We start from the raw sequence: 72,089 nt of genomic DNA, 5'->3' as shown, positions 1-72,089 counted from the left end.
AAATCTGCCCCTCAGGGTCCAAAGTCTGTAGAAAGGAGTAAAGCCCTTTATAGTATGGCGGTACCTCTTGGGTCAAAGGAGAAAGGTTGGAATGGGTATAGAGTTCAAAACGTCATAGCATTGCCCCCACAAAATATCGTGTAAACAAGACAGGTACTGAAATCATAGCTTCATCTGTACGTGATACAACATAGCATAACACTTTAGACAACAAAAAAGTCTTACGGTCTGGCAAACTTTTTCCTCCATTTTTCCAAGTTCTACATACTTTGTCCCTACTGAGCGTTTCTATTCGAGGATTCCACAAGAAAGTAAAAATCATTTTCTGAATTTTCTGCAAAGTGCGGTGCTGAGGAGGAAACATCATAGCAAGGTATAGCAATAAGGTGAAAAAACAGCTTTGATTACCAACACCTTCCCTTCTAGTGTGAGCTTTCGCAGAGACTACAGAGAAAGCTTTTTCAATAGTTTAGTCTGAAGTTCCTTCCAATTTTGTTCCTCATACCCTTGGCCCCCAAAGTATACTCCTAGAATTTTCATGGGTCTATGGTCACTGTTACTTGTAAATGCGCCAGCCGATCCCAGGGACCTGTGGTCAAGAATACACTCCTGTCCATGTTTAAACCTAACCCTGAAACTTCCTGAAAAAGAGAGGCTTTTAAAAGAGTTCTGCGCACAGGCCGGAGCAGTACATAATATCGTCGCATCATCCATGTATGCCATGACTTTATTCTGAACCCCAGAACCCCCAAGTACAAAAAACCCATTTACCAATTTGTCCTTTCTAAGTTTGCACAAGAAAGGTTCAAATGCACAAACAAAAAGGATGGGAGACATTGGACACCCCTGACATACCCCAGTGCAAATGGGAAATCCAGCGGTGTAAAAGCTGTTGATACTCACTTGGCTGCGTGCTCCTTGGAAAAGGGTCTGTATCTTTTTAATAAAAGTAGGAGGAACATTCATTGTTTTTAAAACCAGAAAAAGAAATTCATGACAAAACTTTATCAAAAGCCTTGTGAAAATCCAGGCTGAGAACACCCAGAGGTAGCGCCCTTTCTTTATTGTACCAGAGCGCATCTCGTAAAGTGACAAGGCTATCCACAATAGTGCACCTTCTGATAGCGCAAGCTTGATCTGGCTGAACACAAGCAAGCATGACTGCTCGAAGGTGGCGTGCAAGTACCTTAGCTATCAATTTGTAATTGACATTTGTTAGTCTTTGGTTGGCACAGGTAAGAACTTGTGACAAGCAGGGACCCTCTCCTCTAGTCAGGGCAAGGGACTTACTCTTTAAAATAACCCCTGCTCACCCTCTAGATGCGTGGCGCGAGCAGACAAGGCTAATCTCAGAGCGTTATGGGTTAAGCACTTGTAAATACACACAGTAACTCAGTGGCAACAACACACAAGGACACCAGTCTAGTTTTATATCAAAAATAGGTTTTCTTTATATAAGGCTTAGCACATGACCCAAATAATGTTTGTAAAATGAGGCCACAATACTATTGAGCAAAAATAGGAGTTCTGTTAAAAATTCGTAGTTCTTGGTTCCTGTGCCCGTTGCGCACTCTTGTCTGACTCTCAAAGTGTAACAAAAACTGTCAAAAGGTACTATGCAAGTGTTGCGGACTCCTTGGTCTGTGGCATACAGACAGGGGTACGAGGTGAGTGACAGTACCTTTTGGAATGATGAGTCCGGCTTGAATGAGGCGTGCGGGACGTGTAGTCAACACAAAGATTCTGGCGGCTCCTCTGCGAGGCGGGCCCCGGCTGTGGTAGGCGTCTCGGTGGGAAGCCTAGGGCAGGGGGGCCTCGAGGAGCGAGGCGGGCGATGTTGGTCGTCTTCGGCGTTCACGGCGTTCGAGCAGTACCTTCGGTTCGGAGCTGCTGAGTAAATGCGAGCAGCGCGGCACGAGGCAGCCAGTACGAGGCGTACGGGCCGGGCTCTCTCAGTGCAGCACGGCCCCCGGTGATCAAGAGCGCGATGCGAGGCTTGGCTTTGTGAGGCACTCCGGTCGGGCTTCCAGCGATGGGGGCAGCAAGGCAAGTGGTACAGCTCGAACAGGGGGGAAGAGCGAGGCTGAGTGCGGGCGGCGCTGGCCGGGCGGTGCGAGGGTCAGATCCTAGCAGAGTGGCTCACATGGTACGGGGGAGGCCAGGCACAAGCGTCACGGCAAAGAAGGGGACGAGGCACACTGGGATCGCGGCTCCAGCGATAAGGAAGGGCAAAGTTCAGCAGGTCTGTCAGCGAAGGCAGGAGGAGTCCAATAATCCTGGGACTCTGTTCAGGGGGCAAGCTCACCCACAATCCCTTGGAGATTGTTTGAAGCACAAGTTGCAAAAGTCTCTTTCAGTCCTTTGTCTCTCTTTTCACAGCAAGGCACCCACTGCAGGCCAATCCCCCAGGTCAGGGACAGTACTCCTCCTTACAGCTTCTTCCAGGTCCTTCTCGTCGGGCAGAGGTTCTTCGTGGTTCAAGCAGGATCTGATTTCTTAGGAGCAGGGCTCCTATATTTATGCTGCAATTCTTTTGTTCTTTCAGGCCAGGGGGCCTTTGCCTTGTTCAGTCCAGTTGCTGAGCACCTTGTTGACATGATGCAGGCTTCTGCTTTCAATGTGTAGGGCAGAGACATCAGACGCTCCACAGGAGGTGGAGTCAGCATTGTGGTGGCAGAGCACAGTCCTATTCAAAGTCAAGTGGCACTTCTCCCATCCATCCTGGTGTAATCTTTCTATTCACCACCTGGCTGCCAGCCTGCGTCTTGGAATTCCCCAGCCCTGTCACACACAGAAACCAGACAGCAGATACACATCCTAGCAGAGGTGGGCTGAACAGGTTAGGCAAGCAAATACCAACTTTCTAAAATTGGTATTTGCAAAAAAAGAACATTAAAATAAACTTTACTAAAAAATGTATTTTATTATTCTGAGTTCAGGCATACTAAACTCGAATTTCTACCATGTTCCCTGAGTCTGTTAGGAATGTAGAATGTAACAATTCCAACAGCCCATTCTGGCCTATGAGAACATGTAGCCTTACAATAGTGAAAAATTAAAATGGATGTAATTCACTATAAGGACATGCCACACACATCAGGGCTTGTCCTACCTTATGCTTACAATGCACCCCGCCCTTGGGCCTACCATAGGGGTGACAAATATGAATTTAAGGGAAGGTTTAGGTACTGGCAAGTAGGTGCACTTGCGCAGTTAGCATGACAGTACCAGACTGCACGCAGATTCTGCAATTGCAGACCTTAGACACATTTTACCAGGCCGCTTCTGTGGGTGGCACAACCAGTGCTACAAGCCCACCAGCAGCATTTGTATTTACAAGCCCTGGCACTCCTGGTGCACTTTACTGGGGTATGACAGTAAACCAAATAAGTAAGAGTGTCCAAGGTCAGTCAAAAGTAACAAAAGGAGCAACTGTATAGAGTAAATACACGACCCCACTCAGGTGTGTATAAAAAGCCCTCACTCACCTACCTGGTAGGTGACATGCTTCATCATTGGGCCCCACTGGAGAGGCAGAGTGCCTCCCCAGTGTGCTACAATGCCAGAACTACTGCGTAGCAGGTTTTTAGTGAGTAGACGTGAAAGTGAGTGATTTAAGGTGATAGTGATGTTAAAAATGTCTATAGTGTATCAAAAAAGAAGATTTAATGTTTGATCGCTTGGACATATTAAAAGTTAAGGTGTGGAAAATTCAGCCAAATAAATTGATTGGTTATTTCCACTATAAATAATCAGTCAACATGTTTCTGCCTTGAAACGGTGTCAATTTACCAGGCATTCATCAGGACACAAGTGGACTAAACCCCGGCGGTGTGGACGCGCTAAGGACCACCCTAACCAAGGGACATGAATGTAAAAAAGGTGTAAAAAAGTGCAAGTGGAAGGAGGACCAGTCTCCTAAAGTACTCCCCGTTTGGGACACTCAAAAATAATGCACCTGTAGAAGAAAAAAGACAAAGACATACATGTAGGAGACAAAACAGACAATTAAGATCTTATTATGCTCAGGAGTATGTCCACAGTGCTCCAGTTGTTGTGAAAGGACGATGAGTGGGGAAAATAGCAGTATTGTTAACACCACACTAGGTCCAGGAGAATGTATCATATCGCCAATAGATGGTGGGCTATAGGTGGAAATGCAGTGAAAACTACATACTAAATTGCCCTTATATGAATATCGGTGCCTGTGGTACGAAGGATCAATGGACCAGACTGGTCCGTGACCCCGCTTAAAGATAATACAGACATCAGGAATAAAATATCTCACTTGCATGGTGAGGAGTAAGCACTTCATGGATCACGGGAGGGGGGTGGTGGCGTAATTGGCACACCCTTGACGTAGAAAAAACATATTCAGACACAGTTATTATGCTGTAATTAGCTTTTTAGTTGTCGGTCTGTGTAGCGTGGTTGGAGCTGGTAGTGAACTTACGCCCTCGACGCCAAGCACCCACTTGGAACCTGTCTCTCCCCTCGTAAACCGGATCCCGTAGATGGAGACGTTATCAGGAACTGCCGGTTAAGAGGGCGACTGATTCGCTACTTCCTTCCGGGTTGGGCGTGGTCAGTGGCCGTGGTTCAATCGGCCGAGGTCGGGCGGGCTGAGGGGGCCAATAGTGTGGTTCCAAAAGCGGGGAGTGTAGAGAATGAGAAACTAGACCGTGAAAAAGCGTGCTGCGGGAGCACGGGTCTGCGCATGTCTGCAGCGTCTTGAAAAATGTTCGAAAAGCTTTATTAACAAGATGCAAGTTGTTGCATAAAAAAGAGAAGCTACACCCTGGGCCACCAGATTGTGTGTTATAGCAGAAATAGTTGGTTGAGATCGGGACATTTGGCAGAACTTTGCAGACGATATTGTTTAATGTTTTACAAAATGTCACAAACTACATGATGTCATATAGCTGGGTGACACGGTTAAAAACCACCGGGCAACAGGTAGGGCCCTTTAAATTGATTGATGTGTGATTTAGCATAAAAAGTATCCTGTAAGGCAGTTAAAAATAACGTAGCCTTACAGATTCGTTTCTTTTAATTGCTTATATCAAGACATTGGATCCTCTTGTTACTTATATAAGCGGACTAGTTGAGGTAGATCTCACAGAGAACACAGATAGACGGTGGGTCAGGAGATAGTAACATTACATTTAAAGAGAGGTTACATATATTTAACGCTTTTGTAATCAATGTTGGTGATCAGTTCCCCGTTTGCTACAAAGAAGAGGCTGCGTGATGGGAATGGGAATACTGGGCAAACAAGCAATTTTACAGTTCATTGGGATAACACTGAGCCCCACGGGATATCATCATTTAAACCGCCAACATGAGTACCTAGACGGTTTACCCATCTCTGTTCTTTTTCGAAAAGTCTCTTGGTGATATTACTACCATTAACCTGTTCAACTATGGTCCATCGCAAATCATTGGTGGTTTGATTTGACTGTATAAAGTGACTGCTCATTTTGGTGGTCATTTTGCGGCATCTGATGTTGCTCCTATGCTCACATATTCTCTGCTTAATCTTCAGAGTGGTCATTCTGATATAGCGCAATCCACAGGGGCAAGTTATCAGATATATAATATTAGTCGAGTTGCAATTGGTATGGACTCTTTGGGTCCAAGTTTTTCCTTCCTCTAGAGATAACTGTTTGGATGCGGTTGTCAGGTGACAAACACTGCAATCTGAGCAGGGAAAATTACCAACAATTTTAGGCAAGCCCCAAGTGTCGGTGACTGAGTGTGGTCCTTGAGGTCTGGTTTCTTTTGGATGTGTGTGGACTAGAGAGTCCTTCAAGCTTCGTCCCTTCTTAAAGGAGAAGAGTGGTTTCTCCCATGTCTTGTTGATGCTGGATATGGTTTTCCAATTTTTATTTATTGATTTTTTTATCAGATTCGAAAGACTGCTATAGGTGGTGACACAAGTTAAAGGGACCTCTTGAGATTGATTCGGCTTGTTTTCCAGAAGAACTTCACGGGGTTGATTTCGTGCCCGTTTGTATCCCTTATCCAGAGTTGTTGTGGGGTAACCTCTTGCTTGTAGCTTTTTAGTGAGGCCAGCTGATTGTTCCTTAAAGTCCTTTACGTCGCTACAGCTTCTTCGGATTCTTAGGTACTGACCATACGGTAAGTTCTCTTTAAGGGGACGTGGATGGAAGCTGGTAAATTCGAATAAGTTGTTTTTCGCCGTCTGTTTTTAATGGGTTCTTGTGGCCAGACGTGTGCCTACGATGGAGAATGTCACATCGAGGAATACAACCTCAGTTTTGCTCATGGTGTGGGTGAATTTCAAATTTAGATCCAAGGTATTGATCCATTTGAAAAAGTCTTCAAGGAGATGGTCATTACCTCTCCAGATTAAGAGAACATCATCGATGTATCTCCTCCATAGGTGGATAGAGGAGGAGAAAGGCCCGTTTGATGGTAGGATGTATTTGGCCTCGAAATCAGAGACATACAAACTCGCCACACTAAGGGCAAAAGTACTGCCCATAGAAGTCCCAGTATTTTGTAAGAAGAGTTGACCTTTATAAGAGAAGAAATTTTCTTTAAGGGCAATAGTCGCACACTCGAGAATAAAGGACTTAGGTGTGTGGTAGTCCCACTTGATGTAGTCCAGAGTAGACCCCAGGACTTTGATGGTATCGTCCTGAGGAATGCTGGTGTACAGACTGTCGATATCTAAAGTGACCAAGGTCACTGTGTTCTCCTCAAAGGTCACTTCCTGTAGGAAATGTAAGAGACTTTTGGTGTCTTTCAGATAGGAGGGAGTGTTCTGGACAATGGGTTTCAGGAAATGGTCACAAAAACGTGACAGCGGTTCGAGTAAGGAACCAATTCCCGAGACGATAGGACGTCCAGGTGGTGGCACCTTGTTTTTATGTGTTTTAGGTAGCGTCTATAAATATGGGATGATGTGGTCGCTGGTACTGAGGAAATCTGCCTCATTTTTGGATAGGTGTACATTGGCCTCCGCTCTTGTGACTAGGTTGGTAATCCTTGTGTGTAATTCGGCCGAGGGATTCTTGCTTAGAGGGATATAGTTTTTCCTCCCGTTGAGTAAGTCTTGACAGACTTTCTCATAGTCTGTGGTATTCTGTATCACTATACCCCCACCCTTGTCTGCAAGTTTGATTGTGATCGCTGAGTTAGTTTGTAAATATCGGAGAGCTTGAAACCCAGCAGTGCTGAAATTGCCAAATACAGTGGGTTCCTGGCATGTCTCCAGGTCTTTGAAGACAGCCTGTTCGAACGCTGTAATGGCTGCTGAAACAGTGTTTGGTGGTGGTGGCGTGAATGTGGATTTTAGCCTGAGACCAGTATCTCCCTTGCGAGGTTCCTCATTCGATCGTCCTTGCCTTCAAAGAATGATTTCAATTTGAGTTTACGAAAGAAATCTGCTAATTCGCAGTGTAATCTGAATTTGTCTGGACGTGCTGTAGGTACAAATCCGAGATGTTTTTCCAGCACCTTAGTTTCCATGGGGGTCAGCGTTTTGTCTGACAAGTTAGTTATGAGGCTCCCTGTGCACTCATCCCTGGTAGGGATGTTTTGCTGCGTGTGTGGTTGCCCACAGGATCCTCTACTTGCCAGGAGACGTGGTTGGTTCCTCTCCTCTTCCCTCTTCCTCTCCGGCCCCTTTCTAAAAAAGGCGGTTGATATTGGTTTTGGAAGTGGGGTGGTTGCAAGAAGCCTGGGTTCCAACCCATGAGTGGGAAATGTGGTTGTTGAAAAGGGTAAGGATGGGGGGCTCCTCCCATTGGGGACGGTTGAGGCCATCTTTGTTGTTGGTTGTTGTAGCCTGATCTCCATCTATTGCCTCTATTCCCTCTTCTTCTCCATTGTTTGTTGGAGCCATTGCTTGACCCACTGCCGTTGGACGAGTTGTCATCTGAGTGGTCGGAATCATTAAAATTCCTTTTAGGTGGTGTGTAGTCAGGAACAGAGTAAGGGTAGACTTTTCCGAACTCAAATTTCTTCAGATCTTTCTGAAATTTCGTGACCTTTGACTGCATCGGATTATCTTTATATTCATTCAGTTCCTTATTTATTTCATCTAATTTCTTCTTGTATCCAGTGACGGTTGCTTTGAACTGTGACTCAGTTTCTTGAATTTCGATCATCAGAGCTTCTGATAATCGTAATGTGGTTTTAATTGTTAGCACTAGCCAGTCGCGGGTAGAGTGCCACACGATCATGGCCCATTCTTTGCGAAAGGTAGCGTTGTTCAAAAAAATGCGTGGAGCGTTTGTCCCTAGTAGGCCTCCTGGTGCGGTGTTAGATATGAGATATTGTTTGAGAATTGTACCGTGTAGAATCGTACGGATTCTGTCACGTTTCTGTTCTGTGAGTTTGTCCCATTCAGAGGTATGAGCTATAGCTTGGGATATTGCAGGGTCAGCAAATAGAGAGGTGTCAGATAGAATCGCGTCTATTTCTGACTCTGAATATGTTAATCCCAGATTCGACATGATGTGACTAGGATGTAAGACAACGGGGGAATAATTAAAAAGCTAGAGTGATACAGAAGTAGCTCTGCCTTTTAAAAAACTCTCACAGCTCTGCGCTGCTACATACAGGTCAACAAAAAGAGAGGTTGGGAGAATGTGGAAACACTCTTAGTCCCCGGTTATATTTATTTCAACGAAGTAAGAGTGTCCAAGGTCAGTCAAAAGTAACAAAAGGAGCAACTGAATAGAATAAATACACGACCCCACTCAGGTGTGTATAAAAAGCCCTCACTCACCTACCTGGTAGGTGACATGCTTCATCATTGGGCCCCACTGGAGAGGCCGAGTGCCTCCCCAGTGTGCTACAACGCCAGAACTACTGCGCAGCAGGTTTTTAGTGAGTAGACGTGAAAGTGAGTGATTTAAGGTGATAGTGATGTTAAAAATGTCTATAGTGTATCAAAAAAGAAGATTTAATGTTTGATCACTTGGACATATTAAAAGTTAAGGTGTGGAAAATTCAGCCAAATAAATTGATTGGTTATTTCCACTATAAATAATCAGTCAACATGTTTCTGCCTTGAAACGGTGTCAATTTACCAGGCATTCATCAGGACAGAAGTGGACTAAACCCCGGCGGTGTGGACGCGCTAAGGACCACTCTTACCGAGGGACGTGAAAGTAAAAAAGGTGTAAAAAAGTGCAAGTGAAAGGAGGACCAGCCTCCTAAAGTACTCCCCGTTTGGGAGACTCAAAAATAATGCACCTGTAGAAGAAAAAAGACAAAGACATACATGTAGGAGACAAAACAGACAATTAAGATCGTATTATGCTAAGGAGTATGTCCACAGTGCTCCAGTTGTTGTGAAAGGACGATGAGTGGGGAAAATAGCAGTATTGTTAACACCACACTAGGTCCAGGAGAATGTATCATATCGCCAATAGATGGTGGGCTATAGGTGGAAATGCAGTGAAAACTACATACTAAATTGCCCTTATATGAATATCGGTGCCTGTGGTACGAAGGATCAATGGACCAGACTGGTCCGTGACCCCGCCTAAAGATAATACAGACATCAGGAATAAAATATCTCACTTGCATGGTGAGGAGTAAGCACATCATGGATCACGGGAGGGGGGTGGTGGCGTAATTGGCACACCCTTGACGTAGAAAAAACATATTCAGACACAGTTATTATGCTGTAATTAGCTTTTTAGTTGTCGGTCTGTGTAGCGTGGTTGGAGCTGGTAGTGAACTTACGCCCTCAACGCCAATCAATCAATCAATCAATCAAGTCATTTATAGAGCGCACTACTCACCCGTAGGGTCTCAAGGCGCTAGGAGGGGGGGGGTGCCGTTACTGCTCGAACAGCCAGGTCTTGAGCTTCTTCCTGAAGGAGAGATGGTCTTGGGTCAGGCGCAGGTCGGTCGGGAGTGAGTTCCAGGTCTTGGCGGCCAGGTAGGAGAAGGACCTTCCTCCTGTTGTCGCTCTCCGGATGCGGGGGACGGCGGCGAGGGCGTGGCTGGTTGATCTGAGGTGGCGCTTGGGAGTGTAGAAGTTGATTCGGTTGTTGAGGTAGCTCGGGCCTTGGTCGTGTAGGGCTTTGTGTGCGTGGGTGAGGAGACGGAAGGTGATTCTTTTGTTGACGGGGAGCCAGTGCAGGTCTCTCAGATGTCCGGAGATGTGGCTGTTTCGTGGGATGTCGAGGATGAGTCTGGCTGAGGCGTTCTGGATCCGCTGGAGTCTCTTCTGGAGCTTGGCGGTGGTTCCGGCGTAGAGGGCGTTGCCGTAGTCTAGTCGGCTAGTGACGAGGGCCTGGGTGACAGTCTTCCTGGTCTCGGTGGGGATCCACCAGAAGATCTTCCGTAGCATGCGTAGGATGTTGAAGCATGACGAGGAGACGGCGTTGACTTGTCTGGTCATGGAGAGGGAGGAGTCCAGGATGAAGCCCAGGTTGCGTGCGTGGTCCGTCGGTTTGGGTGCGGTGCCCAGGGCGGGGGGCCACCAGGAGTCGTCCCAGGCGGAGGGCGAGGAGCCCAGGATGAGGACCTCCGTCTTGTCTGAGTTCAGTTTCAGGCGGCTGGTCGTCATCCATTCGGCTACATCTCTCATCCCTTCGTGCAGGTTGGCTCTGGCGGCGGCGGGGTCGTTGGTCAGGGAGAGGATCAGCTGGGTGTCGTCGGCGTAGGAGATTATGTTGAGGTTGTGTTGGCGTGCGATGGCCGCGAGGGGGCTCATGTAGACGTTGAAGAGGGTGGGGCTCAACGAGGATCCTTGAGGGACGCCGCAGATGACTTCGGTGGCCTCTGACTTGTACGGTGGTAGGCGGACTCTCTGTGTTCTTCCGTCGAGGAAGGAGGTGATCCATTCCAGTGCCTTCTCCTGGATTCCGATGTTGCGAGGCGCTGCACTAGGGTGCGGTGGCAGACAGTGTCGAAAGCCGCGGAGAGGTCCAGGAGGATGAGGGCCGCTGTTTCTCCGTTGTCCATCAGGGTTCGGATGTCATCGGTGGCAGCGATGAGGGCGGTCTCGGTGCTGTGGTTGGCTCGGAAGCCAGACTGTGAGGGGTCGAGGGATCCATTCGTCTCGAGGAAGGCGGCCAGCTGTTTGTTGACGGTCTTTTCGATGACTTTGGCCGGGAACGGGAGGAGCGAGATGGGACGGTAATTCTTGAGTTCGGTGGGGTCCGCTGTAGGTTTCTTGAGGAGAGCGCTGAGTTCTGCGTGCTTCCAGCTCTCCGGGAAGGTGGCGGTGTCGAAGGAGGTGTTGATAATGTCCCGCAGGTGGGGTGCGATGACAGCGTCGGCCTTGTTGAAGATGTGGTGAGGGCAGGGGTCAGTCGGAGATCCGGAGTGGACGGAGTTCATTGTGCGGATGGTGTCTTCGGTGCTGATCGGAGTCCAGGTGCGGAGGGTGGTGGTGGGTTGCGTTGCTGCGGTTGTGGCGTGCGTTGGTTGGATGCTGAAGCTGTTGTGTATGTCCGCGATCTTGTTGTGGAAGTAGGACGCGAGGGAGTTGCAGAGGTCTTGCGACGGGGTGATGTCGTTGTTTCCGGCGTTGGGGTTGGAGAGCTCTTTCACGATGTTGAAGAGTTCCTTGCAGTTGTGTGCGTTGTTGTCCAGCCGGTCCTTGTATGTATTTTTCTTGGTGGCGCGGATCAGTTGGTGGTGGTTCCGGGTGGCGAGCTTGAGGGTGGTCATGTTGTCCGTTGTTGGTTCCCTTCTCCATACTTTCTCGAGGGCTCGGCAGATCTTCTTGGAGCTCTTGAGTTCGTCGGTGAACCATGGGGTTTTTCTGCTGCCGGGTCTGCTGGGCGGGGTTCTCAGAGGGGCGAGTTCGTCCGCGCAGTTGCTGATCCACTTCGTGAGGTTGTTGGCGGCCTGGCTGGGGTTCGCTGAGCCGGCAGGAGGGTGCTGGCTCAGGGAGGCGGTGAGCTGGTCGGCTGTGATCTTGTTCCAGCTTCTTCGGGCAACCTGTTGCTGGTGGTGGTGGATCGTCGTTCTTTTGAAGGTGAAGTGGATGCAGCTGTGGTCCGTCCAGTGGAGTCCTGTTGCGTGGCTGAAGGCGACGTCTTTGCTGGATGAGAAGAGGGCGTCGAGTGTGTGTCCGGCGAGGTGGGTGGGGGTGGACACCAGCTGCTTGAGTCTGAGGTTGGCGAGGTTGTCGAGCAGGGTGATGGTGTTGCGGTCGCTGTTGTTTTCCAGGTGGAAGTTGAGGTCCCCCAGGAGGATGTAGTCGGCGGAGGGGAGGGCATGCGGGCTGATGAAGTCAGCGATGTCCTCGCTGAATCGTGTGCGTGGTCCCGGGGGTCGGTAGATCAGGGTGCCTCTGAGGGTGGTCTTCGGGTCGGTGTGGATCTGGAAGTGCAGGTGTTCGGCGGTGGTTAGGGTGTCGTCGGTGTTGGTCGTGATGCGGATGGTGTCTCTGTGGATGATGGCGATGCCTCCTCCCGTCTGGTTGGCGGTGCGGTCCCTCCGGGTGATCTTGTAGCCCTCTGGGATGGCGATGGCGATGTCGGGCGCTGAGGAGGCGTTCATCCAGGTCTCCGTGAGGAAGGCGATGTCAGGGGCTGTGGTGTCGAGGAGGTTCCAGAGTTCTACGGCGTGTCTGTGGACGGAGCGGGTGTTGAGCAGGATGCACTTCAGGTGGTTGCTGCTGGTGTTCGGCTTGGCGAGTGCTGGTGCAGGGTAGGTCCGGATGCAGGTGAACTTGCAGGCGTGGCAGCTGAAGGGGCCGTGGGTATGCTTCGGGGAGGCGCGGTGACATCCCGGGATGCCGCCGGTGTTGAGTGCGATGAGTTCGGCGGCGTTGTAGGTTCGTCGGGTCGGCTTCCGTCGGTGGGGGCCAGGGGTCCTGGCACTGGGCGCGGTCCAGGCGCGGACGGGCGCAGACGGGCTTACCTTTGGCGCGCCTTCGGCGCACAATCGGCGCGCCCGCTGCGCGTCAACGCTGCACGTTCGCACGGTCGCCATATATGGCGAAGTGCGCGGGGGGGCGGAGCAGCTGGGAGGCGGGAGCGGGGAGGGTACACAAGGCAAAAGGGGCGGGGTTAGCGGCGGTGGCGGGAAGCGGGGAGCGGGGAGGGGGGACGAAGGGGCTGGCGCAACAGGAAAAAACAGAAGGAAATAAAACACCAACAACAGGGGAAAACAGAAGGAAATAAAACACCAATTACAGGGAGACAGGCAACAATATCAGCAAACAGTAAAACACAGCAAAACCACGGGGGCAGGTCGCGAACCACGCTGCAAGGAGGCAGGGGGCGTGGCCACGCGGCGGAGCTCGGCTAGCGAGGCAGCAGTCAGGGAACACGCACACAGCAGCTGGTGGCCGTGCGGCGCGGGGGTGTCCTAGAGCTAGGTCACACTCACCTGCGTCGCACGGTCGCCATATATGGCCAAGTGCGCGGGGGGGCGGAGCAGCTGGGAGGCGGGAGCGGGGAGGGTACACAAGGCAAAAGGGGCGGGGTTAGCGGCGGTGGTGGGAAGCGGGGAGCGGGGAGGGGGGACGAAGGGGCTGGCGCAACAGGAAAAAACAGAAGGAAATAAAACACCAACAACAGGGGAAAACAGAAGGAAATAAAACACCAATTACAGGGAGACAGGCAACAATATCAGCAAACAGTAAAACACAGCAAAACCACGGGGGCAGGTCGCGGACCACGCTGCAAGGAGGCAGGGGGCGTGGCCACGCGGCGGAGCTCGGCTAGCGAGGCAGCAGGCAGGGAACACGCACACAGCAGCTGGTGGCTGTGCGGTGCGGGGGTGTCCTAGAGCTAGGACGCCAAGCACCCACTTGGCACCTGTCTCTCCCCTCGTAAACCGGATCCCGTAGATGGAGACGTTATCAGGAACTTCCGGTTAAGAGGGCGACTGATTCGCGCCTTCCTTCCGGGTTGGGCGTGGTCAGTGGCCGTGGTTCAATCGGCCGAGGTCGGGCGGGCTGAGGGGGCCAATAGTGTGGTTCCAAAAGCGGGGAGTGTAGAGAATGAGAAACTAGACCGTGAAAATGCGAGCTGCGGGAGCGCAGGTCTGCGCATCTCTACAGCGTCTTGAGAAATGTTCAAAAAGCTTTATTAACAAGATGCAAGTTGTTGCATAAAAAAGAGAAGCTACACCCTGGGCCACCAGATTGTGGGTTATAGCAGAAATAGTTGTTTGAGATCGGGACATTTGGCAGAAGTTTGCAGACAATATTGTTCAATGTTTTACAAAATGTCACAAACTACATGATGTCATATAGCTGGGTGACACGGTTAAAAAGCACCGGGCAACAGGTAGCGCACTCTAAATTGCTTGATCTGTGATTTAGCATAAAAAGTATCCTGTAAGGCAGTTAAAAATAAGGTAGGCTTTCGGATTCGTTTCTTTTAATTGCTTATATCAAGACATTGGATCCTCTTGTTACTTATATAAGCGGACTAGTTGAGTTAGATCTCACAGAGAACACAGATAGACGGTGGGTCAGGAGATAGTAACATTACATTTAAAGAGAGGTTACATATATTTAACGCTTTTGGAATCAATGTCGGTGATCAGTTCCCCGTTTGCTACAAAGAAGAGGCTGCGTGATGGGAATGGGAATACTGGGCAAACAAGCAATTTTAGAGTTCATTGTGATAACACTGAGCCCCAGGGGATATCATCATTTAAACCGCCAACATGAGTACCTAGACGGTATACCCATTTCTGTTCTTTTTCGAAAAGTCTCTTGGTGATATTACTACCATTAACCTGTTCAACTATGGTCCATCGCAAATCATTGGTGGTGTGATTTGACTGTATAAAGTGACTGCTCATTTTGGTGGTCATTTTGCGGCATCTAGTGTTGCTCCTATGCTCACATATTCTCTGCTTAATCTTCCGGGTGGTCATTCCGATATAGCGCAATCCACAGGGGCAAGTAATCAGATATATAACATTAGTCGAGTTGCAATTGGTATGGACTCTTTGGGTCCAAGTTTTTCCTTCCTCTAGAGATAACTGTTTGAATGCGGTTGTCAGATGACAAACACTGCAATCTGAGCAGGGAAAATGACCTACAATTTTAGGCAAGCCCCAAGTGTCGGTGACTGAGCGTGGTCCTTGAGGTCTGGTTTCTTTTGGACGTGTGTGGACTAGAGAGTCCTTCAAGCTTCGTCCCTTCTTAAAGGAGAAGAGTGGTTTCTCCCATGTCTTGTTGATGCTGGATATGATTTTCCAATTTGTATTTATTGATTTTTTCATCAGATTCGAAAGACTGCTATAGGTGGTGACACAAGTTAAAGGGACCTCTTGAGATTGATTCGGCTTGTCTTCCAGAAGAACTTCACAGGGTTGATTTTGTGCCCGTTTGTATCCTTTATCCAGAGTTTTTGTGGGGTAACCTCTTGCTTGTAGCTTTTCAGTGAGGCCAGCTGATTGTTCCTTAAAGTCCTTTACGTCACTACAGTTTCTTCTGATTCTTAGGTACTGACCATACGGTAAGTTCTCTTTAACGGGACGTGGATGGAAGCTGGCAAATTCTAATAAGTTGTTTTTCGCTGTCGGTTTATAATGGGTTCTTGTGGCCAGACGTGTGCCTACGATGGAGATGGTCACATCAAGGAATACAACCTCAGTTTTGCTCATGGTGTGGGTGAATTTCAAATTCAGATCCAAGGTATTGATCCATTTGAAAAAGTCTTCAAGGAGATGGTCATTACCTCTCCAGATTAAGAGAACATCATCGATGTATCTCCTCTATAGGTGGATAGAGGAGGAGAAAGGCCTGTTTGATGGTAGGATGTATTTGGCCTCGAAATCAGAGACGTACAACACCGCCACACTAGGGGCAAAAGTACTGCCCATAGAAGTCCCAGTATTTTGTAAGAAGAGTTGACCTTTATAAGAGAAGAAATTTTCTTTAAGGGCAATAGTCGCACACTCGAGAATGAAGGCCTTAGGTGTGTGGTAGTCCCACGTGATGGAGTCCAGAGCAGACCCCAGGACTTTGATGGTATCGTTCTGAGGAATACTGGTGTACAGACTCTCGATATTTAAAGTGACCAAGGTCACTGTTTTCTCCTCAAAGGTCACTTCCTGTAGGAGATGTAAGAGACTTTTGGTGTCTTTCAGATAGGAGGGAGTGTTGACAGACTTTCTCATAGTCTGTGGTATTCTGTACCACTATACCCCCACCCTTGACTGCAGGTTTGATTGTGATCTCTGAGTTAGTTTGTAAATCTCGGAGAGCTTGAAACTTAGCAGTGCTGAAATTGCCAAATACAGTGGGTTCCTGGCATGTCTCCAGGTCTTGGAAGACAGCCTGTTCGAACGCTGTAATTGCTGCTGGAACAGTGTGGGGTGGTGGCGTGAATGTGGATTTTAGCCTGAGACCAGTATCTCCCTTGCGAGTTTCTTCATTCGGATCGTCCTTGCCTTCAAAGAATGATTTCAATTTGAGTTTACGAAAGAAATCTGCTAATTCACAGTGTAATCTGAATTTGTCTGGACGTGCTGTAGGTACAAATCCGAGACCTTTTTCTAGCACCTTAGTTTCCATGGGGGTCAGCGTTTTGTCTGACAAGTTAGTTATAAGGCTCCCTGTGCACTCGTCCCTGGTAGGGATGTTTTGCTGCGTGTGTGGTTGCCCACAGGATCCTCTACTTTCCAGGAGACGTGGTGGTTCCTCTCCTCTTCCCTCTTCTTTTCCGGCCCCTTTCTAAAAAAGGCGGTTGATATTGGTTTTGGAAGTGGGGTGGTTGCAAGAAGCTTGGGTTCCAACCCATGAGTGGGAAATGTGGTTGTTGAAAAGGGTAAGGATGGGGGGGTCCTCCCATTGGGGGTGGTTGAGACCATCTTTGTTGTTGGTTGTTGTACCCTGATCTCCCTCTATTGCCTCTATTCCCTCTTCTTCTCCATTGTTTGTTGGAGCCATTGCTTGACCCACTGCCGTTGGACGAGTTGGCGTCTGAGTGGTCGGAATCATTAAAATTCCTTGTAGGTGGTGTGTAGTCAGGAACAGAGTAAAGGTAGACTTTTCCAAACTCAAATTTCTTCAGATCTTTCAGAAATTTCGTGACCTTTGACTGCATCAGATTATCTTTATATTCATTCAGTTCCTTATTTATTTCATCTAATTTCTTCTTGTATCCAGTGACGGTTGCTTTGAACTCTGACTCAGTTTCTTGAATTTCGATCATCAGAGCTTCTGATAATAGTAGTGCAGTTTTAATTATTAGCACTAGCCAGTCGCGGGTACAGTGCCACGCGATCATGGCCCATTCTTTGCGAAAGGTAGCATCGTTCAAAAAAATGCGTGGAGCGATTGTCACTAGTAGGCCTCTTGGTGCAGTGTTAGATATGAGATATTGTTTGAGAATTGTACCGTGTAGAATCGTACGGATTCTTTCACGTTTCTGTTCTGTGAGTTTGTCCCATTCAGAGGTATGAGCTATAGCTTGGGATATTGCAGGGTCAGCAAATAGAAAGGTGTCAGATAGAATCGCGTCTATTTCTGACTCTGAATATGTTAATCCCAGATTCAACATGATGTGACTAGGATGTAAGACAATGGGGGAATAATTAAAAAGCTTGAGTGATACAGAAGTAGCTCTGCCTAATAAAAACTCTCACAGCTCTGCACTGCTACATACAGGTCAACAAAAAGAGAGGTAGGAAGAATGTGGAAACACTCTTAGTCCCCGGTTATATTTATTTCAACAAAGTAAGAGTGTCCAAGGTCAGTCAAAAGTAACAAAAGGAGCAACTGTATAGAGTAAATACACGACCCCACTCAGGTGTGTATAAAAAGCCCTCACTCACCTACCTGGTAGGTGACATGCTTCATCATTGGGCCCCACTGGAGAGGCCGAGTGCCTCCCCAGTGTGCTACAACGCCAGAACTACTGCGGAGCAGTTTTTTAGTGAGTAGACGTGAAAGTGAGTGATTTAAGGTGATAGTGATGTTAAAAATGTCTATAGTGTATCAAAAAAGAAGATTTAATGTTTGATCACTTGGACATATTAAAAGTTAAGGTGTGGAAAATTCAGCCAAATAAATTGATTGGTTATTTCCACTATAAATAATCAGTCAACATGTTTCTGCCTTGAAACGGTGTCAATTTACCTGGGATTCATCAGGACAAAAGTGGACTAAACCCCGGCAGTGTGGACGCACTAAGGACCACCCTAACCAAGGGACGTGAAAGTATAAAAGGTGTAAAAAAGAGCAAGTGGAAGGAGGACCAGCCTCCTAAAGTACTCCCCGTTTGGGAGACTCAAAAATAATGCACCTGTAGAAGAAAAAAGACAAAGACATACATGTAGGAGACAAAACAGACAATTAAGATCTTATTATGCTCAGGAGTATGTCCACAGTGCTCCAGTTGTTGTGAAAGGACGATGAGTGGGGAAAATAGCAGTATTGTTAACACCACACTAGGTCCAGGAGAATGTATCATATCGCCAATAGATGGTGGGCTATAGGTGGAAATGCAGTGAAAACTACATATTAAATCGCCCTTATATGAATATCGGTGCCTGTGGTACGAAGGATCAATGGACCAGACTGGTCAGTGACCCCTGCCTAAAGATAATATAGACATCAGGAATAAAATATCTCACTTGTATAGTGAGGAGTAAGCACATCATGGATCACGGGAGGGGGGTGGTGGCGTAATTGGCACACACTTGAGGGAGAAAAAACATATTCAGACACAATTATTATGCTGTACTTAGCTTTTTAGTGGTCGGTCTGCGTAGCGTGGTTGTAGCTGGTAGTGAACTTACGCCCTCGATGCCAAGCACCCACTTGGAACCTGCCTCTCCCCTCGTAAACCGGATCCCGTAGATGGAGACGGTATCAGGAACTGCCGGTTAAGAGGGCGACTGATTTGCGCCTTCCTTCCGGGTTGGGCGTGGTCAGTGGGCGTGGTTCAATCGGCCGAGGTCAGGCGGGCTGAGGCAGAAGTTTGCAGACGATATTGTTCAATGTTTTACAAAATGTCACAAACTACATGATGTCATATAGCTGGGTGACACGGTTAAAAAGCACTGGGCAACAGGTAGCGCACTCTAAATTGCTTGATCTGTGATTTAGCATAAAAAGTATCCTGTAAGGCAGTTAAAAATAAGGAAGGCTTACAGATTTGTTTCTTTTAATTGCTTATATCAAGACATTGGATCTTCTTGTTACTTATATAAGCGGACTAGTTGAGGTAGATCTCACAGAGAACATAGATAGACGGTTGGTCAGGAGATAGTAACATTACATTTAAAGAGAGGTTACATATATTTAACACTTTTGGAATCAATGTCGGTGATCAGTTCCCCGTTTGCTACAAAGAAGAGGATGCGTGATGGGAGTGGGAATACTGGGCAAACAAGCAATTTTTGAGTTCATTGTGATAACACTGAGCCCTAGGGGATATCATTTAAACCGCCAACAGGAGTACCTAGACGGTATACCCATCTCTGTTTTTGTGCGATTTAGTATGTAGTTTTCACTGCATTTCCACCTATAGCCCACCATCTATTGGCGATATGATACATTCTCCTAGACCTAGTGTGGTGTTAACAATATTGCTATTTTCACAACTCATCGTCCTTTCACAACAACTGGAGCACTGTGGACATACTCCTGAGCATAATAAGATCTTAATTGTCTGTTTTGTCTCCTACATGTATGTCTTTGTCTTTTTTCTTCTACAGGTGCATTATTTTTGAGTCTCCCAAATGGGGAGTACTTTACTTTAGGTTAGGGTGGTCCTTAGCGCGTCCACACCGCCGGGGTTTAGTCCACTTTTGTCCTGATGAATGCCTGGTAAATTGACACCGTTTCAAGGCAGAAACATGTTGACTGATTATTTATAGTGGAAATAACCAATCAATTTATTTGGCCGAATTTTCCACACCTTAACTTTTAATATGTCCAAGTAATCAAACATTAAATCTTCTTTTTTGATACACTATAGACATTTTTAACATCACTATCACCTTAAATCACACACTTTCACGTCTACTCACTAAAAACCTGCTCCGCAGTAGTTCTGGCGTTGTAGCACACTGGGGAGGCACTCGGCCTCTCCAGTGGGGCCCAATGATGAAGCATGTCACCTACCAGGTAGGTGAGTGAGGGCTTTTTATTAAGGGTGGGCGTAGTTCGCGAAGTAGCGCTACGCGAAGTGCACTTCGCACTACGCGAACTTCACGTAGCACTACGCGAGCTGCGTAGTAGCATGTTCGCACTGTGCAAAATGCGTTTTTAATGATTGCACAGTGCGGACAAGCATCCGGCACTGTGCAAGCATTGAAAACGGCATCTTGCACAGTGCGAGCTGTAGTTTTCTGCTGCTCGAGTAGATTATTACTCGAGCGTCAGCTTTCTCAACGCGAACAGGTAGTTTCTCATTGAGAGCGGTCGCGAGAATGCGCAACCACTCACAATGAGAAACCTGACCTCCTCGCGTTGAGAATATCGCCGGGATGTCATTTTGCTTGCTCGCGGTCGCGAACATGACATTCAGGACCGTGAACAAGCGAAAAATGACCGCTGCACTACGCTACGCTGCACTACGCATGCTCGCACTGTGCTACGTGCAGCTCGCGTAGTGCGAAGTTGTGAAAACTTCGCAAACTCCGCGAGCGTAGTGTAGTGCTTCGCCCAGGGTTACTTTTTATACACACCTGAGTGGGGTTGTGTATGTACTCTATACAGTTGCTCCTTTTGTTACTTTTGACTGACGTTGGACACTCTTACTTTGTTGAAATAAATATAACCGGGGACTAAGAGTGTTTCCACATTCTCCGTACCTCTCTTTTTGTTCTTTCCGGCCAGGGGGCCTTTCCCTTGTTCAGTCCAGTTCCTGAGCACCTTGTTGACATGATGCAGGCTTCTGCTTTCAGTGTGCAGGAAAGAGACATCAGACGCTCCACAGGAGGTGGAGCCAGCATTGTGGTGGCAGAGCACAGCCCTATTCAGAGTCAAGGGGCACTCCTCCCACCCATCCTGGTGTTATCTTTCTATTCACCACCTGGCTGCCCAGCCTGTCTCCTGGAATTCACCAGCCCTGTCACACACAGAAACCAGACAGCAGATACAGATCCTAGCAGAGGCAGGCTAAAAAGGTAAGGCAAGCAAATACCAACTTTCTAAAAGGGGTATTTGCAAACACAGAACATTAAAATAAATGTAATAAAAGATGTATTTTATTATTCTGAGTTCAGGCATACTAAACTCGAATTTCTACCATGTTCCCCGAGTCTGTTAGGAATGTAGAATGTAACAATTCCAACAGCCCATTCTGGCCTATGAGAACAGGTAGCCTTACAATAGTTGTGAGAAGTTGGCCTGGTACATGATGTTCACTATTCTAGTGAGCACCTTGCACCAGTCCAAACAACCCTCATGGTGATGGTTGTAAAGTCAACCTTATAGACCAGCTATCCTAGTGGTAGCATGGACAAAGCAGTCTTAGGCTAAAACTTCAGAGAGCATGTGAAGCAAGCTGTTTTACCATATGTAACCCCTTGAATATCAAATGAAAGGACACCACACAGGTTATATATAAAATATATATGTATTTATTACTAACACAACCCCTCTGAACTCTTTATGAGGTCTGAGGCACAAGCACATAACAAGATACTTAATTATCATACAATAAGTTGCACAATATACAGTAGAGCCCTGGGGGCACGTAAAACCATATACTAAAATAGTGGTATAAGAACCACGTCACAAACAGGGAGTAGGTCTTGGGCCTAGGGAATCGCTGGGGCTACGCTGTACTACCAAGAGTTAGGAAGCAGGAGGCACACGGGAAGCGTGTGCAGTGTCTACAAACACACACGCGAGTTACCATAGAGATATAATGGGAACGTAAGAATTGGAAACTAGTTCTTTCAGGACACTTCCGGATGGACTAGGAGAAAGCTACTGAAAACTAGGACACTAGGATAGTCAATACCCACAGGAGCACCGAAGTACTCGCGTTACCTCACCCACAGGAGCCGGGTACGTAGGTGTCAAAGTGTGTCGGTTTCGTCGCTGAATCCTATGGAGAACTGTGAAAAGATGCTGCAGGCGACCAGGAGAGAAGTGTCTGGTTGGATCCAAGGGCGGATCGAGGATGAAGAGTACCTGAAAGCAGAGAGGACATAGTCTGGGTCACTAGCCAGTGACCAGGAAGGAACCAGGCGATGTTGCGAAGCAATCAGGTGATGTCGTGAAGCTTGACTCTGCAGCCACGTGGACCAGAAGGCGTCGACGATGACCAGGAGCTGGATACAGACTGTCCCACGAAGGATCTCGCTGTTGGCGGCGTCGGCTTCCAGATTGGAGTCAACAGGCCTTGGCTAATGCAACCCATGCAGGAATCGGATATTCGCTTCGAGATAGACCAGCAAGGTTTATGGGGCTTCTCCTCTGCAGGGAAGCAGGGGCCCACCTAAAGCCACCAGGCTGGTGGTTCAGATTCAAAGGTTCGTCGTCACAGAGGCCACTAGCCAACATGCAAGTAACCAGACAGATGCGTCGAGCACAAAAACACCAACAGGCCCCAAGCGGCACTCGTTGAGGGCTGTGCATCGGTGCAGAAGGTGCTCGGGGCTGGGGCTTCTCAATCCCCAATGCACAACTTCAAGGGTGCCTCAGAAGCTGCACAAGTAGCAAAGAGCAGACTTTTCAAGAGGGCCGGTCCCACGTCTCTCGTCGCCTCCACGGGTCTCAGCTTTGCTGTGACTGTGGATCAAAGAAGTCTGGAAGTCTGGCTCTTGTTGGACTCTGTGCTTGGGCTCCGGCGGGAGCATCGACAAAGTAAACAACAGATCGCTGGATGGTGCATGTTTGCACAGGGTGGTCACTCCTTGACCACAAGGGAGATTCTTCAGTCTTCTAGTTGCAATAGAATGTTGAAGATCCAGAGTTTCATTTCAAGTTTCAGTTCAGGATAAATCTAATGTTTCTTGACTCAGCTCTTACCTATATACCAATCTGAGTGACTGGATTACCTGCTAGGTCCCTCCTATGGGTGGGACCAGGGAAGGGGGTGGTTACACCCCATTCCCTTTGTCCAGTTTCGCGCCAGAGCTGGGGCTGGAGTGCCCCAGCAACTGGTTTGAACCGGGCTATGCATGGGACACCTTGAGTGCCCCAGGCAGTGTCTCATTTCATTCAGCCCGTCCTGCTCCAATACACTATAGCCTGTCTGGGGGGGTGCTAGCACCTCCCAAGACAGGAAACCTATTGTCCAAGCCTCCCTTGCTGGAAGGACTCCCAGCAGCAGGAGGTCAGACTTGTGTCTGGGGCAGCAGCATCCATTTTGTGATGCTGAGGCTCTGGTTAACTTTAACCGGGATTAACAGGAACAACATGTCTTCTCCCTCATGAAGGGTGGAATGCTAGCCCCGTCACCAGAACTGGCGAGGGGGTAGTATTCCAAAGAGTATGACACCTTACACAACATGTTTTGATAAAGCCAAACCAGAGTTAGCATTTAACCACGAGAATTATAATGCACTTAAGAGTATATGGTATGGCTATATCATAGAACAGCTATAAGGACATGGTTCCGAAAGCTGTAGACAGGCTCAGCTCATGCTAGAGCACCATCTCACATAAAACCAACCACTCTGCCTTCAGGATTGTTAAGGCCTGCCATAGGAGTGACTTATAGGTGCATATGTGTCTATATATAAGGTTAGATATAGGAATACTATACCTAAGCAAGGGGTGAGTACACGACCTTGCCCCAGCTGAGTGATCAGCCAGTTGTGTCAATTTGGATGGCCAGCCAGGGGTGGCATAATTCATGCTGCAGCCCCTGGTAGGCCTTGGATGCACCTATGCCCTGGGTACCTATGGTACACTATAAAGGGGCTCACAAGGTGACCCAACATCCAATTGGAGATGTACCTAAAGTACATGGAGTCCATTTTACAGTGATAATAGATAGCCTGGGGCCCTGATTAGCAGGATCCCAGGCCAATTAAGTCGAAAACCAGCTAAACACTAGCCAAACAAATCTGGGATAACCATAGTCAGGTAGCCACCTTCCTACACAACCCCCCCCCAAACGAAAGGAGATAAGGCTATCCTTGACCAGGTAAGCCTATATTGCCTGATTGGCCATATAAGGAAGTACCTGCACTCGTATGGTTACCCCCTGTCTCATGATCCACTAAGCAATCCCTCACCCAAAGGGTATCAGAGGGTCTCCACCATAGGGAATCTCTACATGTGGTGTGTTTTGGCAAAGTAAAAGGCTGGTTTTGAGATGGAGTACTGAAGTGAGGCTCCACTAATGTAGGGCTCAGCTTCCTCAAATCACTATCCACCATATAGGCCTTTCTTTCCATGACTGAGTTGCACTGTGCTCTCAGGGTCAACCTTTGGCTGCCTACAGCTGGAGGCTGGGTCCCTTCTGTTGGCTCACTGGAGGGACAGGTCAGGTTTGGGGCCCTTAGGTCCCAGGTTTGGCTGTGCCCAACAGAGTCCATCTGGGGGAGGTTCCTAACTAGGTGTAAGGGAGATCCCTCCGGAGTTTGTAGATTTTTCACCTTGGTAGGGCTGCTAGCTTCGGTGCCTCTAATCTGCTGATGGGGGTTCCTGTGGACAGGGGGCCATTTGGGGTCCACTGGCCACCCTGACCTCTACAGCCCTGGGCTGACTGAGGCAGGGTAGAGAGGGGCAGGTTACCTGCTCCAGACTGGGTCCCTCCTTGGAAGGGTCCACTGACATCAGGGGCTCTGCCAGGCTAGGCCTGACTACCTCTGGGGCAGTTTCTTCACAAGGGGTAGGGTCAGTTCCCTGAGGAGGCTGACTCTCACCTAATGTCTGGTGGGAGGGAGACTTTTCTTCGTCCATAATACTCTCTGTCTGTGTGGAGTGATCCATAGTTTCAGGCTTCACAACACAAAAATCTGTTTGAGTTTGGGCTGTGACCATCACAGCCCTACCAACCTTTTCAGGAAGGGACTCTGTTTGTGTGTGGGCTGTGACCATCACAGCTCTGCCAACCTTTTCAGGGAAGTCTGCTTGAGCTTGGGCTGTGACCATCACAGCCCTTCCAACCTCTTTAGGAAGGAATACTGCTTGAGCTGGGGCTGTGGCCATCACAGCCCCACTAACCTTTTCTGGAAGGCCTACCATTTTGGAATAAGTTTCTTGTTCTACCCCAGCCCAGGCTGGGATCTCTAGATAATTTCCCAGTAGGCAATCTACAGGCAAGTTTGTAGACACCGCCACTCTCTTTGGGCCAGTGACACCTCCCCAGCTGAGACTTACTACTGCCATGGGATGATCTTTCTGCACTCCATCAATGTTGGTCACCTGATAAGTGAACCCAGGTAAAGGTTGTCCTGAGGGGACTAGACTGTCAGTCACCATAGTGATGCTAGCCCCTGTATCTCTGTAGGCTTCAACTTTCTGGCCATTGACGTGGGGCTCCTGTCTGTACTTGCCCAAAGTGTTGGGACAAGCAGTGAAGTTGGCAAACCCCATGCCATTTTCACAGACTAGAGTTTCTGTATGAGGGGACCTGGTTAGGCCAGAGTCCACCTGAGTTCCCCAAGTATACCCAGCCACATTTTTGGGGCACTCCCACCACCTGGGGGATTACTACTAATAGTAACAGGAGGTCTGGGAGTTTTACTTGGTGGAATGTTTTCCTTATTGTTGGCCTTTGGGCAACTACTGTCAGTCTTCCAGTGGCCAGGCTGTTTACTGACATGGCACTAAGGTTTCTTTTGGTTAGAGGAAGTGTTTTGGGACCCACCCCCACCATTGGAGGTTTGGGGCCCTGTAGAGGACTTGTCTTTTGATTTATCCCCACCTTTCTCTTGATGCTTGCTAGAATCTTTCTTCTGGTCACCACCCTGATTTTTAGGCCTAATCCTGGTTCTGACCCATTTGTCTGCCCCCTTACCCAATTCTTGTGGAGAGGTCAGATCAGAGTCCACCAGGTGCTGGTGTAGAAGCTGGTTTTGACAATTACTAAGGATCTGCTCCCTCACAATCAAATTATACAATCCTGTAAAGTCCTGTACTTTGCTGCCCAATAACCAGCCCTCCAGAGCCTTAGTAGCACAATCTACAAAATCAGTCCAGTCCTGAGTCTGTGTCTTCTGGGTTTCCCTGAACAACAACCTATATTGCTCAGTGGTTAAGCCAAACCCATCAATTAGAGCACTCTTCAGGACGGAGTAGTTTTTAGCCTCCTCATCACTAACTGTGAGGAGCTTATCTCTACCTTTTTCTGAAAAGGAGAGCCACATGATTGCTGCCCACTGACTTTGGGGTACCTGCTGTACTTTGCAAACCCTCTCCAAAGCAGTTATCCATTTGTGGATGTCATCCCCATCTTTGTAGGGGGCACAATCTTACTTAGGTTTCTATTATCATAGGACCTATCTTTATCCTTAGGGATATTGCTGCCACCAGTGGAATCTAATACACATAAGTTTTGCTCTCTGGCAAGGACAAGTTTCTCCTTGGCGAGGGCAGTTTCCTCCCTTTGGAACCTCAGATTGACTTCCTTCATTCTTGCCTGATGTTCTCTCCTCTGAGGAGAAGGCATTACCCTCTGAGCAGAGCCATTAGAGTGCATTGAAGCATTAGAGTGGAGAGAGTCCCTAGAGTGGGACCTTCGCCTCCTATACCTCTGATTAAGTCCACTTAGAGGCCTGTCTGGGGCTTGCCCATCCACAGCCCCATGTTGGCTTAGGTTAGCCTGGCTAAGTCTTCCAACTTGGCCCTGGCTGTCTACCTCTTCTTCAGAATCTTCCTCCTCCACCTCTTCCTCATCATCTATGACAGTAGGGTCAGGGGCATCTTCTGTTGAGGGTAGTACCTCATCTCCATTACCTGACAGACCTTTGCTAGAGGCCTTGAGAGCTTCATATTCCCCCATGAGTTCACTCAGGTGTCTGAGGGTAGGGTTGGAACCCTGTTTTAACCTTCTAGATGTGCACAAGTGCCTTAAATCTTAGAAAGTTAGGGTATCATATCTGGAAGGAATCCTTATAGGATCTACCTCCACTGGGAGAGATCCACTTGGTTCTGCGCTCAGAGATATGATCTAGTCAGGTATTGTGTGTGCACCTACCTACACTAAGTGTTTCCTACTAAACCTCTCTAGGAGTTGTAGTCAGGGTGTGCTAAGCCCTTTGGTCTACAACAACTAAGTTCAGTAAAACTTAAGTATTATAAGTCTTGTTATATGTACCTATAGGTACCTAATGTAATCTTTCAAATGATATCTTAAGATTACAATTGGTAAAACAACAGCAAGCTCCTATCCCAACCGCTGCACACCAATGTGAGAAGTTGGCCAGGTATATGATGGTCACTATTCTAGTGAGCACCTTGCACCAGTCCTACAGTCCAAACAACCCTTATGGTGATGGTTGTAAAGTCAACCTTATAGACCAGCTATCCTAGTGGTAGCATGGACAAAGCAGTCTTAGGCTAAAACTTCAGAGAGCATTTGAAGCAAGCTGTTTTACCATATGTAACCCCTTGAATACCAAATGAAAGGACACCACACAGGTTATATATAAAATATATATGTATTTATTACTAACACAACTCCTCTGAACTCTTTATGAGGTCTGAGGCACAAGCACATAACAAGATACTTAATTATCATACAATAAGTTACACTATATACAGTAGAGCCCTAGGGGCACGTAAAACCATATACTAAAATAGTGGTATAAGAACCACGTCACGAACAGGGAGTAGGCCTAGGGCCTAGGGAATCGCTGGGGCTATGTTGTACTACCAAGAGTTAGGAAGCAGGAGGCCCACGGGAAGCGTGTGCAGTGTCTACACACACACGCAAGGTACCATGGAGATAATGGGAACGTAAGAATTGGAAACTAGTTCTTTTAGGACACTTCCGGATGGACTAGGAGAAAGCTACTGAAAACTAGGACACTAGGATAGTCAATACCCACAGGAGCACTGAAGTACTCGCGTTACCTCACCCACAGAAGCCGGGCGCATAGGTGTCAAAGTGTGTCGGGTTTCATCACTGAATCCTATGGAGACCTGTGAAAAGATGCTGCAGGCGACCAGGAGAGAAGTGTCCGCTTGGATCCAAGGGCGGATCGAGGATGAAGAGTACCTGAAAGCAGAGGGGACAGAGTCTGGGTCACTAGCCAGTGACCAGGAAGGAACCAGGAAGGAACCAGGCGATGTCGCGAAGCAATCAGGTGATGTTGGGAAGCTTGACTCTGCAGCCACGTGGACCAGGAGGCATCGACGATGACCAGGAGCTGGATACATACTGTCCCACAAAGTATCTCGCTGTTGGCGGCATCGGCTTCCAGATTGGAGTCAACAGGCCTTGGCAAATGCAACCCATGCAGGAATAGAATATTTGCTTCGAGTTAGACCAGCATGGTCTATGGGGCTTTTCCTTTGCAGGGAAGCAGGGGCCCACCTGGAGCAACCAGGCAGGTGGTTCAGATTCAAAGGTTCGTCGTCACAGAGGCCACTAGCCAACGGGCAAGTAACCGGACAGACGCATCGAGCACAAAAACACCAGCAGGCCCCATGCGGCACTCGTGGAGGGTGGAGGGCTGTGCGTCGGTGCAGAAGGTGCTCGGGGCTGGGGCTTCTCAATCCCCAATGCACAACTTCGAGGGTGCCTCAGAAGTTGCACAAGTAGCAAAGAGCAGGCTTTTCAAGATGGCCGGTCCCACGTCTCTCGTTGCCTCTACGGGTCTCAGCTTTGCTGTGGCTGTGGATCGGGGTCAAAGAAGTCTGGAAGTCTGGCTCTTGTCGGACTCTGTGCTCGGGCTCCCCCGGGAGTGTCGATAAAGTAAACCGCAGATCGCTGGATGGTGGCTGTTTGCACAGGGTGGTCACTCCTTGAACACCAGGGAGATTCTTCAGTTTTCTAGTTGCAATAGAATGTCGAAGGTCCAGAGTTTTGTTTCAAGTTTCAGTTCAGGATAAATCTAAAGTCTCTTGACTCAGCTCCTACGTATATACCAATCTGAGGGGCTGGATTACCTGCTAGGTCCCTCCTATAGGTGGGACCAGGGAAGGAGGTGGTTACACCCCTTTCCCTTTGTCCAGTTTCGATCTGGAGTGCCCCAGCACCTGGTTTGAACCGTGCTATGCATGGGACACCTTGTGTGCCCCAGGCAATGTCTCATTTCATTCAGCCCTCCCTACTCCAATATACTATGGCCTGTCTGGGGTGGTGCTAGCACCTCCCAAGACATGAAACCTATTGTCCAAGCCTCCCTCGCTGGAAGGACTCCCAGCAGCAGGAGGTCAGACTTGTGTCTGTGGCAGCAGCATCCATTTTGTGATGCTGAGGCTCTGGTTAACTTTAACCGGGATTAACAGGAACAACATGTCTTCTCCCTCTAGAAGGGTGGAATGCTACCCCCATCGCCAGAACTGGCGAGGGGGTAGTATTCCAAAGCATATGACACCTTACACGACATATTTTGATAAAACCAAACCAGAGTAAGCATTTAACCATGAGGATTATAATGCACTTAAGAGTATATGGTATGGCTATATCATAGAACAGCTATAAGGACATGGTTCCGAAAGCTGTAGACAGGCTCAGCTCAAGCTAGAGCACCATCTCACATAAAACCAAGCACTCTGCCTTCAGGATTGTTAAGGCCTGCCATAGGAGTGACTTATAGGTGCATATGTGTCCATATATAAGGTTAGATATAGGAATACTATACCTAAGCAAGGGGTGAGTACACGACCTTGCCCCAGCTGAGTGATCAGCCAGTTGTGTCAATTTGGATGGCCAGCCAGGGGTGGCATAATTCATGCTGCAGCCCCTGGTAGGCCTTGGATGCACCTATGCCCTGGGTACCTATGGTACACTATACAGGGGCTCACAAGGTGACCCAACATCCAATTGGAAATGTACCTAAAGTACATGGAGTCCATTTTACGGTGAGAGCAGATAGCCTGGGGCCCTGATTAGCAGGACCCCAGGTTAACTAAGCCGAAAACCAGCTAAACACTAGGCAAATAAAATTGGGGTAACCATAGTCAGGTATCCACCTTCCTACAATAGTGAAAAAAGAAAATGGCTGTAATTCACTATTAGGACATGCCACACACATCAGGGCTTGTCCTACCTTATGCTTACAATGCACCCTGCCCTTGGGCCTACCATAGGGGTGACTAATATGAAGTTAAGGGAAGGTTTAGGTACTGGCAAGTAGGTGCACTTGTGCAGTCAGCATGACAGTACCAGACTGCACGCAGATTCTGCAATGGCAGACCTTAGACCCATTTTACCAGGCCGCTTCTGTGGGTGGCACAACCAGTAGTAAGTATTACGTTTATTTGATTTAGTTAAAAATCATAAAAGCATGGAAAAAACACATATTACATAATAATTATCTAAGATAAAAGTCTATAAATGCAAACAAGTAAAAACATTATCCTATCATAAGCTTTGGTCACAACGACAATTAAAGCAAAAATATTATATTCTATACAAATTGTAAAAAGTTCATTGCTGTTCAATATAAAAAGAGCAATATTTGATGTCAGTGTATAAAGGGAGTGACCAGACAGTCATATACCTTTGCCATGTGGACTATTATGTTTTTTTGTCCAATTCTTTGGCTGCTATTTTCCAAAAGGTGATGGCTCGACATGACAGCTGAATTGACAGTCCACCAAGGCATTGTATCACTGCAGCTCTGCACGACCTCAGTCGATATTTCCTAAAAATCTCATGGAGGACTGTTTTTTGAGGTTCTAATAGCAAGGGGCAGATGCATAAAAGGTGTAATAACGACTCTTCTACTTGTTCACACAGCCGACATTCTTTAGTGGGCCATGTAGACTTCCATTTCGGGGTTAGATTCTTTGTGGGGAAGGAACCCAGCTGCAACAGCGTCAAATAGTGCTTTTTGTAATGCGAGAAGTGTTCAGACAAGTACGGTTGGGGTTTCAGAAACTGATATGATTGAATCACTGCCCATGCATGATTTTTCGTAGCAAAGGCAGATTTGTCAATAAATAGCGAACTTTGTTTAATTGCGCTGTTTACCATATTTTTGAACCCGTAATATGATGTTGTTGTATGCCATGCCTCTTCGAGATGTAGATCAACGAGTGATTCTTTTAGGGCTGCCACAATAGAGTTTTTTTGCCTCGCTTGCTTTTCGATTTCTTCCCAACAGAAGTGGGCTAAAGTGTTGTCTTCCGCTTGCCTCATCCACCAGTAATATTTTACCATCGCCCCTTGTCTGGCAGGTTTCTGATTTTTCAGTCCTTATTCCAGTCGAACTTGTGCCTCACAGATGTGCCGAGGAATTAAAAACAGATGCTTAAAAAAGCTTGATTGGGCTAGGTTTAAGGCGGATGCATCTTTTGTATTCAAAATTTCCGACCCATATGAGGGTAAACATTTTGCTGCAATTTTCTTAAGCAACTGACCTGTTGGACAACCTTTTAGCTTCTTCTGTAAAATTTTGAAAGCATAGAGGAGTTGTTTTGCTTTAATGTTCCATTGGCCCAAGTGTTGCTTATATTTAAGTGTATGGTCAAGTGGGAACCCTAGGTATTTGTATGAGTCCTCCTGGGATATTGGTTTTTCCTCCAGTTTCCAGGTGAATTTCCCCTTTGACCCTATTTTGTGATGACTAGTAAAGCATAATACCTTAGTTTTCATAAGGTTTATTATTAATTGAGCAGAAGTGATATAAGATCCTAGTTGGGTCATCGATCGCTGCAGGCCTATTGGTGTTTGTGCTAGGAGCACAATATCATCTGCATATTGAAGGCTCCTGATTGATGTTTTGCCTAATTTTGGGGGGTCAATTTGCACTTGTTGGAGGTACTTCTCAAGATCCGCTGTGTAGATGTTGAATAAACAGGGGCCCAACACACACCCCAGTTTTAGCCTGTTTAATGTTGGGATCTTGTTTGTTATGGTGTGGCCATCTCCTTTCCTTATCTGCACGCACGTGTTTGAGTAAAGATTAATTATTGCCTCCAAAAGTTTGGGTGGTGCCCCCCCCAGCTTTGCATTTTGGCCCACATCTTCTTTCTAGGAACCTTGTCAAACGCTGCTTTAAGGTCAATGAAGCAAGCGTACAAGGTTCGAGATTTTGCGTAAGCTTGATTGGCTAGAAGTGTCACAGCAGAAATGTTGGTAAGGATGCCCATTCTGGCCCGAAATCCAGTTTGAGTGTTTGGTTTCAGGTTTATGCGATTGACGCAATCCTCTAGATCTGCCAAAAGATTTGAAGCATATATCTTGGCCTCCACATCAATCAGTGCAATCATTCTATAGTTCGCAGGGTCTGAACGTGAACCCGTTTTGTATATGGGATTTAAAATGCTTACTCGCAAGGAATCAGGGATCAACCCAGTTGCTAATGCGTGCATAAACAATGGGGTTAGAATACCAGTCCAAAATGAGGGGTCGTGCCGGAAGAGTGCGTTTGGCAAGCCATTAGGACCTGGTGCTCCCACAGATCTTAGATTTTTTATAGTTTTAAGAACATGATCTTGTGTAATCTGTAGCAGATGTTCTGCAGATTCTAACTTTTGTGTTTTGTACGTGGTTTCTGGTGTGGGAACTTCCTGTTTTGTAACACCTAAGAGTGGAATGACGTTGTATGTCTGATCGATATGGTCTCTCCAGGTATATTCCGTTATTTCTGAGTTGAAATGCCGTTTCTTGCCATTTGATAACTGGTTGATAACTTCCCAGAACAGCTTAGAGACTCTTTGCTTGCTGGCATAGAATAGCTTCGCCCAGAGATTTTCACTATAATCATTCTTGTCTTGGCCACCTTGATGTCTCTTTTTAGCTCTTTTCTTGTTTTTGAAATTAGGGCAAGGATGTCATGGGAGGGTTCTGAGCCTCGAACTCGAAGTTGTCTTAAATAATTGTTTAGTTGTTTTTTTTGTTTCCTTAGGCTATTCATGAACAAAGCTGCCCCTGCTGGTCTTCCTCCCTTGCGTCCATTACCTTTTCTTGAGAATTCATTATTTAGGTCGTGAGTAAAGGACGCCCAAGCCTTTGGACACAATAGTTCAATTTTGAAGTTCCCAAGAAAAGTAATGCATGTAGCGATGATGTCGTCTATTTTCCCCTTATTCCAAGTGAGTCATTTTAGATTGTAACATTGCGTTGGTAGAGACAATGCATTGTCTGTTTTGGGGTTTGCCATGCTTATAAGCAAGGTGAAAGTTTGGGGATAGTGATCACTTTCTGCTCTCTCTTTTATTAAGAAGTTCGCAATATATGGAAGAATGTCCTGATCTATAAATGTGTAATCAAGGATTGAGTCTGACTTTTGAGTAACCCTGGTGTATGCTGGGGAGCCTTCTAACGGAACTCGTCCGTTGAGCGCACACAATTAAAGATTTTTCAGCAGGAGTGGACATCTGTCACCGTGTGTATTGCATCTTTTGCTTCTTTGTGTGCAGCCTGTTGATTTTCCTTTCCTGACATTTAAAAGGTTCATGTTGAAGTCTCCGGACAAAATGATGTTAACATGTGGATGCGCAAGTTTAAGAGTGGCTATTGTTTCTATTAGTTTCTCTATACTTGACATCTTTTGTTTGAATGAAGGATGGATATAAATATTCAATATGATTAAGCTAAACGAGGATGTAGCCACTAATTTGATACATGACATAACCAGTGCTGCAAGCCCACCAGCAGCATTTGTATTTACAAGCCCTGGCACTCCTGGTGCACTTTACTGGGGTCTGACAGTAAACCAAATAAGCCAATCATGGAAACCCAATCAACATATCCACTTTCTACAGGGAGCACCTGCACTGTGGCACTGATTGGCAGTGGCACAGTGCTCTGAGCAGCTAACACCAGCAAAACACATGAGGCAACAGCAACAAAAAATGGAAGGGAGACCCACGCCAATGGTGCCAGGTCTAACAACACTCAGGAGCGTGATTGGTCTCCAATTATTTAAGGAGGTTTTATCCCCTTTCTTATACAAGAGGGAGATCACCCCAGCGGAGAAATCTGTAGAAAAAAGGTTATTTGAAAAGCCGGGATTAATCATTGCCATGTAATCAACACACAACAGGGCCAACATTTTGGTAAAACTTCCAAGTGAGCCCATCCAGTCCTGGGCTAAACCATCACAAGGCTGTTCCAGGAGGTTAATCTGGGTCGAATCAAGACCACCCTCCAGCCCTGAACAATATTCCTCAAGGTTCTGCAAAGAAGAAGGGTGTTGTGGGGCAGCGTATAAGCGTGAATAAAAATCAAATGCTATTTGTTGGCAATGTTCAACACCTTGCATGATATCCCCCTTTTCATTACGCAACCTTGTCAGTAATTTGTGTGAGGATTTAGTTTTTTTAAAGAAAAAGGATGTGCACTTTTTATTCTCCTTATAGTATTGAACTCAAGAGTGAAATATTGTGGCTCTATTTTTACGTTTCATCCAATCATTCTTTTCTATCGTGACTAATCGGATGTCTTCCTTAACGTTCTTGCCTGCCTCAACCAATTTTTTTAGAAGAATACGGCGTTGATGTAGTTTCTGAAAATCGTCCCATTCAGCTTTGCGTTTGAGCCGGCCTTGTTCCTGAAAGAAAAGTTTGATTCGATGTTTCACCCAACACCACCATTTGTACTTGTTTGGAAATCTGTTTTGTTGCTTTGGCCATGCATGATACTGTAGAACATATTTCTCACAAATGATCTCATCCTTAAGGAGTTATTATTATATCTCCAAAATCCAGGACCCCTTTGAGGCCGGCCTGGTGTTGTGAACCAAACTGCCAAAATATTGTGATCTGAGAAAGGTACATGTGTAAGGCAGCATTTATCCACACTCAGGATTTTTGATGCAAAAACTAAATCTAGGCAGGAGTGGGCATTACCATGATCCGCCTTCCACGTGAAGCCGCTACCAGGAGGATGGTGTTTCTTATGTGTCATAGAAATCCAGATCATGAATAAGAGACAACAAAAGTTTAGAAGTGACATCCAGTGTGTAAGTAGCCTGTGCACCCTGCCTATCTTTGACATGCAAGATGCAGTTAATATTTCCCACTAGGAGGGTTGGCGTGGCACCTGCAAAAAAAAGTTTTATGATGTGAAACAACTGTTCCCTCTCTGGTTTAGTGACCGGAGCATAAAGAGCACATAATTTTAAAGGGAGGCCATCCATTAATATCGACAGCAAAAGAGCTCTCCCTGGCCACAGGATTTTCTCCTCTATTATTTGCCAATGTTTGTTTTTAAAAAGAATCACAATACCATCATTCTTGTTGGAGCCCTCAGACCATGCTGAGGGCCCAAAGGGCCAGTATTACTGAAAGGAGGCATACTTTGGTTGATAAGAGAGCCAATATTCCTGTAAACAAATAACATTATAAGTGGTATTGCTAAAATAATCAAGGACTGTCCTCCTACTCAATTCTCTCCCCAAACCGCTCACATTACAAGAGGCTAGGGATATGGCCATGATGAATAAAGGAAAACAAACCGCCATAAAAACATTGTTTAAGTTAGAGTTTTTTCCCCCACAACATCAGATGCAGACTTAGATCCTTCATCATTACTCTGGAGAGTGGATGCCGAAAACAGGGCCTCCAAATCTGGTATATTCTCTAAGTCAAGAACTGGACTGTCACTAATTTCTAGCACCTGGGCAACTTCCTGAAAAGCCTCCTCTGAAGCAGAAAGGCTGAGCAAGGGGTCAAACCTTCCCCCTCCAGGAAAACGATCCAGAGAGGAAATGCGACGATTAGAGCGGATAGAAGGAGAGGAGTCCACTACTTGCTCGCCCAGGCCCTGCCCACCACCGGCCCATTGGCCGAGCCGCTCACGCCGCCGCCCAGCTGACCCGCCCTCACGTCCCCCTTCTTATGACGCCCCCAGAGCGACCGCGCAGCGGACGCGCGCAGCGGGAGCACCGAATGAGCGCCGAAGGTGCGCCAAAGGTAAGCCCGTCTACGCCCGTCCGCGCCTGGACCGCGCCCAGTGCCAGGACCCCTGGCCCTCGCAGACCCCGCAGACCGCAGCCCACCCGCCGGACGTACGACGCGGCCACCCTCAACGCACTCAACTCCGGCCGATCCCCGAGATGCTACCGAGCCACCCCGAGACGCACCCACGGACCCTTCTGCTGCAACGCCTGCAAGTTCACCTGCAACCGGACTCACGCCTCACCAGCACCCACCAAGCCGACCTCCAGCTGCACCCACCTGAAGTGCATCCTGCTCAACACCCGCTCCATCCACAGACACGCCATCGAGCTCTGGAACCTGCTCGACACCACAGCCCCAAACGTCGCCTTCCTCACGGAAACCTGGATGAACGCCTCCTCAGCGCCCGACATCGCCATCGCCATCCCGGAACGGCTACAAGATCATCCGGAGAGACCGCATCAACCAGACCGGAGGAGGCATCGCCATCATCCACAGGAACACCATCCGCATCACGACCAACACCGAGGACACCCTCGCACCCGCCGAACACCTGCACTTCCAGATCCACGTCAACCCCAAGACCAACCTCCGCGGCACCCTCATCTACAGACCCCCGGGACCACGCACCCAATTCAGCGAAGACATCGCCGACTTCATCAGCCCACACGCCCTCCCCTCCGCCGACTACATCCTCCTCGGGGACCTCAACTTCCACCTGGAGAACAACAATGACCGCAACACCACCTCCCTGCTGGACAACCTCGCCAACCTTGGGCTCAAGCAACTGGTGACCACCCCCACCCACTACGCCGGACACACACTCGACCCGGTCTTCTCTTCCAGCAAGGACATCACCTTCAGTCACGCCACGGAACTCCACTGGACGGACCACAGCTGCGTCCACTTCAGCTTCAGGAGGACCACGCTCCACCATCACCAGCAACAGGTTCCCCGCAGAAGCTGGAACAAGATCACTGCAGACCAGCTCGCTACTTCCCTGAGCAAGAACCCTCCCGCCAGCTCAACGAACCCCAGCCAAGCGGCCACCAACCTCACGAAGTGGATCAGCGACTGCGCAGACGACCTCGCCCCTCTGAAGACCCTGCCGAGCAGACCCGGCAGCAAGAAAGCCCCATGGTTTAACGACGAACTCAAGAGCTCCAAGAAGAACTGCAGAGCACTGGAGAAAACCTGGCGCAGAGACCCAACACCGGACAACATGACTGCCCTCAAGCTCGCCACCCGAAAACACCACCAACTGATCCACACCACCAAGAAAACCGCATTCAAGGAACGACTGGACAACAACGCACACAACAGCAAGGAACTCTTCAACATCGTGAAAGAGCTCTCCCACCCCAACGCCGGAAACAACGACATCACCCCTTCACAAGACCTCTGCAACTCCCTCGCCTCCTACTTCCACAACAAGATCGCGGACATACACAACAGCTTCAGCACTCAACCGACGCACGCCACGACCGAACCACCGCCCCCCACCACCACCCTCCGCACATGGACCCCGATCAGCACCGAAGACACCATCCGCACGATGAACTCCATCCACTCCGGATCTCCGACCGACCCCTGCCCTCACCACGTCTTCAACAAGGCCGACGCTGTCATCGCACCCCACCTGCGGGACATCGTCAACACCTCCTTCGACACCGCTACCTTCCCGGAGAGCTGGAAGCATGCCGAACTCAGCGCTCTACTTAAGAAACCATCAGCCGACCCCACCGACCTCAAGAACTACCGCCCCATCTGGCTGCTCCCGTTTCCGGCAAAAGTCATCGAGAAGACCGTCAACAAGCAGCTGGCCGCCTTCCTCGAGACGAATGGTTCCCTCGACCTCTCGCAGTCCGGCTTCCGGGCCAACCACAGCACCGAGACCGCCCTGATCGCAGCTACCGATGACATCCGAGCCCTGCTCGACAACGGAGAAACAGCGGCCCTCATCCTCCTGGACCTCTCCGCGGCCTTCGACACTGTCTGCCACCGTACCCTAGTACAGCGCCTCAGCAACGTCGACATCCAGGAGAAGGCACGGGACTGGATCATCTCCTTCCTCGCCGGAAGGACACAGAGAGTCCGCCTCCCCCCGTTCAGATCGGAGGCCACCGAAGTCATCTGCGGCGTTCCCCAAGGCTCCTCGCTCAGCCCAACACTCTTCAACGTCTACATGAGCCCCCTCGCAGCCATCGCACGCCAGCACAACCTCAACATCATCTCCTACGCCGACGACACCCAGCTGATCCTCTCCCTCACCAACGACCCCGCCACCGCCAGAGCCAACCTGCACGAAGGGATGACAGACGTAGCCAAATGGATGTCGAACAGCCGCCTGAAACTGAACTCGGACAAGACGGAAGTCCTCATCCTGGGATCCTCACCCTCCGCCTGGGATGACTCCTGGTGGCCCCCCGCCCTGGGCAGCGCACCCAAACCAACAGACCACGCACGCAACTTGGGCTTCATCCTGGACTCCTCCCTCTCCATGACCAGACAAGTCAACGCCGTCTTCTCGTCGTGCTTCAACATCCTGCGCATGCTACGTAAGATCTTCCGGTGGATCCCCACCGAGACCAGGAAGACAGTCACCCAGGCCCTCGTCACCAGCCGACTGGACTACGGCAACTCCCTCTACGCCGGAACCACCGCCAAACTCCAGAAGAGACTCCAGCGGATCCAGAACACCTCAGCACGACTCTTCCTGGACATCCCCCGCCGCAGCCACATATCCGGACACCTGCGAGATCTGCACTGGCTCCCGGTCAACAAAAGAATCACCTTCCGGCTCCTCAACCACGCGCACAAAGCCCTACACAACCAAGGCCCAGGATACCTAAACAGCCGCCTCAACTTCTACGCTCCCAAACGCCAGCTTCGATCGACCAGCCACGCCCTCGCCGCCGTCCCCCGCATCCGAAGAGCCACCTTAGGAGGAAGGTCCTTCTCCTACCTGGCCGCCAAGACTTGGAATTCCCTCCCGGCCCACCTCCGCCTGACCCAAGACCACCTCGCCTTCAGGAAGCAGCTCAAGACCTGGCTGTTCGAGCGGTAGCGGACCCCCACCCCCCAGCGCCTTGAGACCCTCCGGGTGAGTAGTGCGCTATATAAATGCTTTGATTGATTGATTGATTGAGGTGCGGGATTTTCGCTTATTCATGGTATAAGTGGTCCACCCACTGTGATCCATCTCCTTTGGCTGCTTTTTGATCGCACCAGGTGGGGTCACTTGCAAAACAGGTTATTCTGCTACTTTTTTCACCATTTTGACTTTACGCTTCGGTTTAGGAGGTGGTGGCACTGTGGGAGAAATGACAGAAAAAACAGTTTCAGGCACCTCTGTAAGTGGAATTTCAGACGTTGAGGGTACCTGATCAACACCTGGAGTAGGAACCACAACTGATTCTGTCTGGGACAAACCTGCGTGCCGCGCCTTCCTATCCAAAGCCTCTTGTTTAAGGTGCAGGGTTTCAGCGTGCTCCTTCTCCTCATCTTCTGTCTGTAGGGACTGCAAGTCTATGTCTGGGTCTGAAGGGTCCACCCTATATGCCTCATCATTCTCCTCCCCATTTCCCTCAGCAGTCTCCTGAGCCACCCCTCATCTCCTAATTTTTATGCCATCAATGAGTCCTAAGATCTCAGAGTCAGTAACATCCTGAACCGCATCAGAAGTAGTTGCTGCAACATGCGGGGCAAATGAAAGAGGCGGAGGACCCTGCACACTAGCAGCAGAGGCATAGGAAAACGTCCCTTTAGGGCAGGTTTTAAACAGATGATCAGTACCACCACATAAGTTAATTTTTTTAGAAAATAGTAATACACAGTCTTGGGCTTTATGATTCACTCCCCCACAATTCCTGCAAATCATGCCAGAGCACTGTTCCTTAGTGTGTCCAAATTGCTGGCAGAGTCTGCAGAAAAGGGGCTGTTCAGAATACAGTAAGAACCCCTTACTTGCCCCCAGAGAGAAAGTCTGTGGGGAGTGCGCCAGGCCTCCTACACCAGCCAGATCCTCCTTAAGCATGACTACATACTTTTGTTTTCCATTCCAGATCCCACAGATGTTTTTTATTTTTTGCCCACCCCTGATGTTACTGCAATAACGATTTAAAAACACCTCAATCAATCTGTGATCAGTATAGGGGTTGTACATATGCACTACCAGAATTACCTCCTTTGGGGCAGACATAGAATGAATGAATGAATAAAGTCAAATTTGTATTGCGCAAACTTTGCCCAAGGGCATCAAGGCGCATCAGATGGAATAGCTGAATAGAAAGGTAATGCCGGGGGAAGCTTATAGGTAGGCTTCTGTGTAGAGCCAGGTCTTTAAGGCTTTACGGAAGAGAGCGAGGGACACAAGTCCCTTGAGTTCGTTTGGCAGTAGGTTCCAGAGTTTGGGGGCAAGGGCAAAGAAGGCTTTCCCTCCTCATCTGGCCTTCACAGTCCGCGGAACTGACAGAAGGTTCTTGTTGGCAGAGCGCAATGCCCTGCCAGGAGTATAGAAAGACACAAGAGACCTAATGTCTTCTGCACCGGATCCATGTAGGGCACAGTGAGTGAGACAAAGAACCTTAAAGTTTATCCTAGCCTGCATAGGGAGCCAGTGAAGGTTTTTCCTAATGGAAGAGCCTGACGATCGTCTCGGGGCGTTAACAACAAACCTGGCTGCTGCATTCTGCACGACTTGTAAACGTTGGACCAGCCTCCTATTTATGCCTAGATAGAGGGCATTACAGTAATCCAGGCGTGAAGAAATAAGGGCAACCGAAAGTTGTTTCCTAGAGTCATTGGGAGAGGTAATTTGAGAGTTTTCTCAATATCCTTAGGACCCCACAACAGGTAGAAACGGTCCTGTTTACTTGCTTGTCGAAGGAAAATGAGGAATCAAGTATAACACCCTAATTTCGCGCTGCAACGGTGGGGGTGGGACAGGTTCCAAGAGTAGATGGCCACCAGTCAACCGACCAGACCTCCTGTTTACCTCCAAAGATAAGGACCTCTGTCTTTTCCCCATTTAATTTGAGGAAGTTTTTGGTCATCCAACCTGCTACAGCTTTCATGCAGTTCCTAAAATTGAAGGCCTCAGTCTCGACAGATTGAGTGAGGGAGACCATAATCTGGGTGTCGTCAGCGTATGACAGTACTTCCAATCCGAATGATCTTACTAGCCTGGCAAGTGGGGCAACGTATATGTTGAAGAGTGTAGGGCTCAGGGATGAGCCCTGAGGGACCCCACACTGCACAGGCTTAGCAGGGGAGAGGAAATCACCCAGTTTGACCCTCTGCTTGCGCTGGTTAAGGAACGACGCCAGAAGGCTCAGGGCGGACCCATCCACTCCCATCTCACTAAGACGGGAGACCAGGATAGAAGGGGACAGGGTGTCAAATGCGGCTGTAAAGTCGAGCAGGATCAGGAGGGTGGTCTGACCACTGTCGACCTTGGCGTGAATGTTGTTTACCACCACTGTGAGGGCTGACTCCATACTGTGCGACTTCCGGAAGCCGTGCTGAGAGGTATCTAGCAGGCAGAATTTATCCAGGAAGGCGCTAAGATGGGAGTTAAGGTGGGCCTCGAGCATCTTGGCGGGAGCAGGGAGCAGGGATATGGGCCGGAAGTTTTTTAAGATGGTGGGATCTAGGGTGGCCTTCTTCAGGAGAGGTTTAACCGTGGCCATTTCCCAAGGTGCGGGGAAGACACCCTGGAAAATTGCTTGGTTCATTATCTCCAGAAAAGGGGGTAACAGAACCTCTCTACATTCCTTCAAGTTTTTTAAAGGACAAGGGTCCAAAGGGGTCCGGATTTTAGCTTGTCGAGGAGTTGGTTGAGAAGTTCCAGGGTGAGGGGGGGAAAATTGGACAAGCTGCCGCAAGGCAGTATCGTCGGATCCTGATGGGAAAAGTGGTAAGGGGAGGAACGGCCTCTGGTTTGGGGTTGAGGGCTTCCAGGGCTGAGTAGATATCCATGATTTTGGTATGGAAAAAGATGGAGATCTGGTTACACAGCTCTTGGGTTGCCACAATGGGGTCAGGGAGTTGGGCAAGGGACAGGGAGTCAACTATTTAAAATAGCTCTCTAGACGAGCTAAGGGAGGCCGTCAGATTGGTAAAGTATGCCATCTTTTCAGCCAAAACTGCAGCCTTGTATCTTTTGAGCATGTCCTTGTGTATAGATCTTTCATTGGCATCGAGATGGTACCTCCAGAGTCTTTCTTGCTTCCTGCATTCCTGCCTTAACAGTCTGAGGGATTCAGAGAACCAGGGGGCCAAAGGGCGTTTCCTGGCAGAGTAGCAAGGTTTAGCCGGGGCTAGAGTGTTTATAGCATTTGATATAGACTTGGAAAGCTTAAGGGCAGCCAAATCGGTGTCCAATATCGAAGGGAGCTTCAAATTAGCAATGAAAGGGCCTAGAGACTCATTATTCATGCCCCTATAGTTCCTTTTAAGGACGTGGTTGTTGGTATTTTTAGAGGGCATGGCAGGGGGGCACAGGATAAGCTCAAAAGGGACAGCCATATGGTCAGACCAGGACAAAGGGAGGGGGGAGCCTGTATCTAACCTAGAGTTGTTGGAAAATACTCCCGCAGAGTGGGTGGGACCTTCCACTCTTTGCGAAAAGCCGCAGGATGCCAGCGAGTCTAGTAGCAGGGTAGTATCAGCCGAGTTGAAGTTTTCTAGATGGAAATTAAAATCACCAAGGATGGTAAAATTGGGTTTATCAATAAATGGCTCTAAGGTTTCCAAAAGGTCAGGGCTGAAAGCGGCCCGGGAACCTGGAGGCCTGTAGATAAGGATGCCAGCAAAGGAGACCGCGGGGGTAGATTTTAGCATAAAGTGCAAGGCTCGAAAAGAGTCCTGAGGGGAGGGGAGGGGTTCAATACGGCAATTTATAGAGGATTTATGTAAAATGCCAATCCCCCCGCCCTTACGCCTTTCTCTATCTAGTCTCACGAGGGCATAGCCTTCGGGAAGTAACAGTGACGCCACAAAAAGGCTGGGTGTCTTTGCGATGTGCCACACATGCCAAAAAATCCTTACAAATAGAATCACTGGAGAAAGTTACATCAAAAATTCCTCTGCTAGAAAAATTCTGGATATATTCAATAGCACGCTCAACAATCTTGCATTCCTTTTTTATAATATCATCAACCAAAAAGAGCACAATTTTTTTCCTTCCTGTGTGCGTCACTGATTTCCACACGCAGTGTTAGGCACAAAATCAAAACTTCTAGTATTCCCCAGCATGCGTGAATATGATGCCATGCGCACTCGTGCAGGGCCTGGGAGAGGAGCCCCCAGCAAGGAGAGTAATTATAGCTGCCAACAAAACAGCTGGAACAAAAGCGACATCAGAAAAACGAGTTTGAACACAATGCAACGTCACAGTTTAAAAGCAATGTAAGAGCTGGCAGCCGCCACTGCTCGTAATTGAATATGCAGTCAAACAGTACGCAAATCAAAAGACAGAGGCCAAACGGCGCAATGGGAGATGGAAAATGAAGGTGCCCCGGGCCTCCGTGGAATGCAAAGCTGCAATTCCACTAGTCGTTACTCGATGTCCCTCACAAGTCGACATCTAGTAACGACTAGTGGAACTGCAGCTTGGTGTAAGAATAATTTAAATGCTATTGCATTTGACTTGTGAGGGACATCTAGTAACGAATAGTTGAACTGCAGCTCTTTGTAGAAATATTTTGATATTGGATACTGTAATATTCACTGCCCACTGCTAATCTCGTCCCATAATGCTTTGCAGGGCCTTTGGATTGTTTTTTTGCCAATAACTGTGCTTGGGGTGGTCCTAAGAGGATGGGACCACCACCGAATCATTCAACAAGATGTGCTTTTTGTTTATGCTCTTTGTGTTCAAGGCATCTGCTTGGTCCTTCCCCTAGGTTAGGGGGGACCCCAAAATCCTCACCTCTCTTATTGCCTAATATTTTCATTCGAAAAGTTCACTTTTGTGAATTGGTTATATGTTTTTTAGCATTTAAAATTGCTTTATCAAAGCATTTGTGGATGTTGTTGATTTAGCTGCTACGCTACGTGATTAAGCACAGTTTATGTACTGTGCTACGTGCAATTTGCGGAGTGCGTATTAGTAGAAACTACGTATGCTTCGTTAGCGTAGTGTAGTACTACGCCCAGGGTTAATTGAAACCAATAAGCCATAACACATCTTCCCTCCATGCAATATTAAAGGAAAGATATTTGAAAGGAAACTTAAATAGTGAATGTTGTACAAATTGTACACCATTCTACGTAATTAAATACTTTGGTACACCTATACAAGATAATTCCTCAGTCAGAAACGTAATCATCATTCTAGTTTTCTCAGGTGTTGCACATTTGGTGACCATCCATTTTGATGTATAGTCCACCAGCAACAGGAGATATAGTTCTTTACAAGCCAGAAGTTTGACTGGCCCAGCAATATATAACCCAAGATTTGTCTAAGGTTCTTCAGGCATCTCCACTTGAGACAATGGAGCCGTCCTAGGCTTCCTGCTCTTGTCATTGTAGGAACACTGCCAAAAATCTTTAACAAGCTTCTACACCTGGCGATCCATACCTGGCCACCAGTAACACTCCCGTAGTCTGGACTTGGGTAAATTCCTCCCCAAATGCCCTATATGTGCCAAATTAATTAGCTTGTTTCTTATCTCACTTGCTGGAACCACACAACTACCTCTCAGAATCTTCCCATCCACCATGCACAACTCCTCATTAACATTAGCAAGAACTTTTTAAGGCATCTGGTATATCTTTGTTGTTAGACCACCCCTTGACTATGAGCTAAAAAATGCATGTCATTAGACTCAGCATCAGACCACTCCTTATCATCAACTGCAGATTCACACACCCAACCAACCAATGAATTGTCACTTCCGGGTTCCCCCTGATTAATCAGCAACCTGGATTGAATATGATCCACACAAAAATTTAACTTTGCTAATCCATCCATCGTTTTATTCTAGGAGACAGAGTCTCCACATCCCTGTATGTGGAAATCCGAGAAAGTGGGCGATGATCAGGTCTAATCACAAAGGGTATTCTCCACAAGTAAAATTTAAAAAGGAGAATGGCCCAGGATACCACCAATGCTTCCCAGTCTATTACTGAGTATATCTTCTCAGCACCTTTCAATGAGGGAGAAGCAAATGCCACCACCTTGAACTCACCATTCGTCATCTGTGTCAGCACTGCACCCAATCCTTTGATGCTAGCATCAATGAATACAATAGTTTTCTTCCAAGCATCAAAATGTCCAAGTGTAGGCAACCTCCCAATTGTGTTATTAATTTCACTGAATGCCAATCCACATTCATCCGTCCGCTAAAATGCGGGATTATTTTCCAGCAGCAATCTCAATGACTGTAAGAAACTGGCAAAATTGGGATTAACTTTAGAACACATCTCTGCCAAACCCATAAATGATTTAAAGTGGTCTTTATTTTCAGGAATAGATGCCTTCAAAATACTATTAGCTAAATCTAGTTTATGACTCTTACCTTGTCTTGAAATCGTTTACAGAGGTCACACTAAATTGTACACGTCTCCTCTTTTATTACAAATCCAGTCTCCTGCAATTGCTCTAACACTTGCCATAACCGCACATCATGCTACTGCTGATCCTTTCCATAGATAAGAATATCGTCTTGGAAAAACAGTACTTTTTGATACCACTCTAGCACTTTTCTTATCACTCTCTGAAAACACACTGCTGCAGATGCCAAACCAAAAGCATGTGGACAAACCAATATGCACCAATGGAGTTTCAAACTAAGTTAAATGTCTGGACTCTGGATGAAACAAAACCTGGTGGTAAGCAGGTGACAAGCCTATAACACAGAAAAAACATGCATCTTTTATTAGTGCCAGTGTTTTTGAGATGTTAGGCAAGGCTGCCTGGCCACCCATATATGTTTGTTCAATCCTCGCAAATCCTCAAACATCCTGATATCTCTTCCACCATCCTTGGGGGCTCGCCATTCTGAGCACTCTATCTCACCTAAATCTAACAGTCTTTTCAATTATTTTTCGAGTGAATCCATCATCCGATACAGAAACTTCCTCATCTTACTCACTAATGGGACCGCACCTTCTTTCAGGACAATCTTAGGCTCAAAAGTCTTCAACTGTCCCATATGATTACCAAAGACTTATGGAAATTATGCATACATATCCTCCTGCAACCTTTCAACTGAGAGATATAACACTTTTTTGGGTGAATTGGCATTCAAAGTTATTCCCATGTTTTCCTGATGCCTCCATCCTAAAAGACTGTCATCCCTTTTGGCAACATATCCTTTGCCAACTGTCTCCTGGTCTGCAAATTGAATCTTCATAATAGCGTACTCCAAAACGTCAATTCTTTCACCTCCTTACCTCACATGATTTATGCCTGATGGCAACAGGTCCAAATCATCTATACCAAACACCACATCCATGTTTTTGTCACCAAACATGGTTTATGGGGACCCCAAATCAGGTACAACTGACACATTTTTCCCCCTACGATAATCTGAGATTTAGGCATCTCCAGACAGTCTCCATCTACCTCACCTCATCCCTCACACTCAACACATTCCTCTGGTCCCCTTCAACACAATGTACTCCTTGTGTTTTAGTTCCTCTGCACACACAAGATTAATACCTCTTCTTCCCACATTACCTGCATGTGGCAAACGTTGCAAAACACCCAGGACTATTAGAGAGATGTCCCGCACCTGAAACATTCCACAGCACCACAAACTTTGACTATCCCAATTAACCACTTTCTTTAGATCAACATTCTTCACCTCTTTCTTCACCTCATGGACTGGCCACTCTTCCACATGGTTATCATTACTCTTGTCATCTAATATTTCACGTACCCAAACACACTAGTGTCTTCCATCTCTTCTACTATGGCTACAGCCACCTTCAAATCCGGATTTTTGGTTAAGTTTTCCCTGTACTTTTATTATGTTGTTGGTACACCTTACAATTTGATCCTACACCAAGGACCCAGTCAAGCCCTCAAACTCACATGTACATGCCAACGTTTTCAAAGATGCCATGAAACTCTCAATTTCCTCCTATTTCCCTTGCACACTTATGAAGAACTTGTGCCTCTCAAGAAAAATACTGATTTGAGACCCAAAATATTTCTTATTGGGTTCACCATCCCCACACCAAAATCATCCAAACTCTCATAGACAATTCTGCCTTCAATGCCCAAATTTTGCTACAATGTAGCTTGCTTCCTCCCAGGTGTAAATCTCTCATCCCCAAGAGTGATTATATATCGAGCAGTTGCTTCTGCCTTTTCCAAGGCAGAATAGGCTCCCCCTCATCAGATAGAAACTGTGGTAGCTGAAACATAGTTGCCACTGTCTTAATAATGCTTTAAAATTCTGGCAATAGAAATACAGGTTATTATAATCATTATCTCCCAACCTGCAGTTTGGAAACAAAACAATCATTTACTGCTGTTATAAATGAGCAATACACTGATGTAAAAATGTAAAGGCAAAATGAGGTAATCCATTTCACTTTGTTGGAGCTGCTCTTAATTGTTGTAAGCATCAGTTGAGTTTCCCTATTACCAAAAGACTGTTCATTTCTTTATTAACACTGTTCAGCACCCCAATTCACCCGAGTATCGTTAAACCTGGCTCAAGTTAATATTTATCCAATTCCATCTACTTATATTGTGCTGCAGTTTTGTGTGTGATCAGCGCGCACCTCCTGCACTTGTGCATCTTATTGTTTGAAGTTAGAGCGCAACTATAAACACATGTCCCTAACAGCGCATCCTATGTCTCCGATGTCTCCGATGAGACATCCAAAGCATCATGTGCTCCTTGGCAGCATTCAGTATGGCTGCTGCGTGCGTGTATCCCAACACCCATTTGATTGCCTGATCCAATATTGCCTCTCAACACGTAGCGGGATGACGCTATCCCTGTTGTTGGAATCCACTGGAGATCTCTACTGATGATGCACACGCTGTGTGTGCTTTGTAAATGACCCTCGCAACATTCCTCAAAAAAGAAAAATTACAGTACCTTATAGTGATGTCGCCACTATTCCCAGGGAGCTGCCACACTTGTTACTCTGCCCAGAGATTGACTCCTTCCATGTCTTCTGCTGCCACATCTGTTGTAGTTCCTCCTCCAATATGTGTGGATGCCTTCCTCACTCTCCTCCTCAGGGCAGTCACACTGGTAAGCAACCTATGTAGATGCCGCGTTCGTTGGCGACCCAGTAAGAAAAAATGGGTTCAAGGGGAGACTGGTGGTCACATGCCTGTCCCCATCAGGCACTTGTCGCCACTATTAAGATCTCAAAATAAGCTGAGTCCACAATTTCTCAAGTGACACCTTAAGTAGATTTAATGTGAGTAAAAAGAACAGACCACCAAGTCTAACTGACTAGATTACAACTGTTAGCATTGTGTTTAAGACATGATATAGTCACAGGTCTAATGATGGCCTAACCTAGGCACAGTTCTAATGATGACCTAGCACAGTTCTATTAACATTGAAACCTCAGTCTTGGAGGTCTTTTGTCGAGTGTTCAACCATTATGGTGGTGCCTTAGGCACTGATACTGGTGCCTCTCCTTGGGTATTGATTTACACCCCCTTGTTTCCTTTGATTCGGTAATCCTTGCAATAGATGATCGGCTGTTATACTAGCACTATACATATTATACTCTACTCTACTGTGCAAGAAACTTATAGGGCATGTTTTGACATGAAACCTGAGATTTGAAATCTGTTTGCAAATAGGATACAGATATTAAGATCGACACCACAAGTGGTGACATTGTTGGTTTTGGGCCTTGCCCTGAAGAAGTCCAGTGTTTTGGATGAAACACATTGGCTGTTTGATTTTCACACATTTAAGAACCTTTGAAACGACGTACAGAATAAAAAGAAGATTTGCACCTAAATTGGAAATCCTTTGTTTGTGATTGTTCATTATATTTATAAGATACTATTTGGTGCACCTTATTGTGCAGTTATATTTGTCTAGTGCTTCTATCTTGGACCACATCCTGACAGCGGATGTTGATATTGTGTGCACATTCCAGCTATTTTTCATGTATACATTTTTGGAGATATACAGATAGGGTGCGTTTTGTGTCAGGGGTCCGCTGTCAAGCTACAAGAATGTAAATGGAATGCTCAGGTAAACTGAGTGGGTTAAATGTCTCATGCATTTTTAATTATGTGACTACTTGACTGCACAAGATGGAGACTCTCGGGTATGGTGCTATTGGATCTGGCTTAGAGACCCTTGTCCTCCACATGGAACTAAAAGAGAAAGAGGCCTTACAGTCTAATAACTGTGTGGAACACATAAGGTCATAAAAGTACCTTAACAGGAGCAGCAGTGAGACCTCATTTACAGATGAAACTGGAATGTGACCAATAATATCTGTGGAAGGAATGCATTCTGAAAATGGGTGATTTTTGTTTGCCTTAAAGCAAAGCACCTTATCTGTACAACTGATAGTGACAAAATACTTATCCATGCTTTCTTATGAATGTTAAAGATTATAATTAACTTAGTGTTTTATTACATTGCAGTATGTTTTCCTTTTTATCGATTTCTTTTACTTTTGTGAGTTATTTACCTCAAGAAACTTCTTGAGACCCAGTGACAACTATGACTAATAAAGATCCAATCAACACATTGCCTCTAGAGTAACAGTTTCAGTAACTTAAATAAAGTTACTACACCCACAAAGGGGGTAATTTGACCAGCCTTCAGTTCCCTTACCTTATTTTGAGTTTGGTACCTGCTCGATTTCCCATAGGTGACCATCAGCTGGCTCTTCTATCTGTAGCCTATTACCCTGTGTCCATGTGTCACAGGGCCACTGGATCAATACATCAGAAGTCCTCATCATAATTAAAGGAATCCTCATAATACTTATATTTTATGGCATGACAGGAGGCTAGTATTATGCATAACTCTTTCATTCACCCCCGCTAAGCAGCAAACACTTCAAAGTTCCAAAATAGAACATTGTGTGACTCAAAAAGTAAACCAGAACATTCAGTCCATAGAGCCCCCTAACATTTCATCTTCTCCCGCTTTTGTGTGCTGCTTCTGAGTAGATATGTATACCCACATTTATGTGGTGTATTTGTGTATTGCTTGGGATTATAAATATTAAGATCTCGTGACGAGCTCAGCTTGTAACGCTGCACGGTGGCGCTGTGCTCATGACGAGCTGAGTTCGTCATGACCCTGCCCGTTTCTTAGAACGTTCAGCAAAGCAGGGGAATTAGCCCCGCATGGGAGCGCCGTGGCGGTCATGACGAGCTGAGCTCGTCATGAGCACAGCGCCACTGTGCCTCATGAGGAGCTGAACTCGTCATGAGCACCGAAGGTATTAATTTCTTAGAGGAATTATTTATTCATAAGAATATGTATTTTAAATCTGTACATGTTTTATTCTTTTAAATCAGGTCGGAAATTAAAGACTTTCTTGTTACATTTGGTTAAGAACAAGGTTTGGAAATACCTTGGGAGATGATGTTTTGCCTATTTCCATGTGTCATCTGTCAGTTACAGGCAGTGTTTGAAATATGCGTCTTGCGCTCCTTCTGCATGCGTTAGACAGTAAGACTATTTCAGTCCTTGGATGCTCTCACAATTGGAATCTAGCAGATGGCCATATTTGTCAAGGGAACCTATGGTGTTAAAGAGTGTTTCCAGGGACGCTGTCCTTTGTTTTAAACTTCCCAGCTATTAGAGGAAAGAACATTCTTTTCTCTAATCCAGGTCAGTATTTCAATCAAAATCTACTTGACAATGTGTTGGAACAAGCTGTGAAGCAAATTCTTTTCCTCAGTTGACGGTTGAAGCCGGTATAAGAAGAAGGTTTATCTCAGTGTTTTAACGGATTGTTAGCCAAAACTTTATTAATTAGCAGTATGGCAGAGGAGAAAGGAGGTCATGAGGACAATAGAGTGAGGGAGATTGTGGGATTGTGAGAAAAGAGGTTAACGATACAGTTAAATGAATTGTAATGGCTGGTAAGAAGATTATAGTAATGAAGAGGAATAATTTTGGGACTTCTGATGAGGACTGTACAAATAGAGGTCCAGGAGGAGAAGAACGGTAAAACTAGAGATTCATAAGGAAAGTGGCTAAGGAAAAAAGACATATATCAGAGGAGGTATCTGGTGGTTCTGGATATGGAATCCAAAGCGGCTCAGAGGGAAAAGATGCCTGCAGCAGCATTGCCCAAGGGCACGATATCCCTGGGAACTAATGGGTATTGGGATGTACCAATAAAGGAGAAAGAAAGGAATGGGATCAATATATAAATGTTTGATCTGGATGCTGATAATTATTTTGGCAATGAGTTTGATGATAAATAAGAAGTTATGGTTAATTCGAAAAATTGTTATAGGACCCATTAGGGGGAAAAACAAATAACAACTCTGCTGTTATCACGCACAGTCTTTACCACATGGCTGTTATAATGTGTGGACCTTTACCATGCATAGCCTTTACCAGATGTGATTTTACAACGCATATGGCTTTACCATGCATGCCTGTACAAAATAATAACGTTGTAAATATATGAATGATAAGGGCATATGCGCGTTACTGGTAGTTAGGCCATATGCGTATTAACGGTAGTAAAGACGCTAGCATGGTAATGGCTATCAACATTGCTAGAGGAGCAAAGAAACCCTCCCGCTTTCTCTTTAATAGAAACAAGAACTGCGCTGCATGTCAGCCTTTAAAAGCTGCCTGCCTCATCGTGAGGTAAGGGGACGGTACAGAAGGGTGTGGGAGTGGGGGTTTCAGGGGTGGTGCTGCAGTGGGTCCGGGTTTAGGACTCTGGGGTGAGGGTGGATTTGGTTTAGGGAAGGGAGCTGGGGGTAGTGCCAAGGGCCAGTTTTAGGATTTTGGGATGGGTCCAAGTTTTGTTTAAGGGCTTAGTGCCTGGAGGGTTGTACTGTGGTCATGTTTTAGTGCTTTTTTTAAAGGACTGGGGGCTGGGGGTGTCACACTGGGGTCCAGTTGTAGAGCTCAGGGCTGGAACTGTTTTTTTTGGGGGGGTCTGAGGGCCGGGGGTTGCGCCAGGGGCCGGCTTTGGGGCTCAGAGATGGGATCAGAGGAAACCTTTACATACATATGCCTTTAAAATGAATGCTTTTACAACAAAATGTGTTGTAAAAGCAGGTGTGGTAAAGACTTAATCATTGTAAAAATATGTGTGGTAAAGGTTCTGCGTGGTAAAGGCATTCGCATTGTAACACCTACATTGTAACAGAATGCGTTACAACGGAATGACTGGTTCTGTCATACATACCCCATTAAGTCAAAAGTTGTCTGAACCAAAAGATGTAGCACATCCGAGGAGCTCGGACTGGTGGGAATTAAAGCATGTGGCAGATAAAATTAAGCTAGGGATTAGAAAACCTCTTGAGAGAGGTGAGAGGAATGTAATGCGAGTGAAATGTTCTAGAGAGTATCAAGATGGAGAGGTCAACAGTCCACATCTACACAATGTGAGTATGAGGACTTTTTACTGGTTCTACCCAGGGAAAGATGGGAGGCACGATAGGACATTTTACACAGAAATGGAAATTAATAACTCAAGATCCATGGGTAATTTCTTCAGTTGAAGGTTATGTAATAGAATTCGAGGAGATACTATATAAGGGAAGAAAATCAACAGTATTGGTTTTCAGTCAAGATTCTAACCAAGTGGTAGCAAAAGAAATTCAACTAATGTTGGAGAAGGAGGCTATTATAAAGATAGTTGAAGGGAGGAGAAAGGTTTGTAAGTCATTGTTTCTGGTAGAGACGAAGCACAAACGATGGGAACCAGTGATAAATCTGAGGTCTTTAAATCGTTTTGTAAATTACCAACTTTTCAAAATGGAGGATGTACATATGTTGAGAGATCCGCAGGAGTTAGAGTGGATGGTGAAATTGGATCAAAGGATGCCTATTTTTCTGTTCCAATAGAGAAAGTCAGTTTTCTTCAATTAGGATGGGGAGGTCAGTTATACCAGTTCCAGTGTCTTCCTTTTGGACTTTTTTTCGGCACTGTGGTGTTTCACGAAAGTCTCAAAGCCGGTGGTAGGTTTTTTGGAAGCAACGTCTAAGAATGATTATATATTTAGACGAAGAAGAGGTATTGAAAAAGCATCTGTCTATGGTGAAGGACCTGATAGAGAAATTGGGTTTTATTGTCAATCCGGATAAATTCATTTACAACCTTCTCAGACTGTGAAATGTTGGGGTTTCACTACAGACAGAGTAAAAGTCCAGCTTCAGTTACAGAAAAGTAAGATACAAATGATAAAAAGAGGAGTGTGTCATTTGAGGGAAAAGAAAGAGGTGACATTGAGAGAACTTGCACATGTTATTGGTCTTCTTTCATCATGAATTCAGGCTGTCTTTCCAGGACCTTTGCATTACAGTGCTTTGTGATGCTTAAAGACAGCTGGATTATTGAAAGGCCTCTGGTATGGAGAGAAAATGGAGATGACAGAGGAAGTGAAGTTGGAGTTCACCTGGTGTTTGGAGAATCTTGATGCTTGGAATGGTCAAGTAGCTTTTGGAACAGTATCAGATTTTGAAGGAGTCGGTTTCGAGCAGCTATGGCTGGGGAGCGATGTGCATGGGTCAGTGGACTTGAGAGGAAAAAGAGGAACATATAAATTCTTTGAAAATGGCTGTGGGTCTATTTGTTCTTTGCAGTTTCAAGACTCAGTTACAGGGAGTATGAGTATTATTGAGGATGGACAATGTAACAGTGGTGACCTATATAAACAGGTTAGGGTAGAGGCCTAAAAAGATGTCAGAAATTGCAAAAAATATATGGCTGTTCTCTTATGAGCATAAGGTGCATTTGACATCTCAATATTTACCAGGGAAGGAGACTTTAGGGGTAGATTGGAATTTTTGCAATTTGAGGGATTGAGGAAATTAAGGGGAAGTAAGGGGAAGATTTGTTTCTAAAGATAGAGTCATGGTTGGCTCAGATTCAAAGGGATTTGCTCACTTTCTGTTTGACTTTTCAGAGGGAGAAGTATTTCAGTTGGCTTCTCTATCAAGAAGCAATGCCAGTAGATGCGTTCACTTAGAGTTGGTTGGAGCCAAAAGGTTACACTTTCCAGACTTTTATAATGATTCAGACGGATCACTGACATAATATAGAATGCCAAAATATCGACCTACCAAAATATCGAGGTAAAAATATAGAATACCAAAATATCGACCTCCTATCTCCAAACAGGTAAGTACAAAAATATCGAATCAAAAACATCAATGAAAAAAATATAGTTAGTCAAAATATCGAATTTTTTAAAATGCTTTAAATTAATAAAAAATTAATGAAATAATAAATATAATTAACTTAAACATACTTAAAGTACATAAATAACATTAAAATGAATAAATAATTAATGTAAGTATAAACAAAACCATACAAATTGATTTGTTAATACATATATATAAACGTAATATTAATAAAACATTTACAATATTTTTACCGTAGGATAGCGAAAAGGGTAAAATGTACTATTACCACTCCAGTGAGTGCAACAGTAGGGAAAGCTTTGGATAGCGTAGGGGTAAAAATTACTATTCCCACTCCAGGGAGTGCAACAGTAGGGGAAGCGTTGGATAGCGTGGGGTAAAAATTACTATTCCAACTCCAGGGAGTGCAACAGTAGGGAAAGCGCTGGATAGCGTAGGGGTAAAAAATACTATTCCCACTCCAGAGAGTGCAACAGTAGGGAAAGCGTTGGATAGCATAGGGGTAAAAATTACTATTCCCACTCAGGGAGTGCAACAGTAGGCAAAGCGTTGGATAGCATAGGGGTAAAAATTACTATTCCAACTGCATGGAGTGCAACAGTAGGGAAAGCGCTGGATAGCGTAGGGGTACAAATTACTATTCCCACGCCAGAGAGTGCAACAGTAGGGAAAGCGTTGGATAGCGTAGGGGTAAAAATTACTATTCCCACTCCAGAGAGTGTAACAGTAGGGAAAGGGTTGGATAGCGTAGGGGTAAAAATTACTATTCCCACTCCAAAGAGTGCAACAGTAGGGAAAGCGTTGGATAGCGTAGGGGTAAAAATTACAATTCGAACTCCAGAGAGTGCAACAGTAGGGAAAGCGCTGGATAGCGTAGGGGTAAAAAATACTATTCCCACTCCAGAGAGTGCAACAGTAGGGAAAGCGTTGGATAGCATAGGGGTAAAAATTACTATTCCCACTCAGGGAGTGCAATAGTAGGCAAAGCGTTGGATAGCATAGGGGTAAAAATTACTATTCCAACTGCAGAGAGTGCAACAGTAGGGAAAGCGCTGGATAGCGTAGGGGTACAAATTACTATTCCCACGCCAGAGAGTGCAACAGTAGGGAAAGCGTTGGATAGCGTAGGGGTAAAAATTACTATTCCCACTCCAAAGAGTGCAACAGTAGGGAAAGCGTTGGATAGCGTAGGGGTAAAAATTACAATTCGAACTCCAGAGAGTGCAACAGTAGGGAAAGCGCTGGATAGCGTAGGGGTAAAAAATACTATTCCCACTCCAGAGAGTGCAACAGTAGGGAAAGCGTAGGATAGCGTAGGGGTAAAAATTACTATTCCCACTCCAGAGAGTGCAACAGTAGGTAAAGCGTTGGATAGGGTAGGTGTAAAAATTACCATTCCCACTCCAGAGAGTGCAACAGTAGGGAAAGCGTTGGATAGCGTAGGGGTAAAAATTACTATTCCCACTCCAGTGAGTGCAACAGTAGGGAAAGCATTGGATAGCAGGAGGGTAAACATTACTATTCCCACTCCAGTGAGTGCAACAGTAGGGAAAGTAAATACTACATATATATATAAAAATAAAATAAAATTAATATTAATACCAATTACAAATTAATTAAAATAATTAACACTTTTATATAATATATTAATTAATCAATTAAAAATAAAAATAAAAATTAATTAATAAAAATATTTACCTACTAATACAATTATTTATCAATTAACAATCAATTAATTAACAATTAAAAAATAAGATATTAAAAATAGAATTACTTACAATTAAATTACTCCCCACCCTATTCCCCTATAAACCCACAACCCACTACAGAAAATAAATTACTAAAATTAACATAAATATCAATTAATCAATTAATTAAAAATAATTACCAATTATATTTTAATTAATTACCAATTAATAATTAATTAGCAATTAATTCAAAATAAATACCAATAAATAAATTAACATATTTAATTAATTATAATTAAATTACTTCCCACCCTTTTCCCCTATAAACCCACAACCCGCTACAGAATTATATTACGCAAAAATTAAATACCATAAAAATAATTAATTAATATAAATAATAATATAAATATACACTTTTCAAACATATACTAGCATAAAAAACACTTTAAAAATTGATATTAACTTACTTACCTCAATTTCGATATTTTTGTAGTCTATATTCTGTCCATTCTATATTTTTATGTCTATATTCTGTCCATTCGATATCATGTCCATTCTATATTTTTGATTTGATAATAATGCTATCCTATTCGATATTTTTGTAGTCTATATTCTGTCCAGTCGATATTGTGTCCATTCTATATTTTTTAATCGATATTAATGCAAATCGATATTAAAAACTCGATATTTTGACTGTATACCGATTCAGACAGTGCTTGTCCAGGTAAGGAGGTAGGAATGTCAGATAGTTTTGGTGACTCCTTTTTGGGTGACACAAATTTGGTTTCCATCAGTGATGGAATTGGCTGTGGAAGTGCCTTTTTTAAATTCATTCTTGCGAAGGAATGTTGGTAGGTGTAGAAGGAGAGAAAAATCATCTGGTGCAAACAGGTATGCTCAACCTTCTAGTTTGAATGATATTTGGAACTCTAGAAAATTGGCTGGCCTTTCCGGAGAGGCTTCAGAGTTACTCAATGAATCATGGGCACAAGGAACTAGGAAGAGATACACGGGGGCATGGAATGTCTGTGTTTGTTGGCACTTGGAAAGGGAGTTGGATCCTTTTGAGGCTGATGAGTTAGAAGTTGCAAATTTATTGACATGCGTGTTATCTAAGTGTTTTTCCTAAATGACAGTTAATTGTTATAGGTCAGCAATTGCAGCAGGTCAGTCTTTGTTGAATGGTTTATCTGTTCGGAAGAGTCTTTTAATTTGCAGAGTTTTAAAAGGGGTTTGTTTAGAAAGACCTCCAAGGCCACGCTTTGAAAGTGTGTGAGATGTGAATGTGAATGGAGTTGTTTGAAACTTGGCCTATGTAGTGTTTTCCTTTAAAGGAGTTGACATGGAGGTTAGCAGCATTTCTTCGTATAGTTTCCTGCATCTGGTGTTTATGCTGTGGATATTATAAGTAGGTATTATCACCCAGAAGGGGAGTTTTTTTGAAATATGGAGAAAGACAAAGACTATGTCAGAATTCACTTTTTATCCAAGATTTGAAAATGATATGTAATTTTGTATGGTAGCATGTGTGAAAGAGTATAAATCAAGGGGTCGATTCCGATCCGGTAAAATTTCCGTCCGTACGATTCGCATCCGGAGCCGTTTCCGTACGACTCGTACACACACCGTATGACTCGCCAAGTACTTTCCGGGCCGGGGTATCAGGACACGATTCGTACAGTCCACGTCAGGTAAGGGCGATTCGTACGGAAAAGCGCACATTCACATACACACCGAACGGTGCGTACCCTCCATGATCGCAGGGGTACGCACCCTACCCCTGCGATCATGGGGGGTACACACCGTACCCGGGAGGGGCCGTTCCGTACCTGTTTCGGGGCAAACTTTGCTTTTACGGCTGTTTTCAGCTCCCATAGAAAAAGGGTTGTACGGCGCATACCCAACACGAATCGTACTTGCCGGGTCGGAAAAAGCAGCCGCGAACCGTACAGATGTCGCGTACAGCGGGTTCCGAGGGAGAATCGTACAGGGATTTCATTCGTACGGTCCCTGTACGATTCGTACGGAGTCCAGCTCCCGGTACGGATCGTACTTCGTCGTACGTACGGGGGACGTTGCAGGGTACGATTTGTACGGGAAAAATGCTGCAAACGGCAATTCGGAGCGCTTTTTACCGGATCGGAATCGACCCCCTAGTGTTCAGGAATTCAGAAGTTAATGAGTTAATCAGTTATTAATTTCACATGTAAAATCATATAAAGCAGTTTCAGTAGCTAGATGAGTAGTGGAAGTAATGAAGGAGTCTGGAGTTGACATTGATGAATTTAAATCCCATTCTATGAGAGGAGCAATGGCTTTTAGGTTTTTATGGCAGGAGCTTGGTTGGAAGGAGTAATGAAAGCAGTAGATTGGATGAATGCCGAAGGTTTCAGAAAATTATATTTTAAGTTGGTTGAGCACATTTCATATTTTGCTGTAAGAGACTTTGAACATGCATAATGCTAGCCTCCTGTCTTGCCATAAAATGCTGATAAAATGCTGATTCTCAGATCTCTAGTGGAAGGAGATACATCATTTTATTAGAGACACGGAGGCTAGCATTATCGCCCCTCCCATCTCAGGATTTTTATAGAATTAGATGGAGAAGAATAGGGAGGGAATTTAAGAAGAAACAGAATGTGTTTTTCAGATGAAAAGACAACTGATTTATGTGAGAGAGGAAATGTTAGCATGAAAAATGTTGAGATTGTATATTGTTATCTAGGGACGGAGTTTTTTTGGATGAATATGTTACTTGTTTTATTTTTGCAGATAATCTATGAACAGCTTTATTTACATCGGAAGGAGGAACCGCTGGATGAACTGAAAACAGCTCCAAAAAAGGGAGATAATTGAATGTTGTGGGACTTCATTGATTAAATGTTCTGTTTACTTTATGAGTCATACAGTGTTCTTTTTTTGGAACTGTGAAGTATTTGCTGCTAGAGGTAGTGAATAAAAGAGTTATGCAAAATGCTAGCCTCCGTGTCTATGATAAAATTATGATTCTCCTTCCACTAAAGATTTGAGATTAGGGATTACCTGCATAGCTCACCCTGGCAGGAACAATGATTGTTGCCCATCATGTGCATTGGGAATACTTCCTGCATGTCACAGCCATTGGTTTGTTGTACTACAGGAACAAACTTGCATAAGCCTAAAGTACCCCAAACTTGCTTCATGAATAGCTCTGGACATGGGGCGATTTACAGATATGTTACGCTCTGCTTCCATACCAGTGGTAGGTTAGTGGGAAAGGCAGTTATACATGTAGTAAAGTGAAAACTATGTAACAAGAGAAGGGAGAATATACATGCATTGATTAATTACTAACATTATACACAACTTAGGTGAATTTCTAAGCTTTAGTTCATTGAGTGACGTATTACTTCAAAGCACGTACAAAACATATATAGACACTTAATGGCACTAAAAGTTGGCTTTCAAAGGATCCAGGCAAGCCAAATTCCTAGAAGTTCGAATGGACACGATCTTGTCTACTGGTAGATTAATTTAAATGCCTCTTAGGTGAACAAAGAGTTTAAATAAATTGACCATCAATTGATTTTAGTCACTAATGCGGTAGAGCAGGACCAGATGTCAAAGCCTGGGATATAAGTTGATTGTGGGGCTTTGATGCTTTTTGGTCTCACCTGTAACAGAGCATCAGATAGGTATTGTTTGCAATAAAGGGATTGGAGTCTGCAAATTGTTTACCATTTGCTGGTGTCATTTGCACTATTCTTTGCTGCCTCATAATTGGCCCACTAAAGTATGCAAAAAGTGATGGATGGAATTCTAGAATTCTTCTCAGCCACTGGTAATACGCAGGCCACATTTTAGTCCATTATTATTAGGCACACCATGCTACCTCAGTTTGGACATGGCTATTTGCAAATCAATACTGTCCCTGCCCCATTGGGAATATTCCAGCCCAAACTGCCAAGCCGGGTCCTCCCTGAACCACTCAAGCAACTCAGGACCGGTTTCACCCTAGTTAGGGCTCATCAGCCAAGTATAGCTTGGTTCCAGTGACACTGTTTGCCAGTGACAAGTCTGGGCACACTCGTCACAAGTAATGAATGGAATGCATGAATTAATCTCAGTCACTGGTAATTATTTGGGGCCATATACCAGTCCATCATTATTGGTCAGCACATGCCGGACATCACTTCCTTTTCTGTTAGTGTGGAATGGACCAAGTGCAGATTGCTTCCTTTTGATTAGTGCCTGTCCACTGATCGTGCTGTTATTGAGGTATGCATTTCAGGACACTTCCTCTGTTTCCAGTTCTCATTCTGCTATCTCCATTTGTTCTGTTTTCAAATGCATTTTGGGACATAGTTTATCTAGATCTGCATCTTTCCATTTACCCATACTATTAAACTAAAATTACATTTACATGGTTTGGACTAAGCCGTTATAATGTATAAATGCCACACTAGCAACATATTTACAACTTTGTGATGCTGCCTCCGCAATCCTATTTCTGTTGTCTTTCAGCCATTCATCCATTTTACACCTCAATCCTCTGCATTGATTTTAAGTTGAGTTCCTTGTTTAAGCTACTTATACCCACAACTGTACTACTATACCCCACTCTTCTCTATGCAACTCTACTCTACACCACTTCAATCCACCCTACGCCACTCCTCTCTATTCAACGCCACTCCACTCTACTCTGCACCACTCTACATCTCTGCACTCTACTCTATGGCACTCCACTCTACACTACTCCACTCTAGGCCACTCCACTCTATGCCACTCTAATCTATGCTGAGGTAGGCTTAACTCGCAAAATTCAGTGGAGCATAATGTGCAGCATAATTACCTAGGTATCTAGGTATTCCACAAGATTATGCAGAATTACACCAGAAGAGTGATTCTACATTTAGCTCTATTTCTTTGCACAAAAATGCCTCATCTCTTCCAAAATGGACAAGAGGATGCATTTGGAGATAAGAAATAGTGTTAAATGCAAGAGAAAATGGATAGCGAGTGCGAGCAGCCACTAAATGTGCTCTTAGCCTACGGACATTTAGCAAAATATTTTCTTAGTGCAAAATGCAGCCTCATGTCCAAAATGGATGCATTTTGCACTAAGAAACCACTCTAAATGTAGCAGAACAGGAAAAGCAAGTGCGAGTGGCCACTCATGCTTGCTAAATGAGCTTTTCTGTAGGATTTTCTCCCCCAAATTAGGCCTAATTAAACAAGCAGAACTAATTGCATTATTATCAGTAATTCCATGTCAAAGAGTAACATGGTTGTACCAAAATGACTCGTGTAAAATATAATTTCTGCCCAGGACTACCCCGCGCCACGCCACACCACACAATAGCTCTTTACACCCCTCCACTCCACATAGTGTCACTCTACGCCACTATAGTCTATGCCACTCTGCTCTAATTCCAACCACTCTATGCCCCTCTACACCGCATCAGTCCATGCCATGTTACGTTATGCCACTCCACTCTATGTCACTTTACTCTATGCTGCTCCACTATTGGCCACTCCAATCTACACCACACCACTCTATGCCACTCCAATCTACTCAACACCACTCCACACCACTCAGCTTTACACCACTCTATTCTATACCATGCCACTCTACTCTACACCACTCTACTCTATGCCGCTCTACTCTATGCCACTCCACGCCACTCCACTATATTCTACGGCATTCCAATCGACGCCACATGGCTCTGCGCTACTCCATTCCGCTATAAGCTACTCTATGCAACTCCACATCACTCTTTACCACTTTACTCTACACCATTCTATGTCACTATACTCCACTTAACTCTATGCCACTCTAGTCTGCGTCACTCCATGCTACTCTACACCACTTTATGGCACTCTTCTACATGCCAATCTACCCTACTCTTTTCCATTCCATGCCACTCTACTCAATTCCACATCCTACCACTCCACTCTACATGTAGTGTATGTGATGTAGTGTGGCTCACTGGTTAGAGGCGGCAGACCTGAGAGCAGAGGACGGCCCGGGACCAGGGTTCGATTCCCGGCGCGGCAGGTTTCTGGACCAGGGTCAGCGGACTCGATAATTCTCTCGCCTCGGTGCCCACTCTGATCAGCGTTCACACTCGGCAACTCTGGGCATTAGCTTGCCTCATCTTCACTAACGGCCCCACCAGACCGCCGGGGATGCCTGGTCTCACCCTGGAGATACCCATTAAGGGACCATCTCTCAGGGAAGCCAGGAAGGGTTTCGCAGCGGTCGAAGCGCCTTGGGACCCTGTGGGTAAGTAGTGCGCTATATAAATGCCTATACATACATTTACATACATACACAACGTAACTCAACTCTTTGCCACTGAACTCTACTCTATGCCACTCCACTTTACTCCAAGTCACTCAACACACCTCTACGACACACCATGGCACTCTATGCTACACCAGTCTACTCCATACCACTCTACTCCACTCTACTCTATGCCAATCCAATCAACTCTCCCCTGCACCACTGTTTTCTATGCTACTCTACTCTACTCCGCTATATGTCATGCCACTAACTTTTAGTCATGCTAAACAGGATGGCTAGAACTATTGGCTTTGCCAATGCTTTTTTTATTGTTCCAGCAGTCTATGGGAAGAAGTGTCTCGTGAAAATGGTTACTTCTAATTAGTGTACAGAGAAGTCATATTAAAAGCCATGGATTAAATGGATCACATAAAAGCCATGGATTAAATAGTATTAATTTATCTTACTTTTTGATAGCAGGTAGGTAACCATTAATTTCCCTCTACGTAAGGAAAAATAATCCAAAAACAAACTCTGCTCTGATCAGCAAATATCAGAGGCTATAAGACCCTCAAACATCAATTCTCTTCCCTTTTTCTTTGACATCACACAAAAAACTGTGCAATCAGGGCTGGCTTTAGCATTCGTGGCTCCCGGGTTCAATAAGCTGTGTCAGCACCCCCCTTCCCACACTGATTTCCTTTGCTGGAAAGGTCCTCACTACCACCCTCCAATGATATGCCTCATTTCTTCTTAGCCCCTCCATCACATGTATTAATTAACTTTATAGCACTGCTCACCCTAGCAGATGGTGTCACAGTTCTTTACTTCACACACATATAATTATACAAGTGGGAAAATCAGTGTATAGGAAATGTTACATAAAACAATGAGTGGTATATGGTGTAGGAGTGACATGCCATCCATACTGGCAGGCATTACATTTTGAGAGTGCTTGTTCTGTAGAAAAGAAGTGGCAGAGTTACTTAGTATTCATGCAACATATGCAGTAACCAAAGTTGCTTGGCTGCTTTGCAGGAAAGGGAGCTACTAAGATAGGGCACTGTTGGAGGTGGAGCCTGACTGAGCTGCAAGGTGGCCACTCAATAGAGTAGCTCTGCTGACTAGATCACTATATCCGTCAGAATCCAGCACAAGCACTGCAGTAACTCTCCTCATCTCGGGAGGGACACTGGTGGACCGCGGATGCAATAACAGAGATGCCCTCCGGGGCTCGTGAGACCTATGCAACAGTGAAAAACGCCACAGCTGTCGGTGTGGCAGGCAGAGCTTACCTCACGCCACTGCTGTGGACGATCTGTGGCCTGCACTCCGGGTGAGCTGTACTGCGATTGAGATGCCGGCAGCCCGCGGGAGCTGGGGTTAGGATCACAGCACTAGTGCTGGATCAATCCTGGAAGTGGCTGTGCGGGGGCGGCTGCTGTCCCAGCGGTTGGGTGGTTGTGAGAGGAAGAAGTATTCCACCCGCTGGAGCCAGGACTTGATTGCCGGAAGGTGCTCTGGCCTGGGCCTAATGCTGCCTGGCCCTGCTGTATGGTTACATCTGATTGGACCAGAAGTGTGCCTGAGACTGCCCAGCCATGGACACCCGCTGGGCCTCTCAGGCTGCGCAGAGATGCGGACAGTGTGGATGATATCGGCGGCCCTGGATTGATGTGTTGGTTAGAAGTGGAGAGCACAGGCCTGCATGAGTTTTTGGCTGTGCTGGATGGCTGGCCATGAGGCCCGGGCCCCGGTAATGAAACAGCACCCTGCATATCCCGCGGTGACCTTGGGGTTGGTGAGACCGCTGGCCACGAGCTCTGCAGTTGAGGAATTTCCTCCTAGCAGGCTAACATCTTTATGCAATTGCCTCGTCTCCGATTGCCCTGTCCAAAATGCCTACTCCCATGTTCTTGGCGAAAGTGAGCACTGAGTCCACTGGGGGCTCGTGACTTACCACTCAGCAGAGAAGACATTTTTGGGCCGGAGATAGTGCGGAGGGCAATCGAACTGGGCCTGGTCCTGCTCGTGCCCCCCAGCCGGACTCGGGTAGTGGGGGGGCCTGCCAGGACGCAAATTCATCTGCTGGTCACAAGGTTGGTGGGTGAGCCCAGAACTCTGTACTCTGAGCGCTTTATGCGGTGAGAGCCCATCAGTACTATGTCAATTTATGTGGCAACCATGGGCAAGCAGGATACTAGGCAGTCTAAACTCACCTTTGAAGGCTTACGATCTACTCACTACACGCGGACCAGGAGATACCATTGAAAACTCAGTCGAAGACCACGACAAGAGGCGATCCACAAGACGCCAACCATGAGGATCTGCTACTTTATGTCAAAACCAGCCTCAGAGCCATTGATGCTAAGTTAGATGTGCTCACCACCAGGTTGAATCACATGAAGCAAAAAGAAGACAAACATGACTCCAGACTCCAAAAGGTAGAAAGCCAAGTCTTCGACTGCGAGGATACTCAAGCAAAGTCAAAGGAACATCTACTGTGGATGGACTGGATCCTAGACCGTATCAGAGCTAAGCGAATCCACTGCCAAGACCACCATGGAAAGTTTTGTGGAGTCGCTCTTCTGTGATTTGTTTGGGGAATCCCTGTCACTGTTGTAATTTAGCAGCGATTAGGTTAAGCATTAGCAGAAGACATCTTGTATTTAGAGACTATCTTGTCCGTTGTGTGGAATCCATTTTGTATTTCTGGCAGCCATTTTGTTTGCCATGTGCTCACTATGTGCTCTGTCCTACCTCCTTGTTAACTGCTCTTGAAATCTGCCTAGAGATGAGATATATTTAGCCTCTTCTGTTTCACACATGCTGAGTTGAGCTTACAGCTGTCCTCAACTTGTAACTGTCAGGATGTGTCCACCAGAATTAGCTAACTGTTAGCCCCTCCCACTTGTTGCCAGCACACTCTCTGTATGACCTTATATGTATTTAAAACCAGCATTCTGTACTTGTACCGCCTTCATTTGAACCCCTGTGTGGGTTTAAAAGGACCAAGCTCCTTCAAGTCAGTGTGCTACTTCATACATTACCGAAGGGTGCTGTGTGAATGTAGTTCCACCTCATGAGGTTTAATAAACTCTGTCTTTTCTATTCCAGCTTCTGTGCCAACTTCTTTCTATTGGTCTGAGGACTCTGTGTAGAGAAGGGAGAACCCCGAGCACTGGTAGGCCTCGCTGAGGATCACCACAACATCACCTGCCTTTATTGTAGAAGGGGTGCACCAGTCCCTTGGCCAGAGACCTCCCCCGGGGTGAATTACAAAAGATAGGGATACAAACCTATGTCTGGCCTGCGAGAAAAAATATTTAACTCATCTGCGCCACTCCACATCCTTTTACTTTGACTTCACCACTGCTGTCCAAAATGCTAGACGCTTTTTTCTTCCTGCTAAAAGTCTTCTCCAGCAAGCAAACATTTCCTGTGTGTTGATTTATTCAGCAAAGCTTCGTATTACGCAGAACGTCAAACCCCATTTCTTCACCGACACAAAGGCAGCCCACAAGTTTGCAAAGCTTCTCACCAAGGAACAGGCATCCTGGTGAGATCAACTGGGGGCTCCACAGAAGATCCCCTAAATGGAAACTACTGAACTAGCCCAGATATGCAGGCACAATGCCAATATTACAGTGGGGAGCGCTGAAGTGGAACAACTCTAGATGAGTGGCACAGGGTTTCTCACACAGCCTGCTGGTACACCAAGATTACTATTGTATTACTGTTTTCACATGTTTGCTGTGCCCATCTTGTAACCTCTGTTGCTGTGGCCCATCTGGTCACCTGACCTTGATGGTGGGGGAGATAGCCTGGTCCTGTTATGCCCCTTGGATGTCTTTGACATCATCTGTGTCACTCAATGACATTTCATTACACAGTCAACCCGTCACACATCACTCATTAGACAAACACAACAGCACAATCTTAAGCAAAAGCACACTTGTTCCATTTAAACGTCTTACCTGGCACATCCGCGGTCTCAATGACTATTGGAAATCCCGCCTTGTCCACACATATGTGGCACGTCACCAGATAGACATCTGTTTCCTAAAAGAGCTAGACCTCACTACACGCCCTGTTCCAGGTCTGAAAGCCAGATGGTATGGCAAGGCTAACACCTCATTATTTTCCAACTATGCTAGAGGGGTAGCCATACTACTTTGTAAAGTGTTACCCTGGCACTCCAAGGATGTCATTGTAGACACAGAGGGGCGTTATGTTATTGCAACAGGAACACCTTGTTATACAGCCCCTAACTCTGGTGGTGGCATATGGGCCGAACACGGATGACCCTGTTTTTTTTGCCGACCCGTTGGCGCGGGTAGCAGGGAGAAAGCGTGGGGTGATGCTTTGGGAAGGGGACTTTAATGTGGTTCTAGATGATGGCTGTGATAGATCTTGTCTGTCCCGCTGCCCACACCCCAGTGCAACATCTATACTCAACACGATTATACAGGACAACCACCTGCTTGACATTTGGAGATGGTCCCTGGGGGCTGCTTGACGCTACATGTGTCTCCTCTCACTACAACACGTGGTCGAGAATAGACTATTGGCTTATATCTCATGAGCTAAAGCTGTGGTACGCAAAGGCTACAAACTTTGTTCGTACATTATCAGACCATGCAGCTGTTCTTTTGGAGCTGTCAATTCCACAGGTCCCCCCTAACGCGTTCTTGTGGCTCTTTCCCCCAGGGGTGCTGTTGGACATGGTGTTCCGGGAGGAAATATGAGCAGACATTATTGCTTACTTTGATCAAAACAAGGGCACTGTTACGTCTCCATCAGTGCTGTTATTTAAGGAGGTATTACATGGTGCATGCATCTCCAGACAATCAGGGGTACTAAGGGTAATACACACGCAACTAAATAAACTTGAAGGTGACATACGAATTTTAGAGTCAGACTATCTTCATTCTAATGACTTAAGCACACTGGCAATTATGCGGGGAAAATATTGGATTACACCGATGAGGCAAAGCTAGAAGTGCGATATTTGAGCGGAGAATAGATGCCCAGGCCCGCCGCTATGGTGAAGAAGATAGACCTGGGAAGACACTAGCAGGCCTTCTCAGAAGCCACAATCAATCAATCAATCATAGCATTTATAAAGCACACTACATATCCGTGAGGGTCTCAAGGCGCTGGAGGGGGGAGCTGCTACTGTCAAAGAGCCACACACTTCCACATATGTACTAGAATTACTAGATGATGACGACTGTATGCAGGACACATCCGCAGGAATCTTGGAAACGATGTCAACCTTTTATGCCAAGCTATACACTTCCACCCCAAGGCAAGCCAGAGCTGAGCTAACTGCGTATTTAGACACCCTGCAATTGATTTGGCTTGATACCCCATACAGGACATTCCTTGACATGCCCATCATGGTGGAGGAAATTATTCAGACCATTGACTCCCTTCCAAGTGACAAGGCACCTGACCTTGACGGCTTCACAGCTTCTTTTTATAAGGAATATGTCACTCTCCTAGCCCCCATCTGCTGGCCATGTTTGAAGACGCCCTGAAAGAAGGTATCCCCACCCTATGAGAGGCTGTAATAATTTACCTTATCAAGCCCGACAAGCATGCCACCAGATGTGACTCATATAGGTCACTATCATTAATAAATGTGGATAACAAAATACTGGCTAAAATCCTATCAACTCGCATCCTACCCTTGCTGTCCAAGATGATGTGGCCGGATCAGGCAGGGTTTATCCCAGTTCACTCAACCTCACATAATTTGCAAATGCTTTTTGCACTGAGGCATCACCTAGACCCTACGTGTTCAAGCAGTGACCACTTTGCTGAAAGCCACAAAGGCATTCAACTCCCTAGAGTGGGACTATCTCCTCCCACTGCTCTATTGGCTGGGACTCAGCTCCACTTTTATTTGTTATATATATTTGCTATACACACTTCCCACAGAACGAGTCTACATGAATTGGCTCATCTCTAAGTCTATACAGATCACTCGAGGAACACCGCATGGTTGTCCCCTTTCAGCACTATTGTTCGCTATAGAAATGGAACCCCTAGCTGCCAGGCTCCAATAACACCACACGCAGCGAGGTATTGGTTTCTCTTATAGGGGGCTAACAATCTCTCTATATGCGGATGATGTTATAAGCGATCCATGAACAAACCTGGTCCCGCTAATACAGGAGGTGATCCGCTTCGGAGGCCGCTCTCACTGGCCGGCTGCATTGCTATAGCCAAAATGATATTGCTAACTAAATTCTTATATCTGTTTCAGAACCTTCCCTTACCACTCACGAGCACCTTCCTACAAAGCCTTGGATCCAACTTGATCCCTTTGATATAGGCGGGTAGTCAGCCCCCATATCCTGGGAACTACTCACATTCTAAACACAGCTCCATACATTCGATACAAGGTGCCTAGAAGGGAAATCAACATGGTAGAATGTATCCTACGGACATGGGACGGCATAAGGAAAAGGAATGTGCTGGCACAGCTATACGCTCCGTCGATCGCGTTGCACGACAACCCTATGATCCTGCTGCTTCAGGACACGGGGCAAAGCAGAAGGCTGGGCGCCTTAACAGTTTCACTTTTTAAGGTTTAAGACATTCCAACTGACAGCCGGAAACTTTCGCCCATGCTCCTCCTGGCCAAGAACAGAGTGGCTATGAACTGGGGCAGAAGGCCGGCGCCAAGAGTGAAGGACTGGCTACCACATGCTGCTTATTGGTCCAACCAGCTGTCGCATTTCTGGGACACAATACTGTCAAGGTACCGTCCTAAAGACATTTGGGAATCTTTACTTGCCTATCTGAGATCCAGGGATGCTGCAGGTCCAGTTTCACCACCAGTGCACCTCACTGGGTTGCTATACCAGAATACACATTGCCACCCCTATCCACGAAGCATAAAGCAACCTGCTCCTGTGATATAGCTTCATGTACCCTTATTCAGTGTTAGTAGATAACAGAACGACTACAATTGCCCATACAGTGCTGGTGAATACTGTGAAATGTAACACTGATTGTCTACATGAAGAGAAATAGTTGGCTGGTTTTTGACCTACTGTATATTGGGAGGGAGAAAGGGGGGTAAGCCAGACCAACAACGGTAGTGTGTGTGAAAAAGGCCGCTTTATTGAAACAGGTGCACATCACAAACTTTATTAAACTGGCTACCCGCCTTACAAAACTAAAACCTCTCTATACATTGAGTTACCTAACCCCTTGGTCTTTATCCCCGCCCCTACGATCCCCACATGATAAAAATATCCCCCACTCTGCAAAAACACAATACATTAAATGCAAATACATTACATAAATACACCATAAAACACAATCTTATCCCATAGCCTTTGACCTTCATAACCTCCAAAACCTAACCTCCTATCCGTCTTCTTGCAACTGTAACTAATGAGCACCAATGTAACACCTCCAACCTGTTTAACCTTTCCCCTTTTGTGACACCAACTCCCCAACTTAACCTAACTACCAAAAACTCCAGCCAAACTTGGCCAACTTCCAAAACCAACACCGCTACCCGGGAAAAGTCATGAGGGTAGGTAGCTACACCGCCTCCCTTCTTTCCCTGCCCCCCCTCACCCCCCTCCCCACACCCTCCAACCAGCAGAAGCCCTTCCGACCTCTAACGCACCCCTAACAACCGGGACAATACCTCGCGAAGCACCAACAGGTAAAGATCCATGCCCAGATGACCCCATCACCCCTAAACAATACCGGGGCATCATACCTGACCTCCTTGCGCCAAATCCTAGAGAAACCCAGGTGCCTACAGAACCTCACCATCTCCACATTCACCTTCCTTCTTGCCTTGTCAATTGCCTGAGGATGCACCGCGCCCCTCCAAACCTGACGCGGCACAAACTCTGTCCAGACCACCTCACATCCTGACCACCTTCTCTTTATCTCCCCCAGATCCCTCCTCATGGCCCTCATAAGCACCAGACCAGTCTCCCTCACCCTATCATTTTCACCCAAGTGCAGCACTAAGACATCAGGACACCTGCCCGCAACCACCATGCGTGGGTATCAATTCCCTCCACAACATGCCCCCTTTTCCCTTCCAATGTATGCTAAACACAGTAGGGTTGAAACCCAAGTTTTCTCCAAAGTAACTGGATCGCGCCTGCACCTGGGCCCTCCTAACAAACGAATGCCCCACGATCCAGACTGCCATGTCTCTGGCGAGGGGACCCGCCACCGAACCTAGAAAAGAAACAACAGTAAGTACCCCAGCCACTATATCCACCGCACGCTTCAAATGCTGGGCGCGCCCCGTGTGTATCGCCGATAACATTCCGACGACCACCTGCCCAGCCGCATGATGTCCCCTCGCCCCTGCCCTTGCTGGTGCACCTCCAATGCCGCGCCGATCCTGAAAGAGTGGGTCCCAAATTGCTGCCCGTCCAGCCCCAGCCCCCTTAATGCCTTGCGCAGGACCGCCAACAGTTGCGCCCCCGACACCTGCCGGTCGTCTGCATGTCGAAACACAGACCCCTCTAGACGCCCCGCTGCTTTCAGTCGCAATCCCCATCCCAACGGGCACCTACCCCCCAACACAAACGCCGACTACGACACCCACGACCTACCCCCCTCTGATCCGTTTTCGCTCTCCGCAACCACACACTCACTTTCTCTTCCCCGAATGACACCTCCGACCACTGCAGCCCCGCATCCGTCCATACGCCCAGCAACTCGGACACCCTAAAGGCCCCCGCAAACATCCATACCATCAGTGTGGAGAACACACAGGCCTCCTCCGTGTCAAAACACACACCCGGCAATGCTCCAACAAACCCGTCGACAATGGCTGGCGGACCCTGCACCCCCTCTCGCATTCTCGGGCCCACCCCTCTAACATGCGAGAACCCAGCTCCCCGCCAAAGGCGCATACCCCCACAACAGCTTACCCATGAAAACGACCCCCGCCAGTTTGCCCGCGATCGTGACCTGCGCGAGACCCCTGTCAACTAAGTCGAGAATGAACCGAACCACATCCTTCTGCCTTTCCCTCCCCGAGGACCGACACCTCACCCCAGACTCCAAGAAATCCTCCCACGCAGTCAAGTACGTCACATTTGTAGACACCGCCAAGGACCCTAGCACCAGCTGCAACATCCTGTGTTGCCTACGTACCACATCTGAGGGGGGAGGCTGGTCGGATCCAGGTCTGCATCCTTGGCTAAGCCACGGAATCTCCCCCACTGCGAACGAGACAAAGCATCCGCTATTTCATTGTCGACCCCGGGCACGTGCACCGCGCGAAAAGCAATGTCAAAACGCAAGCAGCCATGCACTAACACACGCAACAGCTTCAACACCTGCACATCCCTGGCCGACTGCCGATTGACCACCTCCACCACTGCCATGTTGTCTACGTGAAAAATTACCTTCCTGTGTGCCAGCAGCTCCCCCCACAACGCTACCGCCACCACCAATGGGAAAAACTTGAGGAAGCGATACTCCTGCCCCCGCCCACTCCCGAGGCCACTTTTCCGCACACCACTTGCCTTGCCAGTACACACCAAACCTTTTGCTTCCTGCCGCATCCGAGAAAATCTGCACGTCCCAGACCAGAGCCTCTCCCCGCTGCATGGGGATTCCATTGAAATGCTGTAAGAAAAAACACCACATCCGTAAATCCTCCTGGACTCCCACGGGGATCCGGACGTGGTGATGCGGCCTGCACCTGGGCCCTCCTAACAAACGAATGCCCCACGATCCAGACTGCCATGTCTCTGGCGAGTGGACCCGCCACCGAACCTAGAAAAAAAAAACAGTTAGTACCCCAGCCACTATATCCACCGCACGCTTTAAACGCTGGGCGCGCCCCGTATGTATCGCCGATAACAGTCCGACGACCACCTGCCCAGCCGCATGATGTCCCCTCGCCCCTGCCCTTGCCGGTGCACCTCCAATGCCGCGCCGATCCTGAAAGAGTGGGTCCCAAATTGCTG

The sequence above is a fragment of the Lissotriton helveticus genome, chromosome 1_1 (assembly GCF_964261635.1).
Source record: "Lissotriton helveticus chromosome 1_1, aLisHel1.1, whole genome shotgun sequence".
Lineage (NCBI taxonomy): Eukaryota > Metazoa > Chordata > Amphibia > Caudata > Salamandridae > Lissotriton > Lissotriton helveticus.
The sequence above is the reverse complement of the archived record's forward strand: the minus strand, read 5'-3'. Positions refer to the sequence as shown.